This window comes from Pseudogymnoascus destructans, assembly GCF_001641265.1.
Source record: "Pseudogymnoascus destructans isolate 20631-21 unplaced genomic scaffold scaffold_21, whole genome shotgun sequence".
Taxonomy (NCBI): Eukaryota; Fungi; Ascomycota; class Leotiomycetes; order Thelebolales; family Thelebolaceae; genus Pseudogymnoascus; species Pseudogymnoascus destructans.
Window position 1 is genome coordinate 572,024 of NW_020167540.1, and position 67,478 is coordinate 639,501.

At 46.8% G+C, this 67,478-nt stretch overlaps 17 protein-coding genes across 17 annotated transcripts; 7 read left to right on the top strand and 10 right to left on the bottom strand.

The window, feature by feature from the left end:
* Window positions 1–312: 312 nt before the first annotated feature.
* On the bottom strand, window positions 313–690 carry VC83_08080 (uncharacterized protein; the record flags this gene model as incomplete). The annotated part of the gene is made up of 1 exon (XM_024471641.1): window positions 313–690. The coding sequence occupies one exon, from the start codon at window positions 688–690 to the stop codon at window positions 313–315; it is 378 nt and encodes a 125-aa protein (XP_024321275.1).
* An 81-nt stretch (window positions 691–771) lies between these two features.
* VC83_08081 (uncharacterized protein) lies at window positions 772–1,944 on the bottom strand (the record flags this gene model as incomplete). Its single annotated transcript, XM_024471642.1, has 4 exons — window positions 772–1,267; window positions 1,457–1,622; window positions 1,696–1,844; window positions 1,901–1,944. The coding sequence occupies 4 exons, from the start codon at window positions 1,942–1,944 to the stop codon at window positions 772–774; spliced, it is 855 nt and encodes a 284-aa protein (XP_024321274.1).
* Window positions 1,945–9,793: 7,849 nt separating this feature from the next.
* VC83_08082 (uncharacterized protein) lies at window positions 9,794–11,918 on the bottom strand. Its single transcript, XM_024471643.1, has 2 exons — window positions 10,603–11,918; window positions 9,794–10,538 (listed from the first exon to the last, which is right to left on the bottom strand). The coding sequence occupies exons 1-2, from the start codon at window positions 11,635–11,637 to the stop codon at window positions 9,834–9,836; spliced, it is 1,740 nt and encodes a 579-aa protein (XP_024321277.1). The 5' UTR covers window positions 11,638–11,918; the 3' UTR covers window positions 9,794–9,833.
* Window positions 11,919–12,088: 170 nt separating this feature from the next.
* VC83_08083 (uncharacterized protein) lies at window positions 12,089–13,422 on the top strand. The gene is made up of 3 exons (XM_024471644.1): window positions 12,089–12,199; window positions 12,267–12,608; window positions 12,681–13,422. Exons 2-3 carry the CDS (start codon window positions 12,321–12,323, stop codon window positions 13,215–13,217), a joined length of 825 nt encoding a protein of 274 aa, XP_024321276.1. The 5' UTR covers window positions 12,089–12,199; window positions 12,267–12,320; the 3' UTR covers window positions 13,218–13,422.
* Window positions 13,423–20,052: 6,630 nt separating this feature from the next.
* On the bottom strand, window positions 20,053–21,053 carry VC83_08084 (uncharacterized protein; the record flags this gene model as incomplete). The annotated part of the gene is made up of 2 exons (XM_024471645.1): window positions 20,053–20,355; window positions 20,403–21,053. The coding sequence occupies 2 exons, from the start codon at window positions 21,051–21,053 to the stop codon at window positions 20,053–20,055; spliced, it is 954 nt and encodes a 317-aa protein (XP_024321279.1).
* Window positions 21,054–22,225: 1,172 nt separating this feature from the next.
* Window positions 22,226–23,774, top strand: VC83_08085 (uncharacterized protein). The gene is made up of 4 exons (XM_024471646.1): window positions 22,226–22,513; window positions 22,585–23,189; window positions 23,266–23,322; window positions 23,371–23,774. Exons 1-4 carry the CDS (start codon window positions 22,425–22,427, stop codon window positions 23,640–23,642), a joined length of 1,023 nt encoding a protein of 340 aa, XP_024321278.1. The 5' UTR covers window positions 22,226–22,424; the 3' UTR covers window positions 23,643–23,774.
* A 243-nt stretch (window positions 23,775–24,017) lies between these two features.
* On the bottom strand, window positions 24,018–26,409 carry VC83_08086 (uncharacterized protein). Its single transcript, XM_024471647.1, has 2 exons — window positions 24,278–26,409; window positions 24,018–24,222 (listed from the first exon to the last, which is right to left on the bottom strand). The coding sequence occupies exons 1-2, from the start codon at window positions 25,870–25,872 to the stop codon at window positions 24,105–24,107; spliced, it is 1,713 nt and encodes a 570-aa protein (XP_024321281.1). The 5' UTR covers window positions 25,873–26,409; the 3' UTR covers window positions 24,018–24,104.
* A 156-nt stretch (window positions 26,410–26,565) lies between these two features.
* VC83_08087 (uncharacterized protein) lies at window positions 26,566–28,641 on the top strand. The gene has a single exon (XM_024471648.1). The coding sequence runs from the start codon at window positions 27,021–27,023 to the stop codon at window positions 28,584–28,586; it is 1,566 nt and encodes a 521-aa protein (XP_024321280.1). The 5' UTR covers window positions 26,566–27,020; the 3' UTR covers window positions 28,587–28,641.
* Window positions 28,642–29,078: 437 nt separating this feature from the next.
* Window positions 29,079–31,199, bottom strand: VC83_08088 (uncharacterized protein). Its single transcript, XM_024471649.1, has 2 exons — window positions 29,860–31,199; window positions 29,079–29,810 (listed from the first exon to the last, which is right to left on the bottom strand). Exons 1-2 carry the CDS (start codon window positions 30,913–30,915, stop codon window positions 29,118–29,120), a joined length of 1,749 nt encoding a protein of 582 aa, XP_024321283.1. The 5' UTR covers window positions 30,916–31,199; the 3' UTR covers window positions 29,079–29,117.
* Window positions 31,200–31,371: 172 nt separating this feature from the next.
* Window positions 31,372–31,735, top strand: VC83_08089 (uncharacterized protein; the record flags this gene model as incomplete). Its single annotated transcript, XM_024471650.1, has 2 exons — window positions 31,372–31,579; window positions 31,635–31,735. The coding sequence occupies 2 exons, from the start codon at window positions 31,372–31,374 to the stop codon at window positions 31,733–31,735; spliced, it is 309 nt and encodes a 102-aa protein (XP_024321282.1).
* Window positions 31,736–36,624: 4,889 nt separating this feature from the next.
* VC83_08090 (uncharacterized protein) lies at window positions 36,625–37,587 on the bottom strand (the record flags this gene model as incomplete). Its single annotated transcript, XM_024471651.1, has 1 exon — window positions 36,625–37,587. The coding sequence occupies one exon, from the start codon at window positions 37,585–37,587 to the stop codon at window positions 36,625–36,627; it is 963 nt and encodes a 320-aa protein (XP_024321183.1).
* Window positions 37,588–38,480: 893 nt separating this feature from the next.
* Window positions 38,481–38,822, top strand: VC83_08091 (uncharacterized protein; the record flags this gene model as incomplete). Its single annotated transcript, XM_024471652.1, has 1 exon — window positions 38,481–38,822. The coding sequence occupies one exon, from the start codon at window positions 38,481–38,483 to the stop codon at window positions 38,820–38,822; it is 342 nt and encodes a 113-aa protein (XP_024321184.1).
* A 3,673-nt stretch (window positions 38,823–42,495) lies between these two features.
* On the top strand, window positions 42,496–44,497 carry VC83_08092 (uncharacterized protein). Its single transcript, XM_024471653.1, has 2 exons — window positions 42,496–43,199; window positions 43,272–44,497. Exons 1-2 carry the CDS (start codon window positions 42,675–42,677, stop codon window positions 44,247–44,249), a joined length of 1,503 nt encoding a protein of 500 aa, XP_024321181.1. The 5' UTR covers window positions 42,496–42,674; the 3' UTR covers window positions 44,250–44,497.
* A 9,633-nt stretch (window positions 44,498–54,130) lies between these two features.
* On the bottom strand, window positions 54,131–55,380 carry VC83_08093 (uncharacterized protein). Its single transcript, XM_024471654.1, has 3 exons — window positions 54,741–55,380; window positions 54,531–54,687; window positions 54,131–54,467 (listed from the first exon to the last, which is right to left on the bottom strand). Exons 1-3 carry the CDS (start codon window positions 55,157–55,159, stop codon window positions 54,282–54,284), a joined length of 762 nt encoding a protein of 253 aa, XP_024321182.1. The 5' UTR covers window positions 55,160–55,380; the 3' UTR covers window positions 54,131–54,281.
* Window positions 55,381–55,579: 199 nt separating this feature from the next.
* VC83_08094 (uncharacterized protein) lies at window positions 55,580–56,431 on the bottom strand (the record flags this gene model as incomplete). Its single annotated transcript, XM_024471655.1, has 1 exon — window positions 55,580–56,431. The coding sequence occupies one exon, from the start codon at window positions 56,429–56,431 to the stop codon at window positions 55,580–55,582; it is 852 nt and encodes a 283-aa protein (XP_024321187.1).
* A 4,364-nt stretch (window positions 56,432–60,795) lies between these two features.
* VC83_08095 (uncharacterized protein) lies at window positions 60,796–63,231 on the top strand (the record flags this gene model as incomplete). The annotated part of the gene is made up of 4 exons (XM_024471656.1): window positions 60,796–60,969; window positions 61,612–62,361; window positions 62,427–62,471; window positions 62,530–63,231. 4 exons carry the CDS (start codon window positions 60,796–60,798, stop codon window positions 63,229–63,231), a joined length of 1,671 nt encoding a protein of 556 aa, XP_024321188.1.
* Window positions 63,232–64,082: 851 nt separating this feature from the next.
* On the bottom strand, window positions 64,083–65,204 carry VC83_08096 (uncharacterized protein; the record flags this gene model as incomplete). Its single annotated transcript, XM_024471657.1, has 1 exon — window positions 64,083–65,204. The coding sequence occupies one exon, from the start codon at window positions 65,202–65,204 to the stop codon at window positions 64,083–64,085; it is 1,122 nt and encodes a 373-aa protein (XP_024321185.1).
* Between the last annotated feature and the right edge of the window lie 2,274 nt (window positions 65,205–67,478).

Consider the following 67,478-nt stretch of genomic DNA (forward strand, 5'->3'; position numbering starts at 1 on the left):
AAATGGATTTGCAAGTAGCAAAGATCATATGCGTAGTGACTCTTCAGAATCCTTTTGAATTGTCTGTGGTCTTCCGCTTCGTGGCTTTGATTCGAGGTGTTGGAGAAGGTTGTGAATTTCAGTATTCCCTGCCCTTTTAACAGTTTGGTGCCATATATATGCAATAGAGTCAGCTGAGATTCCAAGCTTCTTTTCAATCTCTCCATATGATGCGTTCATGTATACACGCAAGGTAATAATTGCAGCACGTAGTGGTATTGAGATTTCAGCCATTGTTGAGCATTACTTCATTGCTTCATTCACTCTCATTTTCTACGCGTGTACATTTTCTACGCGTGTACTCGGGTACAAGTACATGGTGCTTGGTAGATTCCTACAATCTAATTGGCTGTTGTGCACAGACCCTGTGGAAACTTTTGGGCCGCACGAGTACCCGCAGACCCTAGTCATTCGCCATGTGTTTCCCTTTCGGTCCCACAGCTGCTGGTCTTTTGGAGCCTTCAAAATTCGGTCCATCATCCACTGCGTCTTATCCTTCATGCCATTGGCTTCGTTGGTCACCCATGAAGCACCACGTGCAGCCAACGACAGATCGTCCTGCATCGAATCCAGATCAATCTCGAACCGGTCCTTCTTCTGTCCAACCCACATCAGATCCTGCCACAGTATGTCTTCGGCCTCCTGGATCATGTATGGATGGCATCCTTAAACCGTCTGATTGGTAGCGGCTTTCCATGAAGTTCTAATATGTCGCCGTCTGGACGGTTCGTTTCAGACTGGCTCCAAGTAATGCTGGGCTGATTGATTTTCTGCATGCTCAATTGTCTTTCCATAACCCAGCATCTTAATCAGAAAGCTGCACGGGCTATAGCTTCCAACCACGAGATATCCCCTTCGAAGTTCGAGAAACTGGTCGATGTTATCTCTAGTCTGCTCTCCTCTCGTGGCTGCCGGCAGCGCATGCTCCACAAACAAAACTCTAATGCAGTACATGAACTCCGCAAGCATGTATGAATATTCATCACCACGTCGTAAGCGTTTCTCGTCCTCGACTATTCCTAAAACTGCCGCAAAATGAATCATGGGACTATCAAACCTATCAAACCCTTTCAAGCTCTGCAATATCATGGACATCATTAGCGCGCTCATTTTCTGGACCTGGGTTTCATCGTCTTCTCCTGACACCAATGATTGGAGCATATCCTCGAGTAGCTGCTTCTGCTCCGGGTTAAATTTGGTTAGTTCACAGCAATCCTTCATCCTATCACTCTGTACACTGTTAGCAGTCTCACGCGTCCCACCTCTTTCCCCAACTATGTCTGGAAGAAATTCTTCATTGTTATCTACTAACTCTTCATCGCTCCTATCAACATCGCATTCAAGAGCCTCCCTTTCCTTCTGAGCCACATATACTCATAATAAATAGCACGCAAATCGTTTCATGTAAGCAATATACCGGTCCAAACTATCCTCGTTCTGCAGCCGCACCATGGGTCGGTTTTCAACCTTCTCAGTAGAGTTAGCAGTTCGCAGCCAATACGGGGTGTCATCATTTAAGCTGCTTAGCCCATCCACAGATTTCTCTAGCGCGTTGGAGCTGCTTGTCCTTTCGGTCGGGCAACCTACTTGCATGAGCGATACGTCTGATATTGCGACTGCCAAAGTGCGGCCGCCACTGCACAAAGTTCCACCAACCAGTATTGTCGCTCTTCTCAGTCTTGGAATCCGCAATCTCAAGCCGCCCCTTGTCCTGCTCGTCTGTCGCTGCAAAATCCCGTAATAACTGGTCTCGGAGTAAAGCATCTTCGTCCTCCTCAATATCAGAATTATTCTCCCGTTCCTCGCTAGCCACAATAAAATATTTCTGAAATCCAGCCCCGAAGAATGTCTGCACCTTTACCACTTTCTAGTGCACTGGGTCCTCTTTCGAATAAAACCAATCATGGAATTTTGCAATGTCTTTGGATTGAGTTCTTTGATACTGCGATCGTATTACAGTCGTCGTACTGGAATCCCGTCATCGGTTCTCCTAGCGCTCTGAATGGTGGTCCACCTGATTTGGGTAATGGAATATTTTTGGGTCGCATAATATAAACTCCCCATACTTTTTAAGCAGTGGTCTTCGTCTTTCTATGCCCAGATTGTGTACCTTGCGTAGATGATAATCAGACCCTCGGATAGCTGTATGATGCAGTCTACAAAGCAAAACCTCGTACTCTGCATTGTATTCAAATGTGTCATCGTCTTGGACGTTGATGTTGTCGACTCTACTATCCCATTCAATGGTCACTTATTGAGTAACCCCAAGTCAGCCGACAACCCCAACTTCAACCCTAGACCCCCTCCAACTTATCCATTTGGTTGAAAACTGGTACTAAAACTCGCTGAGAAAACCACCCGCAAATGATCTTTCTCCTGCAATGATAGCTCTATCTCCTTGGCTTGCCTACAGAGATTGACTATTTGTGGCCGCAGTACCGTTGCAAATGGCGTTTTGATTTCTGGCGCATAGTTTATCTATCATCCCAGTTAAGAGACACTGGTTTCTGATATTCAGACTCATTTACTCACTTATTCGCTACTGTGTTGTTGTTGTTAGAGTGAAGCAATCTACGGAATCTATATACTCCGAGTGAGGTGCGCTACCTCGGTAGGTAGCCACTGCACACCTCAGGATTCAGGTCAGAGCAACCACCCCTTATTTTGACATACAACGGTCGCCACAACGAATTGCTGAATTTAGAGAGTATAGCTAAGGCAAAAGGCTTGAACAGGACAACTCAACTCGTTGGAACTCATGGTCTCATATGATTGGCTGCGCTCTACGGCCTGGTGTTCAGCCTGCAATTCGGATGTTTTGCTCAGAGCACAAGGACGAGCTTTGGGATGATACTTTGACTACTGATAAATAGTTTCATCTTCGTCGTCTTCGTCAAATGCGTCATCAGCATGGACTGTTCCACTGATAGATGCTGCATTAACCAACTCGGACGGAACATATCGGCCATGCATCAAATGCCTTATGTCACAATGTGTAACACGTAAGCCCAAGGTCTCACAGGAGTTCAGGGAACCAGGTCAGGAGGCAGGAAAGGGGTATCGTATTCATAAGGAAAATAGGTCTACGTAAGTACATCGACTATCGGCTGGAGGCCCCCTTCTGAGGCTTCCAGTGTTACGATATCAAGTGCGCCTTGCAGCTCGAGTGGGGGTTCAGGGGTGTGGGGAGCTTTCCGGGGTTGGAGCGAAGTTTTCAGTTGTGGAGTGAATTCTCAGAACTAGTCTCGCTAAAGAGAATTCACTCCACAACAACATAGCTGTATATAGATCGAGCCACTGCTCGAGTGCTCCTCTTCTCTTTCCTTTCTTCTCTAGATTGAGTTTAATTCATAATACCCAACTGGCGCCCTATGCCTTGGTGAACCGTGACATAAAACTCAATCTCTCTTATACCTCTTTTCCTGCTCTTTGAGCTGAACCCTCTTCTGAAATCGAAATCGAAATCCACTCTTTGAAAACCCCAGAAGCAGAAACCTTATCCTGAAGTCGATTCCAGGACGATCTCGAGGCAACCCCTCAAAGTTGGCTTTCGACAGTCAGCTCGACACACACACACCACCTTCGCAAGTCAGACCTTTTACAACACTCCCTCGACAAGGATATAACTGTGAGGGAAGTGCGCTTCTCTCGAGTGGCTCCTACAGCCAACAACTGCACAATAGGGCCTTTGGCAATATGTGTCTGACTTGACGATATAAACCGAAATTGAAATAGCAACTCGCTATGGCTTATACAGCTGAAGAAAAAGCTGCAATGGCAGCTCGAAATGATCCAGAACAAGACCAGGAATCCCTGGCAGAAGGAGCATCAATTCCAAGCTCTGCAAACCAAACCAATGAACTTCATGATCCTAATTTCAAATCCGAAACCTTCCTTCACACTCTGGGCAAAACAGCTCAAGAGAGACATGAATCTATACTTGCAAATCGACATGAAAAGGCTGAATGGAATGTTGAAACCTTTGACGAATTCCAGAAACTATCTGTCGCCAACCAGAAAATGGCATGGACTTTGCACAAGAACATTCTTCGGGACTATTTGGCCCTAGCAGAGGACTCAAATTCGATACTGGCTGAAAAGGATGATGCCATTCTCCAGTTACAGGAACTGATCCAGAGCAACGAGCAACAAATCACAGAGCAACAAACAATTCAAAAATATCTTGAAAAGCAAACCCAACAAGCTCTGAAGAATGAACCAGGACACCACTCTCACAGTCGACTGTCAGCTCGGATTCCAGACCCTCCAATCCTCACAGATGGGATAGAGCCAGCATTTGAAGACTGGGTTGTGAAAATTCGCCTCAAGCTCGAAGCCAACATTGATCATTTTCCAACACAGACTTTACAAATGAGCTACATTCAGAGTCGACTGGGAGGACTGGCAGTTCGACATGTCAATCCAAGGCTTCGACCAAACTCTACAAACAAATTGCAGACAGCAGAAGAAATTCTCGAACTTTTGGAAAAAGTCTTCAGTGATCCCGATCGAAGGCACACAGCTCAAACTGAGTATCGAAAGCTGTATCAGAGAAACAACACCTTTGCAGTGTTCTGGTCTGAGTTCCAAAGGCTCACGACAGAGCTTGATTACTCTGAAGAAACTTTGCTGGATGACTTGCGCTTCAAAGTCAACCAACAGATGCAGAAAGCCTTAGTGGCTGAAGTTGGAGCTACTACACTTCACGAGTTTGCAAGAAATGCATGCTCATCGACCAGAACATTCAGCGGATCAAGGAACAAGAAGACAAAAGGAAGCCAAAGTCATTTCGAACAACATGGGCCAAACTCAAAATCAGGGCCAGGCACTTCGAACTTCAATCCCTCAACCTACAATGGATTCCAACATGCAAAACAAGACGCAGAAGCTGTATCGACCACCGCATCAAGATCCAGCAAAAGAAATGCTCATGAAACTTGGGAAATGCTTCATATGCCGACAAAATGGACATCGAGCTCGAGACTGTCCCCAGAAGCTCAAAGCCAAGTGAATGAGGTATCTACAGCTGAGTCTATCATCGATTCGGAAAACGAATAGCCTCTAGACAAGTCATCACTAGAGGCAGTGCAGCCAGAATTGCAGCTTCTTCCTCGAGATCCAGTTTTGATCCGGACACCCCTTTCTTAGCTACTTGTAGAATAGGAAAATACAAAGCTATTGTCCATGCATTGATCGATACTGGTGCCACAGGTGGAAACTTCATTAATGCTGCTGATGCAGAAAGAATATGTGAAATCGAAGGGATAGCCCCAGTCGAACTTGTGAAGCCAAAACAAGTTGAAGGATTCAATGGAGAGGCTGCCCCTGCTATCACACATGCTATATATCCTCGACTACAAGTGGGAGAGCATGTGGAGAGCCTATGTCCATTATTCATTACTTCGCTGGGAAACATTCCATCATTCTCGGGAAAGCTTGGATGAAGCAACATGGAGTTGTTCTCGATATGATCAATGATCAAGTCCTCTTCACTGGAGATTATTGCAACCATTCTATACCAGATCGAGCCCTCGAAACAGAGCCTATATCTAAAAGCGAAAGACAAAGGCCAAAGAAGAAAGCCAAAGAAATGCCTCCTCCGGAACCTGCTCCGAAAGTGGAAAAACCAAAACCTTGCACCATAGCAATGATTGGCGCAGCACCATTTCGAATGCTCATGAAGCAAAGAGGAGCTCAAGTCTTTGCTATATCAATGAAGGACATAATTGAGCACAAGAACAAGACCAAAACTGAAGAAATTGACTCTCGACTGATCCTTCCGAAGGAATTTCATGAATTTTTGGATGTTTTTTCAAAAATGGCAGCAGACAAGCTACCTCCCCATCGACCTTCAGACCATCATATTGAACTCGAAGGTGATGTAAAGCTGGGATATGCACCACTCTGGAATATGTCAAAGGAAGAACTTGATTTGGTCGAAGAATATGTCTTCGAGCACTTGCCAAAAGGGTTCATTGAAGCAAGCAAAGCCCCATACTCTTCACCCATTATGTTTGTGAGAAAGCCAGGTGGTGGTCTTCGATTCTGTGTTGACTACAGGAAGCTAAATGCCATAACGAAAAAGGATCGATATCCCATACCACTCATTGATGAAACGCTGGCCCAAGTCATAGGAGCAAAATATCTCACCAAACTGGACATTCGACATGCCTTCAATCGAATTCTAATGCAGACAGAAGAAGATGAAGACCTCACTACATTCAGAACTTGATTTGGATCCTACAAATACAAGGTCATGCCCTTCGGACTCACAAATGGTCCAGCAACATTCCAGAGGTACATGAATGAAACCCTCATGGATTACCTCAACCAATTCGTCACCGCATACATGGATGACATTCTTATCTACAGTGCTACTCGAGCGGAGCATACAGAGCACATAAGGAAAGTCCTACAGAAGCTTCGAAAAGCTGGACTGCAAGCAGATATCTCAAAATGTGAGTTTTTCGTCCAAGAAACCAAATTCCTAGGACTCATCGTGGGAGTCAATGGCATTCGCATGGACCCTGCAAAGGTTTCTACTATATTGGAATGGCGAACTCCAAAATCGCTCAGGGATATGCAAGCTTTCATTGGATTCTGCAATTTCTATCGAAGGTTCATCCGAAATTACTCCAGCATCATGAGGCCATTGGTGAACCTTACCAGAAAGAATCAGATATTCGAATGGACTCATGCATGCCAAACTGCATTCGAGCTGTTGAAACAAACAGTCACAGAAGCTCCTGTCTTGAGGCATTTCGATAGAAACAAGACAGCTGTAATGGTGGGTGCACCAGATGTGAGAATCTAGCCACCCAAGGAAGGGATGAATTTACTAACACAACACACTGTCTTAGGAAACAGAGCCAAAGGGTTGTAGCTTAGACTATTCCACCACGCAGCAATCAGGTGTATGATGTGGTCAAGTGGTTTAGACAAGTTGCAACAAATGTTGAGTCTGAGAACTCAGGGGTAAGTCAGAGGTTAGCACCTCACTGACTTTTCAAAAACAGAGAATAACAAGATCAATGCTTGGAAGCTTGGAAAAGACGTAGAAGTATGTGCTAGTCCATGCCCTTTCTTAAGGAAAGGGCAATCCTATTTATGCTAAAGGAGTGTAGTTCTCTCATTTTCCAAGACTTTCCATGACTAACCAGGCTTGGTAAATGTATTAGAAATCAAGTGCGACCCACAACTAGCTTGCTAATCATGTAGCAAATGTAAGAGAATCCCATAGAACCATCTCTTGGGTTCCTAGCCTATAGGAAGTGAAAAGGAGGTCCAAGGTCAGAGTACCTATAGACAAATTATGTCATAACTTAACCAATCTTTTGGGTAACTAAGGAGCGATGACGTGTAATGAATCATAGAGGGTTGTAGAAGCTTCTAGAGCTATCGTTCATGTTCCTAGGCCTCTAGTTGGTAGAGATATGCCATGTGGTAGTATTGGCCCACCCCCTTAAGGAGGAGATTTTCTTAATAACTTGTTCAATGAGTGTCCAAATGATATGCCGTGATGTATGTAGCATAAACAGATGTAGTAGAAGAGTTTGCAGCAATCGTTGAGTAGTATTGCTTCTGTTGTTGGTGTGATAAGCCAAGATATGTATGGTGACTTGTAGGTTTGAGGAGGAGATTTCTAAGTTTGCTCTTGAGTTTGATAGCAAACTGAGTGCAACGAATGTCAGTATGACAACAGCCTATGTCGAAGCAGATTCCTCAGACTTCATCTCATCAGGAGTCTTGTCACAAAGATGATCAACTCTGACCTTGGACCTCCTTTTCACTTCCTATAGGCTAGGAACCCAAGAGATGGTTCTATGGGATTCTCTTACGTCGACTACAGTTACCAAGCCTGGTTAGTCATGGAAAGTCTTGGAAAATGAGAGAACTACACTCCTTTAGCATAAATAGGATTGCCCTTTCCTTAAGAAAGGGCAAGCAGACAATACAGTAAATCGACTATCACATACTTCCACGTCTTTTCCAAGCTTCCAAGCATTGATCTTGTTACTCCTTGTTTCTGAAAAGTCAGTGAGGTGCTAACCTCTGACTTATCCCTGAGTTCTCAGATTCAACATTTGTTACAACTTGTCTAAACCACTCCACTACATCATACACCTGATTGCTGCGTTGTGAAATAGTCTAAGCTACGACCCATTGGCTCTGTTTCCTAAGATAGTGTGTTGTCTTAGTAAAATTATCCCTTCCTTGGGTGGCTAGATTCTCACATCTGGTGCACCCACCATTACAGCGTCGGGTCGCGTTGGGCTTCAAACTTTGTTAAGCGGCGTGTAGAGCTCTGGACATGCTTCCAGCGCAAATACGACTACCAGAGGGCTAAGTGCGAGGACCCAGAAGTCATCCGTTGTTGGTTTGAGCTTCTACGCAACACAATTGCAAAATATGGCATCAATGAAGCAGATATCTACAACTTTGATGAGACTGGGTTTATGATGGGCGTTATCTCAACTGCTATGGTTGTCACAAGCTCAGACGGGCATACAAAAGCAAAGAAGGTACAGCCTGGCAATCGGGAATGGGTTACAGTAATCCAAGGTGTTAGTTCTCAAGGTTGGGCAGTGCCGCCATTTGTCATTGTTGCAGGCAAAAACCACCCATCTTGGTATGAGAACAGTGGATTTCCAAGCGATTGGGTAATTGCTGTTACAGAAAATGGCTGGACTACAAACGAGAGAGGCATGGATTGGATTCAGCATTTTGAGAAGCATACAAAGACCCGTAGTGTTGGTGGTTATCGCCTCTTAGTCCTTGATGGTCATGAGAGCCACCACTCAGATGAGTTTGAGGAATACTGCAAGGAACACAACATTATTACGCTTGTATGCCTGCTCACTCTTCCCATATACTCCAGCCACTTGATATTGGCTGTTTTGGCCCATTAAAGAAGGCCTATGGTGGGCAAATTGAAGATATGATGCGGGCTCATATTATTCACATTACTAAGGATGACTTCTTTCCTGCCTTTGACGCTGCATTTAACACTGCAATGACTAAAAGCAACATTCAGGGCGGGTTCCGAGGAGCAGGGCTTCTTCCATTCGACCCTGAGAGAGTGATAGCTGCACTTGATCTTAAGTTAAAGACACCAACACCTCAAAGCTCCCGCCCGGGTACTGCTTAACCTTGGGTTTCCCAAACACCAAATAACCCAATTGAAGCCTCATCACAGTCTACCTTCATTAAAAACCGAATTGCGTATCATCAGAATAGCTCTCCAACCTCAATCTATGCAGCTGTTGACCAGTTTACAAAGGGTGCATCGCAAATAATGCATCAATTAGCATTGTTAAAGGCAGGGAACCAGAACCTCCGACAGGCAAATGAAGTGCTAAGCAAGCGCCGGAGGGCTAAAAAAACACCTCTACAGCAAGGAGGATCACTTACTCAACAGGATGCGCAGGGTCTACATGATGAGAGGGATGTTGTGCAGCAAGTAGAGCAGGAAATAAGGGCGAGCAGTGGTCGCAAGCCAAGGGAAGAAATGCGTGCACGCCGCTGTGGGAAGTGTGGAGAGACTGGACACAATGCGCGCACTTGTCAGATTGTAATAGACATGTCTGAGGAAGAGGACTCCGAGTAGTTTCAATTGATTTCTAGTGTCATGGTGGATTTATCGTAATTTTTGTTGCGGGGGTAGATAATTTTGGCCGGTTCGCTTGTTTGGCTGGTTCGTTATACATGTACGTTATACACCTACGTTACTATATTTTATAAGTAAGATAAAAAGTTGACCAGAAAGATTATATTTTTAAACAAAATGAAATCTACTACCATACTAGCTTCACAGGCTTAATATAGCATTGCTGCGGTACATGGGTCATCTTATCAATCGCCGCATAGCTGCTAAGCGCTTCAGGGCATTTATACAGCTGGAAATTCCACACAATCTGAGTAATCAGCAGCTTGATCTCTACGTAGGCCATTCTGCGCCCGTAGCATCCACGTTCTCCAAGACCAAAGATAAGATGCGGTCCCGCAGCCGAGTTGAATAGCTTTTGTCCTGTAGCTTTGTCTTCAGCCATCCATCTCTCTGGATCAAAGTCGGCCATACCCTCGTGCTTCCAGGTACCAACTTTGTCTTTGGCCTCGATACCTGATTTTGTTCGCAGCGATTCGTCAATGTTGAACTCAGGAGCGAAAATACTTGGCCCATTGCCCAGTAAGAAAACCTCTGTGCCCTTAGGAATACGGTGTCCGAGGACCTCGGCGTCAACTACAGCAGTACGGATGCTTGCAGCTTCTGACAAGGAACAACGAAAAATTTCTTCGATTACGGCATCCCTGTAGTGCATTTGCGATTCGTTGATCTCTTGGAACGTTGGTAAGCGCTTCTCTGCTGTGGCTTCAACGTGATATGCACGAAGCTCAGCGCGAAGTTTGGCTTGCACGTCGGGGTTATCGGCAAGATATTTGAGTCCCCATTGAATCGCTGTTGCAGTGGTATCGTGGGCTCCCATGATGAATCCGAGGATCTAGAGGATGTTGGTTAGCTTGTGGCCCTTCGAATTGCAGCCAAGAGGGATCTTGGGCATTTACCTCGTCATACATTCCCCGTCCTTGAGCTTCTGGCTGCCGGTTTTCCTTTTGTGCCAGGAGCATTTCTCTCTGGACGAAGTCGTCAATCGCGCAGGTAATGGTTTTCTCCTTAGCATCCTTGCTTGTAGCCCTTTTGACAGCCTTATTGATCTCATCTCCTATGACCTGATCTTTGTCTTTATACGCCTTCTTCATCTTAGACGTTTGCCTCAAGACCCAATGAGCAAGAACCGGCACTGGGGACTTGATGCTGGTCTCAACACTATCGGTGAGGGTGAGGATAGATTGCACAGCTGCTGGATACGGTGCTGATGGCAGCTCTACTGGGGAGTCCAGGTCATTCTCCAGGTGAATTGATTTGATGGTTGAGTATAGCTTCAGCTGGGCTTTTGTTGTGCTATTATCTATGTCGGCTCCAAAGACAATTGCCCAGACTGCATCCATGGCTGTGCCATACAAATCGTCGGCGGCGAATGGGTGCCCTTTAGTAAGTCGTGATTTCTGTTCCCAAAGTTGTAGGAGGTCGAGACCAGCTGCATAGATATGCGGTGCGGCAGTCTGGTGTAAAAAGCCCATGCCCATGACTCCTTGAATCCATTTACGGTGTTGTCTAAACTCGCTATTTGTCGGCATGCTAAAGTGACTCTTGGGAGAAATTGCACCAGAAACTTCACTAAAAAACTTGGATCTGTCGAACTCCTTAGTTCGTCGCACCATAATGTCCTGTGCTTCTCGAAAATCTGCAATAACAACCAAAGGCTTGCCAAATGGACGAGTGAAGAGCTGTATGATCGGCGATTCCAATTTGACATTCTGTTCCATCATCCAAGCAAACATTTCCTTGGTCTTGCTGGTCGCCTCGACCATCGCAGCGACATCTCCAAAGATGGACTTCGCCGCCTCCTTGTTATATGGAATACCAGGGATTGGTTTCGGCAGAGCCCATCTGTAGAAGATGGTGAAAAAAACAATTCCGCTGCCAACAAACAGAGCCAAAACTTGAGGCGTAAGCCCCAACAGCACGTCTATGCCCATTATCAGGGATGTTGCGATGCAATATGGTGATTTTGTAGTAGCCAGCCACGTAGACTTGACCAAAGAGCTCAGCGGTTATTCAAGGTGAAATCGGTGACACTATAAGGACAAAGTGGTCGGAAGGTATCGGCTAAGAAGCGAAGGGGCTCGCTCTAGAACTGTACCCTGTGCCTGTGCACCTCTTACACCCTGGGCGTATTGCTAGGCGTGGATGATGAGGGATTGTGCCTGAGCCCCATAAAGCCTTTCTATTACTCACAAAGCCGTTCCATTACATGCTTGTCATACCAGGTGCGAAAGGTGTCGGAGGTGTGGGAGGTGCGTTTTAAATGTAACGTGATTAAGCGAGTAGATAAACCAATTAAACGACTGAACATCGCTGTATAAAAATAGGAATTAATATACCTATAAAGGCAGCCTCGGCCGCTCGCGTCAGTAGCGGGAGTGAATGAGATAGTTTGTTTTCTATTTCTGAACGGAAATAAAAGTGATATTAGTCGAGAATAAAGTCAGATACCATTTATACTAGAGTTCAGATTATACCCCCCGCCATAAAGACAAGGTACGTTCATCGCTCCGAAGATAACATGAACGGGTCAGTTTCCTTTGCAACATCTAAGATGCCGAAGTAGCAGAGTCCATTTGGCATTCTTTCATCTTTCATCCCAATCTTGCTCTGTCTCATGCTCGAGGCTTCATATACCTTTTTCGCCATGGTCAAACTTTCTGTCGCGCATTTAGCCTTTGCTACATTAGCTGGCGCCTCGACAGTGTCGGTGCCATCACCAAGGGACTTGTTCGACGACTCTTGTGCTCCCTTCCGTTTACCACCACGATCCGTAAATAGGACATATCTGGATCAAACCACCGTTGGGCAGGCGTGGATTGAACCACCATTTGGGTTTGGCTATGGCAAATGGGCGCTGGCATGGACCAGTATAGAAGAGTACTGGGGTTGGTCGAACATGCAGGTATGGCCTCTTTCATTGCTTGATGGATTGATCCGAGGATACTGGCGCTTCTCAGCTAATCAATGGAACCAGAATGAGTGGTATCCCCTGAGCAGTACAGTGGACGGAGGGCATGTATCGGATCTGCACGCGACGGTCATCGCCGACGTGAATTCATTCCAACTTGGCGACAATGACACGGTCATCACCACACCAGGAACCGACACGCCGCTGCCAGGGCAAAAGCACGCCTGGAACTACACCGTCCCAGCCGAGATCATGGCTGAGACGGATAACACGGCGTGGGTTGGGTGGGGATTCGACTTCTATGAGCAGGGCGCTCCTTACTTTGTGAGCTACGACGCCTCGACAGTCGGCGTGAAGAACGTCTCGCATGGAGTGTTAATCTACAGCGCGCGCGAGCGAGGGCCCTCAGACAGAACGGTGGGGGAGATTGCGGATTGCTACGACAAATTGGGCAGCATAGTCTTTGCCGCTCTGTTTAGGTCGATGCAGAGGACACCGACAGATGGCCGCCGCAGCAACAACTTATCGTGGCGTGGACCATCGGCGCATGTAGAGAACCAATGGAGAGGAACAGCGCCGTTCCAGCAGCGTCCATTGCAGTAGCAAGTTTCAATCTGGAAAAGCATGTTCAAGTTCCAGACCGGGACATTGATAATCTAATGTGTTATTGTAAACTACGTTCAGGTGCGCTGACTCTTTGAGTTTAGCGCACCCGCTTCGAGTATCGCTTCTCGCTTACCGAGCCGCTGCTTTTAACGACGTTTATAAGAACCCTCTTTCTTCCCTCATCAAATTCTTGACCGATTTCAAAACTTTCCACTTTACTTATGTGCGGCTCCTTCCTCAATTGGATGCCAGCCCCACTACCTCGTATTACTCTCAGTTTTAATCTCTAAGTTATACCCTTGCTTCCTTTGCTTCGCTCCAATCACTGATGATAATAGTAGAAATTAGGCGCCTTGTGGAGAATTAGAACTGTTTCATTACTGTAGCCATGGTGCTGCTAAGGGTAGTTGATCACATTATTGACAGCATCACTATCAATCAAAAATGATTATATCTTTACTTTTTACGATATGCTAGAAAATATTATAGTTTTGCAACCAAAAGTAATAGGATTTGATATCCTAGTAACGTGCATGTATAGTGAAAGCGCTAAACAAGCGAAAGCGCTAAAATACCACGACTACCTTACAAGAATTGCGATAAATCCACTAACTTACAACAATTAAAATTAATTAAAACTACTTGGAGTCCTCTTCCTTAGAGGTGTCTATTTCAATCTAATAAGTGTGCACATTTGTAATGGTGGGTGCACCAGATGTGAGAATCTAGCCACCCAAGGAAGGGATGATTTTACTAAGACAACACACTGTCTTAGGAAACAGAGCCAAAGGGTTGTAGCTTAGACTATTCCACAACGCAGCAATCAGGTGTGTGATGTAGTGAAGTGGTTCAGACAAGTTGCAACAAATGTTGAGTCTGGGAACTCAGGGGTAAGTCAGAGGTTAACACCTCACTGACTTTTCAGAAACAAGGAGTAACAAGATGAATGCTTGGAAGCTTGTAAAAGACGTGGAAGTATGTGATAGTCGATTTACTGTATTGTCTGCTTGCCCTTTCTTAAGGAAAGGGCAATCCTATTTATGCCAAAGGAGTGTAGTTCTCTCATTTTCCATGACTTTCCATGACTAACCAGGCTTGGTAAATGTATTAGAAATCAAGTGCGACCCACAACTAGCTTGCTAATCATGTAGCGAACATAAGAAAATTCCATAGAACCATCTCTTGGGTCCCTAGCCTATAGGAAGTGAAAAGGAGGTCCAAGGTCAGAGTACCTATAGACAAATTATGTCATAACTTAACCAATCTTGTGGGTAACTAAGGAGCGATGACGTGTAATAAATCATAGAGGGTTGTAGAAGCTTTTAGAGCTATCGTTTATGTTCCTAGGCCTCTAGTTGGTAGAGATATGCCATGTGGTAGTATTGGCCCACCCCTTAAGGAGGAGATTTTCTTAATAACTTGTTCAATGAGTGTCCAAATGATATGCCGTGATGTATGTAGCATAAACAGATGTAGTAGAAGAGTTTGCAGCAATCGTTGAGTAGTATTGCTCTTCTTGTTGGTGTGATAAGCCAAAATATGTATGGTGACTTGTAGGTTTGAGGAGGAGATTTCTAAGTTTGCTCTTGAGTTTGATAGCAAACTGAGTGCAACGAATGTCAGTATGACAGAATCCCTACTCCTCTAAACTAGCCTTGAATATTGCTTTTCGTTATTGCAGTGTTAAATGTAGTGTAGAAGGCAGGAAATGTAAGGAAGGCCATCACGTGCCACCACGTGAGGTCCCTTTCATAAGCGGCCCATAGGGCTCGGTAAAATAGGGCACAAGGTGCATAGATAAAAGGGGTTGGAGGCCTCAGAAGAAGGCCTCCAGTCAATAGTCGATGTATCTACGTAGACCTATTGTGCTTACAGAATACGATACCTTCCTGCCTCCTGACCTGGTTCCCTGGACTCCCGTGAGACCTTAGGCTTACGCTTTACAATTCTATTGACTGCACCCATATCCAGCCTACTGGGTCAGGATGGCGAGTATGGAAAGAAGGATTACGCGTGCGACTTCTGGAGGAGCAACGCCAGCAACTGACGCCACTGAGCCAGCTCCAAGAACTACATCCGTAGAAGCTAGCCATTGGACGGCAGGCCAGGACGAGAGCATGGCCTCGAAGCTGGCAGACCTTCGGAAGCGGATGGACGAAGAGAGGGCCTACATCAACACGATGGAGGAAGCCCTAGAGCTTTTCCGAAGAACGCACGGCGACGACTACAACGCCTACCCTGAGGCGGTACGGGACTTCGCGAAGAAGCAAGCCCGGATTCAGGAAGAGAACCGTCGGAAAAGGCGACACCAAGATATTGAGGACGAGTGGGAAGGACCCCAACAAGAGGAGGAGGCAGAGACTGCCTCTACCGTATCAATGGAGGTCACACCAGCCCAGAGGCCAATAGGAAGGGTCAAGGAACCTAAGGTATATTAGGGGCGAATCCATCCGAGAGCTCAACGAGTTCATGGCCTCGATCCGCGCTATCTTCCGATACCAACCAAGGGTTTTTCCAACTGAGCAATCTAAGGTGGCCTTCGCTGCCCAATACTTGGAAGGACACCCTATGAAGGAATGGGATAACCGGTGCGCAACCCAAGGAGAAGGATACATAGATCCCTTGGATATCGCTGGGTTCGAAGAGTTTCTTCGGGACCTCCATGTCGACCCAGCCAACCGACAACGCATCGCGGCCTTGAAGTATAACGTCGCCCTACAACGGAAAGGGCAGAGCATCCGCAAGTTCGTGGCCTACCTTGAGGACCTCAAACGCGAGATGGAACCGTATACTGAATCGCAGAAGACTGTCCACCTTCTGACGAAGATTCACCCAGAGATGAGGCAGCGGCTCCTTGAAGGAGGGTACGCAGAGCGTTCCTCTACCCACAGGGACGCTATCGTTAATATCCTGGCGATGTTAGAAATGACAAACCAGTGGGTAACAGAGAGAACTCCTACTGTTGACAAGTCCAACTCAAGGGAAGGAAGGAATACCTCCCAGGGCAGCTTTCCATTCCTAAAGGGCAACTCTGGCAGCCACAGGGCTCCCCAGCCCTCGGCCCAAGGAGAAAGAACACCCTTCTGGAATAGACACCGCCCACAAGACCAGCGGCCGGCGAGAGGACAGGCCCCTACCCACAGTAGGGACGCTAGGCCAATCCCTAGCGGAATCAATTGTTATAACTGTGGCAAGGCGGGCCACCTCGCAAAGGAATGTCGAGGCCCACGCCAACACACAGGCCCAGGGGTGAGGAAATTGGACGCCTACACCCCCAAGAGGGAGTGACTCCCAGCAGAATCCCAGAAGCCTACGGCGCAGCGTCGAATGGAGATCGAGGTAGAGGTGCAGGTAGGGCCCGGATGGCACAAGGCAAGAGCCCTCCTCGACTCAGGATCTGACGCGTCCACCATCCACCCTCTGTTTGCCAAAGAGAAGGGTTTGGAGTGCCGGGATAGGGCACCGCCACGGGCAAGGGCAGTCGATGGAAAAGAGGTTGTGATATATGGAGCGGCCACCACCCAGGTCCGAGCTAGGGACCACTTTCAAAGGGAATGCGTGGTCGCCCAGACCCTCCTTTCCATGGACACCCCAGGAGTAGACGTCATCCTTGGGATGGATTGGATGACGCAGGTCAACCCCCAGATCGACTGGCGCAAACAGACCTGGCGCCAGCCCTTCGATATTGCGAGAGCCGAGGTGGCGGATATTGAAGAATGGGAGGAAGGTGATACTGCCTTCGTCTTGGCCTTAAACACAGATGATAGCGCGCCTACCCAATGCCCGAAGGAATACGAGGACTATATCGACGTCTTCTCAGAGGAAAAGGCAGAAGAACTGCCAGAGCTGGGAAGGAAAACCCATGCCATCGATACTGGGCCCCAGGAACCACCGTATGGGCCAGTATATAACCTATCGGAAACGGAGCTGGCCACGCTCTGTAAATACCTCGACGAGAGCGAGAAGAAGGGTTGGATCCGAAGGAGTGTAAGCCCTGCAGGTGCACCCATCCTATTCGTTCAGAAGAAGGACGGAAGCCTACGCCTCTGCGTAGACTACAGAGGCTTGAATAAGATTACCGTGAAGAATCGACACCCGCTGCCACTGATCACGGAGACCTTGGATCGGCTCCAAGGGTCGAGGTGCTTCACAAAGCTTGATATTAGGAACGCCTACCACCGCATCCGTATTCGCCCAGGCGACGAGTGGAAGACAGCGTTCCGTACTCGATACGGACACTTCGAGTACAGGGTGATGCCTTTTGGATTGGCTAACGCACCTGCAACGTTCCAAGCGTACATGAATGAGACCCTACAAGGGTTGGTTGACACCATATGTGTCGTATACCTTGATGATATCCTCATCTACTCCCAGAAGGAGGAGGAACACGCTGACCACGTACGAGAGGTCCTAGGACGCCTACGCGAGGCGAACCTATACGTGAAGCTCTCAAAGTGCGAGTTCAATGCCAAGAAGGTAAGCTTCCTTGGGTATATTGTCACAACGGAAGGGGTGGCTATGGAAAGCGACCGGGTTGCTGCAATCGCCGATTGGCCAATACCTAGGACCCATCGAGAGGTCCAGGTGTTCCTCGGCTTTGCCAACTTTTACCGGCGCTTTGTAAAGCAATACTCCTCCGTGGTGGCCCCAATGACAGGCCTTATGAAAGGGGCAAAGGCAGGCAAGCAGACAGGCCCGTTCGTGTGGGGGGAGGAACAGCAAAGCGCCTTCGGCCAGTTGAAGAAGGCCTTCACTACAGCCCCCACACTGGTCCATTTCGACCCATGCCGTAGAATCAGGCTCGAGACGGACTCGTCAGGCTTTGCGCTCACTGCGAACCTGTCTCAATTAGTGGAAGGAACTAAGCCAGAAGAGAAGGGCGAATGGCACCCAGTTGCCTTTTTCAGCAAAAAGCTAGATCCAGCAGAGCTGAACTATGAAGTCCACGACCAGGAACTCCTGGTGATCGTGAAGTCCTTCGAGCAGTGGAGACACTACCTCGAAGGAAGCCAGTACCCAATTGAGGTCCTAACAGATCACAACAATCTGAAGTATTTTATGGAAACCACCGCCCTCACAAGGAGGCAATCGCGGTGGGTGCAGGCGTTATCAGCCTATGATTTCCACATCTCCTATCGAGCGGGAAAAACAAACCCAGCAGACGGTCCATCTAGGAGACCAGACTATGAGGGTGAAAAGGGTAGCCAGAATGTGATGCTACCGACCCTTAAGAACAAGCTCCGAGAAGCCATGCAGGCAGGAGGTATCCCGCAGATAAGTCGGACGATAACAAGCCAAGAAGGCTTTCAGATAGGAGAACCTAACCTACAGCGTAGGAAGGCAAACGCTAGCAGCGTAAGACTGGGCGATGACCATAGTAAGGACACCAAGAGTCCAGGTCTCGTTGTCCCTCGGGTTGCAGTAGCTGCTGTAGCCAAGGGAGAGAGCGCCTATAGTGCTGCGTCTGAACCCCTAATAGACTTGATCAAAACCCTCCAGGCGACTGACGAGTTAGCTGTTAAAAGGGCCAAGGATATTGGGTTGGCGCGAGCAAAGGGCTCTTCAGATTGGAGAGTAGACGATGCAGGCATCCTACGCTTCAAGGGAGCGGTATATGTACCTCCCAACCAGGCAGTGCGGATGGAAATTTTCAAGATTTGCCATGACGACCCACTAGCCGGGCATTTTGGATATAAGAAAACCCAAGAGTTGATCCAACGCAAATACTACTGGCCTGGCCTCAGCGAGGAAACCAGGGAGTACGTACGGGGCTGCGATAGATGCCAGCGCATCAAGCCCGTGCAGCATAGGCCATATGGTGAAATGCAGGCCTTAAGAATGCCCTCGAAACCATTTGAATCCATAAGTATGGACTTTATCACGGATCTGCCCCCAAGCGTAGGGGCGGATCAAGGCAAGGCTTCAGACTCCATCCTTGTGATTGTTGATCGTTATACTAAGGTGTCCAAATATATACCCTGTAGGAAAACCATCACGGCCCCAGAGCTGTCGCGCCTCTTCCTTGCGTTCTGGGTAAAGGACTTTGGAATCCCAGCCGAAATAATCACGGATCGAGGGAGTGTGTTCACCTGTCACTTCTGGTCAGCGTTCTGTTTTCACCTCAAAGTAAGGCGTAACCTATCGACCGCTTTCCACCCTCAATCCGACGGCCAGACCGAGAGGCAGAATCAGAATATCGAAGCCTACTTGCGGATTCACTGTAATCAACACCAAGACAACTGGGTGGAACTCCTCCACTTCGCGGAATTGACCTACAATAACGCCTTCCACGATTCCATCCAGATGTCGCCAAACCAGGCCCGATACGGCATCAATATAGACCTAAGACAAGGGATCGAGGACGACCCCACCAGAAGGGAAGTGCCAGTCGCGAAAGATCGCATCAACCTGATCCTAGAATTGCGACAGGAGCTCGAAGAGGCGTGGAAACAGACGAAGGAAGCCCAAATACGAGGCTACAACAAGCTGCACAAGCCAATGCAGTACGTGGTAGGAGAGAAAGTATGGCTTTCGGCCAAGAATATCAGAACCACCCAGCCAAGTAGGAAGCTTGGGCACCGCTGGCTTGGCCCGTATGAGATCACCCAGCGCATCGGTAAGCAGGCTTACCAGTTGAAGCTACCGCCAAGGTATAAGGCGATCCACAACGTGTTCCACGTGTCCTTACTAGAAAGGTATTGGAAAAACACAGAGGAACCCAACCCTCCACCTAGCCAAGAAATTGTGGACGGTGAGGAAGAATACCAAGTAGAAGCAGTCCTAGACCACAGGATAATCAAACGAGGCAAGGGCCAGAGAGAGGAGTACCTTATTAGATGGGCTGGTTATACAGCCGCAGACGACCAATGGGTGCCAAAACATGATGTAGGGCTATCGTTAATCGAGGCATATCACAGGAAGCAAGCACAAGGAAGCAAGGATGGGACAACGTAATGGTATTGGCCTTGGTGGCATTGCTGTATACGCGCTGGGCAGCGTGAAGGGCGCTGATGGCCTGGACAGTAGCCTCAGAATCAGCAGCAAGGCCAGCATCTTCGTCGTCGGCCCAACAGTTCAGGAGAGCGTCGGCCGCAAGCTGGAGGGCCTCCAACTCGGCGCCAAGCTGGGCAGCAGCCTACCCAACCATTAGTACAAACAAACAATGAGGAGGGAGTCCCTTACTGGAACGCACGCGTGGTTGCCCCGAAGGCAGTCTGCACACTTGGCCATGCCGGAAGGGACCCAGCACATCTGGCCTGGGAAGTTGTAATACGTGTGCGCACACTTCATGCAGCACGGGCAGGAGCCAGCGCGAAGGCGTCCTGCAGAATCAGGAACCTCACAGCGGGCAGCGACCTTCCACCCAAGCACGGTGCGCTCATCCTTTGGAGCCTCAGACTCAGGAACGACGGAGCCTTCGAGATCCTCAGCTTCGTCCTCAACTTCAGGCGAACGATACGGACGGATAGTGCGAGAACGTGATGTGGAGGAGGTGACAACAGATGGAACAGGCGTGGCGGGCGCCTGCGACTCGGGAGAGCTGGACATCTGGGCCACTGGTCGCTTGCGAGGTGTAGTAACTGGAGCCTTCCCCTTCGGCTTGGGGAGCCATGATGAGGGTTGGATGATGTCAGATCTATCCGTAACGATAAGCTCCTGCCATCCAGGTGGAAAGGAAGTGATTACCTTAAAGAAACAAGCAACTGTGTAGGCCCCAAAGGTTGGGACTAAGATCGAGGGCGAAAAGGCGAAGTAAGGTGATGTTGAGGATGAAGGTGGCAGGAAGTTCGATAGGAAGTTTGGAAGGAAGTAGGAGTTTGGCGCGAGACCCATAACAAAGGGGGTGGCCGCGGCAACCCACAACCAAGGGGGGTCACGGGACCAGCACACCAAGCACACACCCAAACAAGTCCACCACCCGGGTCAAAACAAAAAGTCTAAACAAGCCAGGAGGGCAAGTAAGCCCTAGCTGCGAAACCTTGGAATTGAGGGCAATCCCTCTAAGAGGGGAGGTAATTGTAAGGAAGGCCATCACGTGCCACCACGTGAGGTCCCTTTCATAAGCGGCCCATAGGGCTCGGTAAAATAGGGCACAAGGTGCATAGATAAAAGGGGTTGGAGGCCTCAGAAGAAGGCCTCCAGTCAATAGTCGATGTATCTACGTAGACCTATTGTGCTTACAGAATACGATACCTTCCTGCCTCCTGACCTGGTTCCCTGGACTCCCGTGAGACCTTAGGCTTACGCTTTACAGGAAAGAAGTCATCCTTAGTAATGTAAGAAATATAAGCTTGCATTATATCTTTAATTTGCTAACTATAAGATCTCTTTACTAGGCTAAAACAGCTAACATTAAGTGGCTAGAGTAGTGTAAGGATGCCTGTCCCTCAGTGATGGAAAGGATCTGAGTCGGACAGGTTACGGTCACATGATAAGACTAAAGGCAGGTTAGCCGATTCAGACCCGTTTTGGGTACTTGAGGAGATTGACCCAACGGCGGTTCCTCTCCCTCAGTGACGGAAGGTATTTGACTCGGACAAACTGGCTTTCATTGTTTTTATAGGGCATGTTTTGTTGTAGAGGAATTTAACATTTAGTTAGGGGGTTTGGTCACCGCATCATTTTGGCGCTTTCGCTTGTTTGGCGCTTTCGCTATACATGCACGTTATATTTATATAAAAAATAGACACTTACAATAATAGAGTTACTGTCACGGGTCAGTCACGTGAGGTCTGCAGAGAGGAGGCGCGGGTAAGACGGAAGGTCTTTTACTCTGCGCCCTGCTTTTAAGTAGGAACGCTGGCCCTAAAGGGAGGTCAGCGTTAAGTTGCCATAGTAATTGACATACGGGTTGAAGCCTACCCATTGCCTCGACGTGACGTACTGCCCCGTTCAGGCCAAGACCCTTGACAGTTACCGACGAATCACCTGTGGGTCGCTCCGTACTCCTCCCACCCTCCGAATCGCCAACTCGGGCCTTCTCTCCCCCTGCCGCGCGTCGTATTCTCGAAAATAGAGACCGCTTTCACACCCCGAAGCTGACTCTGCAGGACCTAAAACGCTAGGCTCACGCTAATATCGGCCCGCTAGCCGTGGGCCGCTGATAGGGAAGGGTAATATAGTAAGCTCGCAATAAACGGCGGCATGTGTTCTTGCAGCTAGACTTCCAATCACCAAGCACGAATTGCAATCTTCTGGACGAGAATGCAGCTCGCCCGCCAGAAGCTGGCCAGTTATCTTGTTCACCGCATGTCAGTCCAGGACGACGTAGGATTGCTTACTCATACGCTAAGGTGCCCCTCGCTTCCTCGTAATACTCGGCCAGTGCGAAAAACCTCCTGCTGACATGGTGGCTGATCCCTAGTCAGTGTTGGGATCGCGATGATTCAGATGATGCTGAATACATAAAAGGTACCTCAACACGTGCAACACCTACAACACCTGCAACACCTACGACACCTGTAACACCTACAACACCGTCGACACCTCCTCCCTGGTGCTCTTCTTCTCCAGACTCTCAACACACGAAGTACACACCATCAACTTTACTCACATTCCTCCATACCATGATCTCATCACTACTCAAGGAGGGCGAGGCCAGAGTCAAGAATACCTTGCACAAGGGCTATGCGCCAACCTCCTTCTCACACAACTTGGAGCTCATATTCGTCCAGGACAACAGGAGCCCGGCTTCGCTTTCGATGAAGACCAAGATCGTCAGCACGAGCGATAGAGCTGCACGTCTGCGCGCATTGGAGCCGCCAACGCTACTCTGGTGGGCTACGGCCTTTCCCATGAGGCACTGGTCCGGAGGGAGGAAGATCAGCAGCAACACCTTCGATTCTCTGCTCAGGCACGCGCCTCGACAGACAGCTCAGTCACCGTCACTGCGGGCAGTGCTATGGGATGACATGGAACATTTGAGGCAAAAGCATCCATCTTGTGAGATGCTGCAAGATTTCTTGAGTGGTCAGTGCGGGGATCCAATTTATTATCAGTACAGTTCTGGGGGTTGCTAGAATAGACGCAACTAACTGCAGTCTAGCTATTTTGCAGCAGGACCTTGTAACTGACGGCAAAGGAATTCCAACTGCCATTGGAGGTATGTTAGATGCATTTAATAGTCACACTAATAACTGTTAAACTGCAGCATTATCACAACAAGGTCGATACATCAGTTTCACCGGGGCTCGATATGATTGTCTACCCAAGCTTCCCGACCTGCTCCGCTACGGCATAGAATGTTCACGAAAATACCAGGAAGAGACAAACAATTCTACCCTGATTTCAACGGCACTTGAGATATTCCTGCCCCTAGATCCGAATGAGGATGAGGCATACGCAGTAGTGCGTATTGGTACAAGGGAAGCTTGGCACATTATGCAGGAGCTCAAGATCGTCGACGAAGAACCGTGTTACTAGAACGGGGTTATACGCGGATTTTTCCTTGTTAGATTTCTTGTCTGTTCGATCTTCGTTAGATTTTTTTTTAGAGAAGAAAGGCGAGCATATATATAGCTTAGCATATATATAGCTTAGCATATATATAGCTTATCCCTAGCCAGCAAGTAGCCAGTAACATGAAGCATATTTGGATCTCTTAATTCTCGTCATACAATGCTAGAAGCGACAAACCCGAATCGTGGGAAATGCAAGGGACGCATCCATCTCCTCGATCCCCCAGTGAGGACGGTCGTTCTTGAGAATGGACAGGGTTTTCAAGCACGTATAGATAGACGCTGTAGGAGCAGATTGAATCTAGAATGTCTACATAGTAAAGGAGGCACCAGATTCTGTTGGGCTACAATCGAACATCTCTAAGGTGAATGCTGATATATGCAGGGATTATTCTAGCTGTCTAGTTCTCGCACGACTGACGGTGCATTAAGTCACAGTAAACCCTTTCCAGTCCGGCACAATGGCATCCATTATCTCCTTTTTGTACATCGGGAGGCCGCCCGAATAGATTAGAACTTCCCGTCGCTTACCAGGCACGTTCAACCTTGATTGTTGTTAACACAACTTCCGGCTCATGGGCAATTGAAAGTGAAACTTACCCAAGGTACCAACTTCCCTCAACATGCTCCCTCAGAGTATACGCGTGTATTGTATCGACCTTTTCCCTCCACTCACGCTCCCCATCTACCGTGGCATCAATTCGCGTCACGCCTTGTTCTCGCATCTTCCTCATCGTATCGATAATCCAGTGCGCTTGCAACTCACAAATAGCAGGCCCGGTAGCATACGCTGTGGGAGACAACGGGCCGTAGGTATAGAACATGTTGGGGAAACCGGAAAGCATGAGGCCAAGATAAGAATGGGTCGCGTCACTCCACTTCTCCTCGAGCGTGAGTCCGTTCAGCCCGGTGATGGATATCTGTCTCAACCCGCCAGTCACGGCGTCGTAGCCTGTCGCCAAGATGATGATGTCGGCTTCGTGGACGGTGCCGTCGGCGGTGACGAGACCGTTGGATATCGCCTGTACCACAGGATTGTTCTTCACATCTACCAGAGTGACGTGCGGCATATCCATCTGTTCGTAGTAGTCCTGCTCGAGTGCCGTCCGTTTGCCAGCAAACGGATGCGGCGGCTTCAACGGCGCCAGGAGCTCGGCCTTTTCCTTGTCTGCCATTCGCTCGTGCGTCTTGCGGCGCCAGAACTTATACACTTCGTCGTTTCCTACTTGTGTTCCCAATATGTTGTTATAGGAGCAGAAGCACCATTTCAAGCCGCCCTCTCGATAGTCTTTCTCAAGTCGAGCCTCTCGCTCCTCGGGCGTATCGTCCATTACTCCGCGAGTTGTTAAATCATAAAGCCAGCCTCCCACGTTTGTAAAGCGTTTCTCGCCGAGCCAGTATTTCAGCAGGGGACGCTCTTTCAAGGCCTGTTCTGGTTCGATCATCCTTCGAACCAAGGGCCAAGACAGATTGGGAGTGCGTACAAAACATATCAGCTGTTTCGCATCGCGGGCGACCTCTTGGGCGATCTGGATACCGGTTGCTCCAGTGCCGACAACGACCACTTTCTTCTCCCGCATATCAATATCCTCGGATGGCCAAAGATGCGGGTAAAGAATACGGCCTTGGTAGTTGTTTTGTAAACCCGGCCAGCTAGGGAAATAGGGCTTTGAAGCAAACCCGAGGCATGGGCAAAAGAATTGGGCAGTGAAAGTAGTTCCTTGGTCTGATTCCAAATGCCACTTACCGATGGCTTCGTCAAAGGTGGCCGTAGTAAGTCTCTCTCCGTAGAAGACATCCCTTGATATGTCGAGAACGCTATCAATGTGGCGGAAGTATGCCTTGAGCTCTTCATGTCCAGGATGCTCCTCGGTCCACGTCCAAGTCTCGAACACTTCGGGGATATTGAGAGAGTACGCGGGGACTGGCGTGTCCGTTCGTGCTCCCGGGTAAGAGTTCCAATACCAAACACCACCGAGACCGTGGCCAGCCTCGACAATCTTCACTCTCAAACCCTCCTTTCGCAATTGATGAAGAAGGTAGATGCCTGCAAATCCAGCGCCAACAACGATGGCATCTAAATCAAAATGAGCCGGACTTGAAACTCCATTTGAGTCGCTGCCAGAAGCATGGCCGTTCAGCCCATTTTGGCCATTGATGTCGCCATTGATATTGCCGTTGGTATGATCAGTCATGGCGGAGCTTAGATCTCTCAGCGTTGAGGTATACCAGTCGCAGCAAAAGTAGACCTGAATGCAACAACTATCACGTCAAGGTGTATAGAAAAAGTCTGCAGAATACTAGATTGAGAGCAAGCGCATAAAACAATGGAGTATAGATTGCTCGGAATCAACCATAAAACAGTTTTTGAAAATGTAGCTGAAAGCGCAGACTTGGAGTGATGATACTGTGTTTCGTAAGGGCAACAACGATATTGTACCAAACTGTTCTTTGAAATAGGCAGCTTATTCCCGCGGCCAGGGAATATACAAAAGGCGTTTTTGCGTGCAGTAGCTTGATGGGGTTTTTCCATTGCACCCTATACACCCTCCACACCCCTTGCACTCGCTCTTGTTTCTTGTTCGGTAAGCACTGCTCATGCACCTGCTATCATACTGGCGTGTATTTGGTGCTAGATGATGTAAAGCGTAAGCCCAAGGTCTCACGGGAGTCCAGGGAACCAGGTCAGGAGGCAGGAAGGTCTCGTATTCAGTAAGCACAATAGGTCTACGTATATACAGCGACTATTCACTGGAGTCCTTCTTCCAAGGCCTCCAGCCCCCTTTTCCAGGCGCCCTGTGCCCTAGTTTACCGAGCCCTACGGGCCCTGCCGAAAGGGGGCTCGCGTGAGGGCACGTGACGCCTTCCTTGCAGATGAAATGAAAAGAAACCTTTTGTTATTGATAACCTTGCCAGCTTTGTTGAGCCACCGGCCCATTTGAACTCAGTGATTATATTTTACAATCTAGATATCTGCTAGTTTCATCGCGTAATACTCGTTATCACATTTGCCGTACAATGGTTCAGGGATAGGGAATGCATGACTCCACACTCTGCACCCCAAACAGCTATCTCAGGGTCGCGCGAACGCAAAACGATTACTCGGAAAATCCCAGTAAAGCATCATTGCAGATAGCCTTAAGTTGTACGGTCCAGGACCTATACATGGCGCCGTGAGGTATAAAAGCACCACAATTCTGTACGCTGGCTATTTAGTCTCCCTCAATCCAAAGGCCTGTCTTCATCTATCGCTATATTTCCTCCGCTTTTAGAGCATACGGGCAACCTTTTGTTTCCAATTCTAGCTTGATCATCTACTTCGAGAGTAATATCACCAGCTACAATGGAGAAGCTACAAGACATCACGGCCACGGTAGAGAATCTCAACTGCTTCACTGTCGGAGTCGTGGGAGCCACACTGCTCCTGCTCGCCATGGGTAAATTGTTGTTACCGTCGTATGATACTCGTGAGCCCCCTCTGGCGCCTCCAGGCATTCCCATCTTTGGGCACATGTTCGGCTTTATGCGCAACAGCTTCGGCTACTACGAGAAGATGAACAAGAAGCTCCGGCTTCCCATATTCACAATGCTCATGCCCGGGCGCAAGATCTATGTCATCACCAAACCGGAGCTTGTCGCGCGCGTGGATAGACAGAACAAGTTTTTCTCCTTCGCACCCATAGTTTCCGAGTTCAGCAGCGTCACCTGCGGCACCAGCAAGGCGGCTAACGAGATCCTGAGCCAGAATCTGCTGGGCGAGCACGGCAACTGGGGCTTGTGCGAGGATATGGTTATTGGTATGCGAGAGTCGCTGAAGCCGGGAGAGAACCTCGACAAGATGAACGTCATCATGGCCAAGGAAGTCTGCCGTTCACTTGATCAGACCAAGCCCGAGGATGGGAAAGACGCTCGCATTATCCAATTGTCGGCGTGGGTTGCTGACGTTGTGACCATGGCGACGACGAAATCGGTCTATGGTCCTGAGAACCCATACGAGAGAGAGGACATCAGGGATGCTTTCTGGGAATTTGAGAAGGGCATCATGAAGATGCTCGTAGCGCCGTTCCCTGAATATACGGCCAAGGAGTCTATCAAAGCCCGCAATAAGGTAACTCAAGTGTTGGCGGACTATTATGCTAACGGTCATCACGAACAAGGCTCTGCTTTGGCGAAGGCAAGATACGACTACTCGGTCAAGAACAACGTGCCACTTGCAGATATTGGCCGCTTTGAAATCGGAGGGACTATTGCAATCTTGGTCAATACGCTTCCATCTTGCTACTGGATGTTACTGCTGGTCCATACCACCCCGGGATTACTGGAGGAGCTGCGCGCAGAAGTAGACGCGGCATTGATAATCGACAAAGAAACAAACAAGGCCATGATCGATATCACTGCTATTAAGAACGACTGCCACTTGCTTTCTTCCACCCTGAAGGAGAGTCTGCGCTTCCGAGGCATGGGAACGGCTGTCCGGATCGTGGTGCAGGACACGGATATCGGCGGCTATCTGCTCAAGAAAGGCTCCATGGTGCAGATTCCTCTTCAAGTCCTTCACCACGACCGGGACAACTGGGGCCCAGAGGCCGAGTCATTCGACCCGTACCGGTTTGTCAAAGGAGCAGGAAAGAAGCTGCCAGATGAGAGCGGCTATCGTAGCTGGGGTGGCGGCAAGCATCTGTGCCCGGGCAGGTTCTTCGCCACAAATGAGATTCTCGCCGTCGTCGCTCTCTTCATATCTCGCTACGAAATGCGACCTGTTGGCGGCGGCGACTGGGTGATGCCAACCACGGCCAACAGCAACGCTGCGACACAAGTGGCACAGCCTGACTTTGAAATGGATATGGAGGTGAGGAACAGGGTTGGGTTTGAACATTATACGTGGAATGTTGAGCTTCGCAAGGCGTAGATAGCTGCTGTCTTGGCAGAAATGGTTGAATCATCACAATGCAATTCCTTTTCTACACTTCGTAACTGGTCACGATAGTGATCATGAACATCTTACATGAATCTGAGACTCTCTAAGAAGCGTCTAGAGATGGTAGTGTACTCTTTTTGTGACAACTCATGGCGTGTACAAACTAGAGCTGTGTAATTTTTGGTTCCTGTTGCGTGCTATATATATTTAGGGATGAACAAGAGTCTTTTAATCAACTAAGAATACTTAGTTTTAATGTCGGGAATTCTAAATTTCAATTGATCGGGAGCCAAGAACCTCCTTGTAGGAATAAAGGAAGTATCATAAGTAGGGTTTTCTGACACTAGGTTAAGGATTGGAATTTCACACAGGTCTCGGCTGTGGTGTTCACGCCAGCTCCTGCTGCCGACAATTTCTTCACTGCAAGCTGAAGCTTTCATAAAAGGCTAAAAAACATATTGATCATGCACTCAATACCAAATGCCTGAATTGATTCTCTAAATAGTCTTCCTCTGCCGTATATTATAGGGTCAGCTTCACAGGCATAATATAGCACTGCTGTGGTGCATGAACAAGCTTGTCAATAGCTCCATAGCCGCTCAAACTCTTCGGACACTCTTGAAATTCGAAAGCCCAGACCAGCAGAGTGAGAAAAAGCCTCATTTCCAAATATGCCATTTTGCGACCATAACAGCCACGCTCTCCAAGGCTGAAGATGAGTAGTGGCCCTGCTGAGGGGTCAAACACCTTCTGCCCGTCTCGATCCACGAGCCATCTATCGGGGTCAAAGGCAGCCATATGAGCCGGGTCCCAGTTGCAGGTATTGCCTTTAATGTATGTTGGGCTGCGTGTCGACTCGTCAATGACGAATGGCGACGAGAAAATACTGGGGCCGTTACACATGAAGAAGACCTCGGTATCCTTTGGAATGAAATGACCTAGGATTTCTGTGTCGACCAAGGACGTGCGACAGACGGCAGCCTCGGTGAGAGAGACGCGGAATATCTCTTCGACAACGGCGTCCCTGTAGTGCGAAGTGGTATTTACGATTTCCTGGAAAGTTGGATACCTCTTCTCTGCTACTGCGTCCATGTGTGCTGTTCGAAGTGCTTCTCGAAGCTTGGTCTGCACCTCTTGGTAATCGGCCAAAAACTTGAGCGCCCATAGGATCGAAGTGGATGTCGTATCGTGCGCAGCAATAAGAAGGCCGAGGACCTGTGAATTGGTAAGCTTCTTAATTGCAGGACGAATAGCGACATCATACCTCGTCATAAACATACCTCGAGTGGAAGTCCACTTTCCGCCCTTCTTTCTCTGCAAAGATAGCTTCTCGCCGCAGGATGTTATCCACTGCACACCGAACCTCGCTCTTGCCAGCCTGTTCTTCCAATCTTTGCTGAGACCTCTGAACCTCCTTTTGAATAAATTCCTCCTTGGTTTTGAATGCTTTTTTCATAGCAGAAGTCTGCCTATAGGCCCAATGTGCCAATGAAGGCACCGGCGACTTGAGGCTTGCGTCTATGCTCTGGCTATGGGTCATGACAGATTGAACTGCCACAGAAGATTCTGCGCGTGGTAGATTTACCTCTGAGTTCTTATTGCTAGGAAGATTAACAGATTTCATGGTTGAATATAGTTCCAATTGCGCCCGCGTTGTACTATCTGATGAGTCTTCTCCGAAAATGATGGACCAGATAGCGTCCAGGGCTCCATAATGAACATCCTGGATGACGGAAAATGGATGTCTTTCGGCAATTCTAGCCTTTTGCTCCCAGAGACGGATAACGTCCTGCCCGACGTTATAAATGTGTAATGCGGCGACGTTGTGCAGGAACCCAGGGGTCATGATATCTTGAATTATCCGGCGATGCTGCTTGAATCGAGGAGTCGTTCTCATAAAGATATGGCTTTCAGGCATAACAGCACCAGCGACATCCTTGAACCAGATCGACTTGTCAAACTCTTTTGTGCGACGGATTAGAACGTCCTGAGCCTCTTGGAAGTCAGCAATAACAACCCAAGGCTTCGCCAGCGGTCGGACAAAGAGCTGAATAATAGGAGATTGAAGTTTTATGTTCTGTTCTACCATCCAAGAGTACAGCTCCTGGGTCTTAGTTGTGTGCTTTACCAGAGAAGGTGCATCGCCAAAGACTGTCTTGAGAGCCTCTTTGTTGTAAGGAATCCCGGGTATCGGCTTTGGCAACGCCCACCGGTAGGCTAGGTAGAGGCTGATACTGAGGCTACCAAGCCATACAGCATATACTGTGTAAGAAGCAGATGCATCGTGGCTGAATGACAGTTGGGAGAGGAAGCTGTCCATTGCTATTGTCTCCTCGTTCGAGGTATGTTGTCGACGCCGCAATCAAGTATGTAGCAGAAAAATAGACGGTTACGTGCAAGCTGCTCTTGAAATGGGAGTTGTAACTTCGATCACGATGTCTCTTCCCACATCAGCCGTTAACAGGTGCGTTTTCTAGCAGTCTCCCAACATTATTTTTGAAGCTTGTTCTTCATAATTTTTAAAATGCTACTACCGAGTCTCCTGCCCCTCAATGTGTGTGTTCGTGGTGCTAGGGGTGCTAGGGGTGCTGGATGGTGTTGAGGGTGCTGAGGGTGCTAATGGCGCCGAAGGTGCTTACGGCGTAGTGGGGTCCAGTATAACATATAGTTATGCGATTACAGAGCTCTGTCAAAAATGACTTTACCCTGTATTTAATCAGCTAGACTTGACAATAATCCAAGCCACCCACTCTATCCGCGCATCCAATCAACGATCATGGTCACTTCTACATCATTTACCGAATCTGCCGTGATTAACGCGCCAATCTCGGTCATCTGGCCCTTGATCAAGTTGAACAAATTTGCCACGTTTTATACGGCAATTCAGAAGAGCGAGTTGGCTCCCGCTACGCCTGACGAGAGGGAGACTGTTCGGTGGAACTTTGAGAATAGGACCATAGACGATGAGAGAAGAGGAGTATTCCGTAAGTCAATCACTCTGCTATCCCTTCAGCGGGGATGTTTACAGTTGTACTCTAGACCATCAAGCAGTCCATGTCATTCAACATCATCAAGTGCGAACCATGGGGCCTGCCGCACGCTGGTGCGTTGAGCACTCTGCGGCTCTATCCCATCACTAGTGGCGCTGCCGAGCAGTACATACGTGGAATTCGCGGTCAATATTCAAGTGACGCCACTTCTGGTAGGTGGCTCCTAGCAGAAGCTAAAGATTTATGTAACACATAGTCACTGGAGGTCATTGGAAGTGTTGGTGGTAGACAAGTTGTTGATTAGTTGAAGTATATAGGTTATGTTGAATTCTCGGCCCGGAAGCAGGGATCAGGGCCCTGATACCGAAGCTGTGTCAGCCAGCTTCGTGATCCTCCGGATACTGGATCTTCCGGTTCTAAAGCTTCGATTCTGAAGCTCTAGGGAAACCAGGAGGGTTTCAGGATCCGAGCCGCGAACAGGCACAGGAATAGAGCCCGTGACAGTATATATATATAGTAGTTAGAATAGCTTCAATTATAAGAATATGCATTACAAAATTATCACTTCGGGCCCTACTGCTTCATGACTATATTTTCAGTTTATATTCTCTACCTACTGCCACGGATCCTACGGATATTGTTCCACAGGTTACAACTACTGAGAACTATATATGTGGGTGGGTGCCACGCCAGTGGCTCCCGTGGCTCTGAACCCCGATTCCTGCAACATGTAATGGTGGGTGCACCAGATGTGAGAATCTAGCCACCCAAGGAAGGGATGATTTTACTAAGACAACACACTGTCTTAGGAAACAGAGCCAAAGGGTTGTAGCTTAGACTATTCCACAACGCAGCAATCAGGTGTATGATGTAGTGAAGTGGTTTAGACAAGTTGCAACAAATGTTGAGTCTGGGAACTCAGGGGTAAGTCAGAGGTTAACACCTCACTGACTTTTCAGAAACAAGGAGTAACAAGATGAATGCTTGGAAGCTTGGAAAAGACGTAGAAGTATGTGCTAGTCAATTTACTGTATTGTCTGCTTGCACTTTCTTAAGGAAAGGGCAATCCTATTTATGCCAAAGGAGTGTAGTTCTCTCATTTTCCATGACTTTCCATGACTAACCAGGCTTGGTAAATGTATTAGAAATCAAGTGCGACCCACAACTAGCTTGCTAATCATGTAGTGAACGTAAGAGAATCCCATAGAACCATCTCTTGGGTTCCTAGCCTATAGGAAGTGAAAAGGAGGTCCAAGGTCAGAGTACCTATAGACAAATTATGTCATAACTTAACCAATCTTGTGGGTAACTAAGGAGTGATGACGTGTAATGAATCATAGAGGGTTGTAGAAGCTTCTAGAGCTATCGTTCATGTTCCTAGGCCTCTAGTTGGTTTCAATGAGTGTCCAAATGATATGCCGTGATGTATGTATGTCATACTGACATTCGTTGCACTCAGTTTGCTATCAAACTCAAGAGCAAACTTAGAAATCTCCTCCTCAAACCTACAAGTCACCATACATATCTTGGCTTATCACACCAACAACAGAAGCAATACTACTCAACGATTGCTGCAAACTCTTCTACTACATCTGTTTATGCTACATACATCACGGCATATCATTTGGACACTCATTGAACAAGTTATTAAGAAAATCTCCTCCTTAAGGGGGTGGGCCAATACTACCACATGGCATATCTCTACCAACTAGAGGCCTAGGAACATGAACGATAGCTCTAGAAGCTTCTACAACCCTCTATGATTCATTACATGTCATCGCTCCTTAGTTACCCACAAGATTGGTTAAGTTATGACATAATTTGTCTATAGGTACTCTGACCTTGGACCTCCTTTTCACTTCCTATAGGCTAGGAACCCAAGAGATGGTTCTATGGGATTCTCTTACGTTCACTACATGATTAGCAAGCTAGTTGTGGGTCGCACTTGATTTCTAATACATTTACCAAGCCTGGTTAGTCATGGAAAGTCATGGAAAATAAGAGAACTACACTCCTTTGGCATAAATAGGATTGCCCTTTCCTTAAGAAAGGGCAAGCAGACAATACAGTAAATTGACTAGCACATACTTCTACGTCTTTTCCAAGCTTCCAAGCATTGATCTTGTTATTCTCTGTTTTTGAAAAGTCAGTGAGGTGCTAACCTCTGACTTACCCCTGAGTTCCCAGACTCAACATTTGTTGCAACTTGTCTAAACCACTTCACCACATCATACACCTGATTGCTGCGTTGTGGAATAGTCTAAGCTACAACCCTTTGGCTCTGTTTCCTAAGACAGTGTGTTGTCTTAGTAAATTCATCCCTTCCTTGGGTGGCTAGATTCTCATATCTGGTGCACCCACCATTATAATGTAGCATAAACAAATGTAGTAGAAGAGTTTGCAGCAATCATTGAGTAGTATTGCTTCTGTTGTTGGTGTGATAAGCCAAGATATGTATGGTGACTTGTAGGTTTGAGGAGGAGATTTCTAAGTTTGCTCTTGAGTTTGATAGCAAACTGAGTGCAACGAATGTCAGTATGACACAACACACCCCTCTGGTGATATTGTAGAAAACATATCAACAGTTAGTAGCACCCCTAGTTCTTCATCCGTAACCTATAATCAGTCCATCTTTGGAAGCTGTTTAAGCTTGATCAGCTCAATGAATCTCTGATGATCCATCGTTGATAGTGGCTTCATCACATCTCCTTCGTATACACATAATATAGATCAACAAGGTTTTCCTTCACTTGATTTCGGATGTAGTGGTATTTGATGTCGATGTGCTTCGTTCGCTGATGAAACTCTGGATTCTCTGCAAGTGCAAGAGCTCCTTGGTTGTCGCCGATGATTTCTGTTGTGAGTGCATCCTTCTTCTTATATCCAAGCTCCTTAAATACCTGTCGAAGCCATGCTCCTTCCTCTGCAGCCTTAAACATAGCCACATATTCAGCTTCAGTAGTCGCAACTGCAATGGTTGGCTGTCTCTTCGAAATGCTCACAATGATGCCTCCACAGAAAAGGTAGACGCATCCTGTGTGAGACTTGCATTGCTTCTGTCGCCTGCGAAGTCTGCATCGACATATCCTCTTAATGCCATAGCCTCATCATCCTTCCAATCGCCTCCATAACAGATGCACAGATGAATAGAGCCTGCGAGATACTGCAGACAGCGACGAGCAGCTGCAATATGCTGTGGCGAGGGGTTTGCGAGAAAACAAGATAGAACGGACATGCAATAGTTGATATCCGGTTGAGTGTTCGTGGCTAGATACATTAGAGATCCAACCATAGACTGATACAGCTTGATTTCTGCATCTGGCTGATCTTGAGGAGTTTCTTCTGCATTCTCCTGATTGTGAATTAGGTCTAGAGTCTGTCCTTCATAGTCTTTATTTATTGAGACGGAAGGTGGAGGGTATCACAGTTCATCCATTTCTTCCACTGCGTTGTTGTGGGCTGCTTGGACATTTTCGTCACTCATTTGGTCAAATGTTGGCTCTATAATGAAACCACTGCCTTCATCAAATTGACCATGCGAAGTTCTTATAATCTTCTCTCCAGCTCAAGAGGGGACGTAAACTCGAAAAATGTTATGACCCTCATATCCAACGAGAATGCTGACTTCTGCCCTTGAGGCAAGCTTCTGGCTTTCCACTCTGCGTTCCTTTTGGATAATAACATACGTCTTGCATCCTAGAACTCGCAAGTGGGCGATGTTAGGTGTGTGATTCACCCCTGGTTCAATTTCGTCCCAAAATGCTTCAAATGGTGTCTTCCCATCAATGGTTGAAGTGGCCACTCTGTTTGAGATGTAAATGGCAGCTTGAAACAGCTCTGGCCATAGGAATTCAGGAATTCGCTGATTGATTGCAGCGGATCAAACACGTTCAAAAATGGTGCGAAAGCTTCGTTCGGCTGTGCCGTCTTGATATGCGCAAAATGGAGTGGACAGCTCAATTGTCATACTGACATTCGTTGCACTCAGTTTGCTATCAAACTCAAGAGCAAGCTTAGAAATCTCTCCTCAAATCTACAAGTCAACATACATATCTTGGCTTATCACATCAACAACAGAAGCAATACTACTCAACGATTGCTGCAAACTCTTCTACTACATCTGTTTATGCTACATACATCACGGCATATCATTTGGACACTCATTGAACAAGTTATTAAGAAAATCTCCTCCTTAAGGGGGTGGGCCAATACTACCACATGGCATATCTCTACCAACTAGAGGCCTAGGAACATGAACGATAGCTCTAGAAGCTTCTACAACCCTCTATGATTCATTACACGTTAGTTGAAGTATATATGTTACAACTACTGAGAACTATATATGTGGGTGGGTACCACGCCAGTGGCTCCCGTGGCTCTGAACCCCGATTCCTGCAACAATTTATTATTAACTCTTCCCTAAGAGGTGATTGAAGATGCCAAGCTGAAGCGTCACGAGGGACTGACAGATCTTTGCGAAAGCTTTCAAGAAGGAATAGAAAGCTAGCCGTGTTTTCACAAAGAGCCTCCAAGTCTTGAATCTTCTTACCATTTCTTATTCAATTAGAACTGCCTTGAAAACAAGTCATTAACTACATTATATAATCACTTTATGAGTAGATTTAAAAGGCTGTGAATAAACAATCTAAGAGTTTATGTTAAGGAAATCAGAGTATGTCACGTGGTGGTGCCGTCACTAGCCTTAAGCTAGTGGGTCACGTGTAGACACCTTACTTTATATCCTGATGGTTCCCTAAGAATCATCTTCTTTCTCTAGTCAATCTATACCTGATTCATCAGCCTCCTGCTTCCGTTCCCTACACTATGAGGGATATATCTTCAATAGTTTAACATATATTAGAAGTACTAATTTAATAATCAGGTTGTATTTTAATTAACTTTAAACAACTATAGACGACTACCCTACTGAAATTAACAAGAAATAGTCAATGTTTGCAAGAGTTTGAAGCCATGAATGACATACATTTAGTAAAGAATCCATTGAGTAGATTTTCAAATTGACTTAGATTTTTGATTCATCAAATGCTAGTATATGCCCGCAAGCGATTTTCTGTTGCTTTGATTGTGGCCGGAATATGTGGTGCAACAGCCTCCCAGCCATGCGGGAGGCCAGGGTAAAGGTGACACTCCGTACTGATACCGGCTTTTGTGAATCGTAATGCATATTCCAGAACTTCAGCTTTGAGAATGTCTAGTTCGCCCACATCAATATATAGCGGTGGCAAGCCCTGCACGGCGGCAACGCGTGCGGGTGAAGCGTATGCCGAGACTCCTTCCTCACCGGCCACCTGGTCACCCAATAATGCCGTCCAGCCCGTGACATTATCGGCAGCGTTCCAGAACGCAAGATGGTCCAGGCCATCAATTGGCTCCAGGTTTCGATCGTCGAGCATCGGATAGATGAGCACTTGTTTGGCGAGTGGAGGGCTCAGCTTTCGGTCGCGAGCCATAATGGCCACCGCAGCGGCGAGGCCACCTCCCGCGGACTCTCCGGTAATGCCAATTTTAGCAGGATCAATATTGAACGTGGCTGCATTCTCCTGAAGCCATGCAAGGGCAGCGTAAATGTCCTCGGCAGGCGTAGGGTGCGCATGTTCTGGTGCCTTGCGGTACTCGATGGAGAAGAACGGGACCTGAGTCGTGGCCACAGTGAGCGCAACAGCTTTGGAGAACATTTCGGCGGTGCCAGATGTAAAACCGCCTCCATGCGCGTGGATGTAAGCCGCCGTCGCTTTTCCGGACAAGGTTGGCTTTTCCGGGGCGATTCGGAAGACGTCAATGTCTGCTCCGTCGTAGGACTTTACCGTCAACTTGTCAATGGATACGCCTTGGGCTGGGGGAATACTGGAGTTGTCGAAAAAGGCCTTTAATCGCTCACGCCGACCTTCAATATTGTGGACTGGGAGGACCGGCTGAGCCGCCAAGATCGGGAGCATCGGCTCCAATACCTTGAAATACTCAGGGTCGTAGGTTAGAGCCATACTGCGGGTGTCAGAGGGATATGATAGAATTGCTTTTCAGGCTGGCGGGGACATGCTCTTATATGATTGACCAAGCCACTAGCGAGATGCCGACAGGGAACCCAGTCTCATCCATATTCCAAATGGAGTCTGGCTGAATCCCATGTATGTTTAGGAACTCAAAGTATTCTTCAAACCACATAGTGACTGTAGATTCATCTTGTGTTGGGAAATTGGCTTAGTTGTGATACTGTGGAATTCCGAGAGTTGGTGTTTAATGAATTTCGTCTGCGACGGAGCTGGTGCAGGGCGACGCAGATAACAGACCGCAGCGTAGGTCATTTCGCGGGTAGCGCCTAACCCATCCTCATATTGATGATGGATCCATTGCTTTAAGACAGCTATTTGAGTGTCTGACAACAGTTTGTTGTGGCCTCCGGCCTTGTGCGGTGTAGGAGTGTTGCGAGCAATTGACCGGTACAGAGTGCTGTGATTGATCTTGAAAATCTGAGCCGCAACTCTAGGAGATTCTAATGGGTTCTCCTGAAGCCATGCCTTTGCATCACGAAGTAGACTTGCATTGTTAATTATTTAAAGTACTATTACATACAAATTACAGTATGAAGAGACTTGTTTAGATTTTGTTGCCCGACACGCGCGGACACGCGAGTGTGGACAATTTGCTTCCTCCGACCTAGAGCGAAGCGACGGTCGGATCCGGCGATTATATAATGACTGTTCTGTCAGCCTCGTTCCTGTACAATTCAAACTATTTTGAAACTGATAGCGGTCGGAACAAAAGCCACATATCTACTCCAAGGAACTATTAAAGTGACTCTCTTCGCTCCAACCGTGCAACATAAAGTTCCTCTTAGTTTGAAATTAACTAGGTCAACTTTCACCAGCGAGAAACTATGGCGGAAATCATCAACGACATGACGAAGGCCGCCTTTGGCTTCATTGCTATCCACATCGCTCTAATTCATTTCCTATACCCCGACGAGAACTCCCCCTCCAATAGGCATCGCTGGGTTATTTACTTTACTCAACTATACCTTTTTGGAGCTTTCGTGCGTTACCTCCAACCAGAACCAAAAACTGAGTCCCTGATCAGACGCCCTGGACTTATCTTTACTAGCTTGACTATCTATCACGATTTTAGAGAATACGAGAGGGAGATCGGCCGTCGGCCTGGCGAACCGAGCGAGCCAACCAGAACGGTTGAGTCTAACCTCGGGGCATGCATGGCGAGCTAATTGCCCATTGGAATAAGACCATATCATGTTACCCGTGGGAGTAGTCTGCGATACGATAGATACCTTGGTGTTGCAGGGGGCTCGGGACAAGACTTTCGTTCCGTCTACTGTAAGCAAGCAAGTTGTTCGGCGTTAAAGTTTTGCTAGGGGTGAAGGTAGTCATTAGTTGCAGAGGCAGGGACTGCTTAGAACAGCGGAGACTATAATACAGCAGAACTGTGCCTCCCAGCATGTGAACCAACCCGCCATACGCTAGTGTATGCAAATGGATTCCAAGGTCGCACCCTCTGCACCTCCGTCACTGTGGCTCCACGTTTCAGCCTCTGGCAAAATCCTTATGAGTGATTTAGTGTGCAATGTCATACATAAGCTTTCCGAGGTGATCTATTCAGTGTTCCCATTAGTATAATACTTAAGTATTCGGGCCATTATGATACGGGCCGTATCAATACGGTACGGGTGAAGCTTGATATGATACTAGTGAGCTCTGTATCAATACTTAAGTATTAATACGGGCAATACTTAAGTATTTCATGTAATGTTAAAAAAAATTGAAGCTGTAAAAACTGTATACTCTATAACCCTGTGAATTTCAGAACATATTGAACTAGCTAGATATCATAGTCATCGCTGCCTCTTGCAACAATGTATCTGGGAGTGTTGACAGCTCATCATCTACAAACGGCAAAGCTGTACTCTTATTCTTCTTAAACCAAGACTTCAAGCACTCAACAGCTTGAATTGCCATAATACCTAGCCTGTTCCTACGGTCGGAAATCGTGATTTTCGCACCAGAGAACAGCCTTTCAGGCGCTGCAGACATTGAGGGTATTGATAACAAATCTAATGCCATTACACTTAAGTTTGGAAATGTAGCCCGTTGAGTAGGCTCAGCCCACCATGCTCTCGCATCATCAGTTTTAACAATTGGGGCTTGTAAATACTGAGTATATTCATCTTGAATAACGTCAATACCCCGCTTTTGTGTACGCCATGTAAGAAACTCATTCGAAAGCGGCTTCTCAGTATCTTCACCTTCAACTTCTGCGATCTCTGCACTAACTGCCAATGCTTTGTATTTGTTGACCCACAGCTCCTCAACCTTGACACGTGCTTCAGCAACCCAATCAGCCTTCCATTCTGATTTGAAGTAAGTCCACTTCCATTGTGGGCATAATACTAACGCCGCTGTATATGCCGAAGTCCTGTCTGTCATACTGTAGTATTTATCCAACTTCTTCCACCCAGCATTACAACAAGGACCAAGGAACGGGTCCATTGCATAATCATTCTTCGCAGTTTCAAACACGTGAAGTAAGAAGTCCATCGATTGGAGTGTTAAATCAATGCTCGAGGCATAACCTTCTGTAGCAAGTGTTGCATCTGCAAAGTTCTTGAGAATACAGGCCATATTTCGAAGGTCCTGCCAGTCCCCTTGTGAAACTACTTAAATATTAGTAAATAATTAAATTTAAGAGACATAAATATGTACTTACGGAGGTCATTCTCATTCTCCTTGAATTTTACGCAGAACAGTTCTATAGCATGTTGTACCCGTAGCGCCCGTTGTAGCATTGAATACCAGCTATTCCAACGTGTTGAATTATCTCTCAACAAACATAGGTTATTGCTCATCAACTTAAAGCTGGCGATACGTTGTGGGCTGCGTTGGATATAAACTACAATGTTATGTAGTTTACCAAGTGGACCTTTCTTTCTCCACTGCTCCATCTCTATTTCTGTCGGCGACGACAATAGCTCCGTATTATTATCCTGTGAGAGGTCCTCCTCATCACTTGCAAAGAGAAAGGCTTGAACAGCGAGGTTGATCACATGGCCGTTACACCGTAATCTATGTCGCCTAGGGTCCCATATTATCTCATGCTCCTCTTTCAGCTTTTTCGAAAGCTCCTTGATCATTGTATCATTATTTGTTGCATTGTCCATTACAAAATAACCAACTTTTGAAGCAATGCCATAGTCGTTGATAACATCAAGAATTTCCACAGCTTGGTTCTCACCAGAATGCTCGCCATTAACTTCTCGTAGTGCAAGAACAGAGTTATCTAGATTACCAGTTGCTGATATATAGTGAGCGACAATGCCGAGGATTGCAAGGGAATTTGGAGAAGTCCATAAGTCCACTGTAAAGTGTATATTTGTAAGGGCAGCTTGAACAGCCTGTCGAATGATGACCTTCTCTTCTGTATATTTACGAAGGACCCAATCGTGAATTGTTGTCGAGCTATGAGGCAGCCATTCATTGATGGCTGGATTTAAATAGTGAAGCATGCTATATATATATTAATAAAAGCCTTAAATCATGAAAGGTAATACTACTTACGTGCGGAACTCGGGGATTGAAACCATTCGGAATGCAATTCCACATGCTACTATCCAGCGCACATAGAGATCTTCAAGAACACGTGGATCTAAAGGCCTAACAGCAGTGACATCGTTGAGTCTACGGCGTTTATGATTGATTGTGTGTGGCCTGGCAAAGGCTACAGCTATTGTGGATTGATATCCATCAATGCGTTGCTCTTGTGGTGTTTTCAAGTCAATGGAATGGCGCTCCTTTAAGTGCTTGATGATGATATTAGTGCCCCCACCAACAGTATACTCCTTAGAACAGAACTTGCAACACCAGGACTCCTTGCCGTAGATATTGAAGGTTATTTCATAACGTCCTACTTTTGTAAAGTCCCATATCGGTGATGTGCGTAGCTTAGCTACCTTTGACGTAGTACGGGAGGTAGATTGGGACGGAATAGAGCAGCCAATAGTTGATGAGGTTGTAGTATCCTGTTCAAACTGATTAAATTGTTCACTTTCGATAGTAGATACAACATCAGAAGGTTCAGAAGCCATGATGTAGGCTGAATCATAAGACGTAAGGATAAAATGCAGAGTTTTCACGACGACCTGAAAATTGTGAAAGGATCACGTGAAATACTTAAGTATTGCCAGTACAATACTGAAGTATGGCCAGCAATACTTAAGTATAATACTAGCGGCGAAGAGGTGTTATGATACGGGTCGTATGAATACTTAAGTATAATACGGGCCCGTATACGAGAGCCTCCCGTATACGGGCAATACTACTGAAAACACTGGATCTATTCCGTTTTATCCGGAATGATCGGTTTTCGTGAGTACCATAATAGTAGTCGCCAACAAGCTCATATTCAAGTAATTAGCTTGCTCACAAGCTACATAGTCTCATACCCATATCCGTAATTAATTGATTTATCTTTTAAGCTCGATGTAGCTATAAAACCTCGTCGGCGCCTCATATATTTGTTTGTTTCAAATTCCCGATATTCCGCTTCTATTGTAACAACGTTAAAAATAATATAAAGTGGATTTTAAGACATATCATAATAGAAGGGCATTGATCTAGAACCATAGAATTGCTGATATTGACGCCAAGACCATATATAACTACTTTTTATACTATATAGCATGTTGTTATTATATTCTTCTACCAGTAGATTAGCTGTGAGACGTGGTTGCGACATTTATAAGCTAGTAAACCAACAACCACATATATACAGTACGGCGACAAAAGGATTCGTACGGGCCCGAGCGTCTTCCCATACAAAAAAAACACTTGTTCACTGCTCTTTGCGCACAGACCCGTATGAATCCTTTTGTCGCCGTACTGTAACTTATGAGTACATGCCATTCACAAGTAAGCCTGTTACAGGCGAGTACTACGTCCGGAACGAGGACCATTATGGTGCTGGCGAATAACACCATTTGCGAGCAAAACGGAACAAATCCAATTGCAGTGCCGTGAGTCGCAAGTGCCGGCACCACGAGCAAGTCTGCTCAAATCGTGTGCCCTGGATGCTGTTTATGTCTCGGTCTATTGTTTGCTTATGCTGTAACTTGTCCCTCGTTCTCTTTGTGATTTTCTCCTCTCGACTCGTCACCCGGCCAAGAACCGAAATCGCCATGGGCTCCAATACTCCATTTGCTTGCCCAGTAGTACTGCCTGATCCCCGAGTCCCAATCGGGGAAACGCTGGCACGATGGTCATACAGCAATGTGGACAGACCAGCACTTCATGTTACCCCCGACGATGAAGGGCACATTATTCAGGCATTGGAATATGGGCACGAGCGCCGTCTCACGGTCGTGGTGGCTGGAGGCGGGAATGCAGCATTTGTGCCCATCACGAAAGATACCCTATACCTCAGTCTCGACAAGTTCGATCGACTCGAACTGAACGAGGGCAGCCAGACGGTCACATTTGGCGGCGGAGTGCGTGCTGGTCGCGTCCTGACGTATCTTGCTGAGCTCGGATTCTACACAGTCCTTCCGAGCAGTAATGCGGTTGGCATGGCGGGGTTCGTGCTTGGAGGCGGCGGGGTAAGTTGTTTCTTTTCGAGTCCGATATAGCAAAGATGCAAGACGCTGGGCCTAATTTGACTGTATTTGCAGCATCATTTTATCGGCCTGCATGGCTTGACTGTTGACAACGTCGAGTCCTTTCGAATCATCACCGCCGATGGAAGGGCCCTTAATCTAGACAGTACCGCTGCTGGAGAAGAGCGGTCCCTATTCAAGGTGTTGAACGGCGCTGGCCTTGGATACGGCGTCGTCGTGTCCATCACCATGAAGGTCTATCCGCTGTCCGGACTTGGGATGGAAAACATCCAGTTTGTTACCCGCCGACTCATATTCCCAGCCTCTGAGATACGCGCTGCCGCCGAAGCGCTTGTTTCCTTTGACCATCTCGATCCAAAACTAATTGTAGCCCTCGCCTGTGGCAACGCACCGCCAGGTACGCCATCTCCTGGCACACCTTTTGTGGTTTTGGATGCAACATATTGCGGAAGCAAGCAGGAAGCAGAGAGGGAGACTGCTGTCCTCTTTGAAGAGAGGCTCGTCGAAAAGGCGAGCATAGCGGTGACCGTCTGCGAACCGTATGTGAATCTCAACGATGCGACCCCGAACACGACTGGTGGCTACAGAGACATCAACGTTGCGGCGCTCAATGCGATATCGGCCGGTGCAGTCGAAGAGGCTTTCCATCTGTGGCTGGCATTCACTTCTGCAAACGAGGATGCCAACAGGACGATGCTGGCATTCAGTCGATTCGACACGTCCTTCTCCGAAAAGGCCAGGCAACCTGGTGAATTCATCGGGACTAGAGACAGAGGAACCGCATGCATTGCGATGACCTGCTACACCAAACCAGACTTGAGGGACAAGGCTGAGGCATTTGCGGCAGCGTTCAAGGCCATCGTCAGGCGAGGCAACGTGAAGAGCGTCCCCAGAACTGTGCTTAATAACATGCGGCCTCATACGAAGCTCGGAGAAATATTTGACCAAGAAGCTATCCTGGAGCTCAGAAGGGTCAAGAGTCTCTGGGACCCTCAGAATCTGTTTTGGAGTCCTTGGTTTAGAGACACTTAATCGTTCGAGCGAGCCTCCTCCGTCACCAAACTAGCTTATGTGATAATATGGTGACGGTCAGCATTACGGGCATTCCAGAAATACGGGCAATTGTCAGTGTTGCCCGAGTAGTACTGTACTCGGGTGATATTTTTGAGTACTCGGGGACTCGCCGAGTACTACTCCGAATACTCCGAATACTGCCAAGCCCTTGGAATGAGGGGTAACTGGGCGTAGAATAGAATAGATAATTGAAGCTTTCTTCCACTTGAGCGTTCTGTATTACTTCCTGACTGTGAAAATGAGTGGCTCTTCTCTGTCGCCGGTGCCGGCTGAGTATTAGTCTGATGCTTTAGAGCTGCCGCCCCTTATTCCGATGCTGCATATGCCTTTAAGAGTTCAATTACTGATTCTACATCAATCCTCTTTTCGAAAGGGCTATTCTACCGTACTTTATTAGATACAATACCTGTTAGAATCCAATACCAATGCCTTCAAACCAATTGTAGCTATATGCCGAGCCAGCCACTAAAGAGCCAGACGACGAGCAATCTTTAGAAGCATCTTAAGAAAATGCACCCATCTGTGCACGTAGAATACGAGAAGCTATCCTCCTCAATTAGAAGCTCGTCAACGCCGTCTACTTCTGCTTCTGCTTTTTTCCAGCCCCGCTAAGCAGCTAGTAACGCATCAAGCTCGTCGAAATATAGAGAGCTTGTACTCTCTTTTGTGGTATCAAATAACCTACCGCTACGCCTTGTAGAAAGCCACTCATTCTGGCAATTAGTTCATTATCTAAACCCTACGGTTTTGCAGTTAGTAGAACTACAATCAGACGGGATCTATATCGTCTATTCTGCTATCATAAAGCACGGCTTCAAGTAGAGCTACAGCAGCATGTTATAAATGGTGGACGACTAGCAATAACAACTAATACTTGGTCTACTCGGAACTACTCTAAATACGCAGCAGTTACTGTGCACTAGATAAATGATAATTGGCAAATGAGAACTACGATACTTGACGTTATACACCTTCGAGAGCCGATCCACTCTAGTGAATACCTCGCCGAACAGATGATAAGTGTAACAGATGATTATAATATTACGCCTGCTATCTTCACAGTTACAAGAGATAATGCCTACAAATACAACTATGCTATTAGAGTATGAGAAACTAGCATCGACGACCCCTATTTCCTTGAAACAACTGTAGGATTTTACAGCAAAAGCAGGAGACATACGCTGTATTAGGCATATTATCAACATTGCTGTTTAAGCTGCTTTAGCTTCCTTAAAGGCAACACCTAACAAAAGGGTTGAGGTATACTGGCTTAAGGTTAGGGCTGCGCGAATACCAACTGCTGCTGAAAACGAAATTGTGACTGTTCTTGCTAAGCTCCGGCGTCATATATATGTATTTCGGAACTGCTGCAGATAGAAAGATGCCTTAAAGAATCAGTGTAAAGCTATAGGTATTTCAGTCCGTCAGTTGACACTTGATATGCCAGTCCGCTAGAGCTCAACTTATCAAATGATTGATATAGCTTTAAAGCTTCAGGTTCCGATTACAGCTTTATGCGCATCACAGCAACTTGATATTAGTATAAGGGATATTGCTTTAACAGCAATAGATTGGGCTACGTTACATGACTTATTAAAGCTATTCTATATCTTTATCTGCCTAACTAAGAAGCTACAGGGCTCTTCTTATCCAACTCTCAACTACGCTGTTCCACAGTATATGAGAATGATCAAGAAGCTTGAAGATATGAAAAGTGAGCTACTAGAACGCCCAATTGCTAATGCTACTTTAATTGCATTAAGGAAGCTTAATGATTACTATACTCTAGCTACGAATCAGGAACAGAGTCACTCTACAATTGCAACAATTTGTAATCCTCGGTATAATTTTAACGTTTTCAATATCATATGGAAAGACAGTACACAGTCGATCAAAAAGAACAGGGCAAAGGCATAGTGGCAGGACTGCTTCTACCGATATTCAGGCCGCGAGTCTGATATTCGAGCAGCAAACATTATTAATAGTATTAAAGATGAGGATCTAGATCTAGAGCAGCAAGCTATGAGTATCGATATAGACTCAGAAGACGAGCTATACATATCGCAAAGCCATCACAATACTGAGCCAGAATGGAAACAATGGATGAAGGAGCCGACAGTTGGTAGGGACACGGATATTCTCAAATATTAGCAGAGTAAGCAATTCCAATATCCGTTGATTGCTTCTATAGCAAAGGACCACCTAGCTATTCCAGCTACCTCAGCGGACTCAGAACGAGTATTTAGTGTTGGCGGTGATATTATCACAAAGAAACGGAACTGATTATCACTGTCTACACTTAGATATCTACTTTGCTTATGGAATTGGGGCAGTGTGGGGAATAATATGATATCATGATATATTGTCAGAATTATGGTATATGATATTGTCACCATATTACATCTTGCGATATTGTATCACGCCATACACAATGCGCGCACTTGTCAGATTGTACACTTGCCACAGCGACGTGCATGGGTTTCTTCCCTTGGCTTCCGACCACTACTTGCCCTTATTTCTTGCTCTACTTGCTGCACAACGTCCCTTTCGTCCTGTAGCTCCTGTGCTACCTGTTGACTAAGTGATCCTCCTTGCTGTAGTCGTGTTTTTTTAGCTCTCCGGCGCTTGCTTAGCACTTCATTTGCCTGTCGCAGGTTTTGGTTCTCTGCTTTTAACAATGCTAATTGATGCATTATTTCCGATGCACCCTTTGTAAACTGGTCAACAGCTGCATAGATTGAGGTTGGAGAGCTATTTTGATGATGCGCAATTCAGTTTTTAATGAAAGTAGACTGTGATACAGCTTCAGTTGGGTTATTTGGTGTCTGAGAAACCCATGGTTGAGCGGTGTTTGGGCGAGAGGTTGGAGGTGTTGGCGTCTTAAACCTAAGGTCAAGTGTAGATATTACACTCTCAGGGCTAAATGGAAGAAGCCCAGCACCTCGGAACCCTCCCTGAATATTGCTTTCTGTCATTGCAATGTTAAATGCAGCGTGGAAGGCAGGAAAGAAGTCATCCTTAGTAATGTGAATAATATGAGCCCGCATCATATCTTTAATTTGCCGACCGTAAGCTCTCTTTAATGGGCCAAAACAGCCAACATCAAGTGGTTGGAGTATATGGGAAGAGTGAGCAGGCATACAAAGCGTAATAATGTTGTGTTCTTTGCAGTACTCCTCAAACTTGTCTGAGTGGTGGCTCTCATGACCATCAAGGACTAACAAGCGATAACCACCAACACTCCGGGGCTTTGTGTGCTTCTCAAAATGCTGAATCCAATCCATACCTCTCTCGTTTGTAGTCCAGCCATTTGCAGTAACAGCGATTACCCAATCTGCTGGAAATCCACTATTCTCATACCAAGATGCAAGGTGGTTTTTACCTGCCACAACGACAAATGGCGGCACTGCCCAACCTTGAGAACTAACGCCTTGGATTACTGTAACCCATTCCCGATTGCCAGGCTGCACCTTTTTTGCCTTTGCCCGCCTATCTGAGCTCGTTACTACCGTTGCGCTTGAGATGACGCCCATCATAAACCCAGTCTCATCAAAGTTGTAGATATCTGCATTGTTGATGCCATACTTTAGAATTGTGTTCCATACAAGCTCAAACCAGCCACGAATGACTTCTGGATCTTCGCACTTAGCCCTCTGGTAGTCGTATTTTCGCTGGAAGCGTGTCCGGAGCTCTACATGGCGCTTAACAAAGTTTGAAGCCCAACGTGACCCGACGCGTGGCGCGTCGCGTGTTGCAAGTAGTCGATTTGCCATATCTTCAACAATAGACAACTGAGGAGGGAACCCTTTAGCAGCTAAGTCAAGTATATACTGAACAAGAACTGATTCCTCTAGGTTACTTAATTTCCGTAAGTTGGCTTGGATATCGCGTCGTGAAGGTACGCCTTGTAAACGGTGACGTAGCTTGGGGTGGTCTACGGAATAGATCCTAGCTGCAACTTGAAGGCGCAAATTTGGGTCGCGTTGCATAGCTTGGATAGCTTGCAGTTATTTGCTTTCATCATTTTTATGGCGCATGTTTTGTTGTGGAGGAATTTAACATTTAGTTGGGGGGGTTGGTCACCGCATGATTTTGGCACTTTCGCTTGTTTGGCACTTTCGTTATACATGCACGTTATATCATAATATTAATATGGTGATATAGCAATATATTACAATACTAACAATATACCTTGCTGTCATCTACTCTCGACCCGTCGTCACTAATTCAATTATCTACCCAAGCTGTGCCTCCTCCCCTGTACCAGGATTTTAGGCACTCTAATGCCTCAACTGACTCAACTCCAAGCCTATTCCTTCTTACAGTAATTGTGAGAGCAGCACTGGAAAATAGGCATTAAGGCTCAGCAGACATCGCTGGTATTGACAGTATCTCTAATGCCATCACCGCCAGGTTGGGATAGGTTGCACACTGTGCTGGCTCCATCCACCGGTGTAATGGTGGGTGCACCAGATATGAGAATCTAGCCACCCAAGGAAGGGATGAATTTACTAAGACAACACACTGTCTTAGGAAACAGAGCCAAAGGGTTGTAGCTTAGACTATTCCACAACGCAGCAATCAGGTGTATGATGTGGTGAAGTGGTTTAGACAAGTTGCAACAAATGTTGAGTCTGAGAACTCAGGGGTAAGTCAGAGGTTAGCACCTCACTGACTTTTCAAAAACAGAGAATAACAAGATCAATGCTTGGAAGCTTGGAAAAGACGTAGAAGTATGTGCTAGTCGATTTACTGTATTGCCTGCTTGCCCTTTCTTAAGGAAAGGGCAATCCTATTTATGCCAAAGGAGTGTAGTTCTCTCATTTTCCATGACTTTCCATGACTAACCAGGCTTGGTAAATGTATTAGAAATCAAGTGCGACCCACAACTAGCTTGCTAATCATGTAGTGAACGTAAGAGAATCCCATAGAACCATCTCTTGGGTTCCTAGCCTATAGGAAGTGAAAAGGAGGTCCAAGGTCAGAGTACCTATAGACAAATTATGTCATAACTTAACCAATCTTGTGGGTAACTAAGGAGCGATGACGTGTAATGAATCATAGAGGGTTGTAGAAGCTTCTAGAGCTATCGTTCATGTTCCTAGGCCTCTAGTTGGTAGAGATATGCCATGTGGTAGTATTGACCCACCCCCTTAAGGAGGAGATTTTCTTAATAACTTGTTCAATGAGTGTCCAAATGATATGCCGTGATGTATGTAGCATAAACAGATGTAGTAGAAGAGTTTGCAGCAATCGTTGAGTAGTATTGCTTCTGTTGTTGGTGTGATAAGCCAAGATATGTATGGTGACTTGTAGGTTTGAGGAGGAGATTTCTAAGTTTGCTCTTGAGTTTGATAGCAAACTGAGTGCAACGAATGTCAGTATGACAACCAGGACTTTGGGCCAACTTCTGGTGTAATACCTGCCAGGCAATACTTGATATACTCACCAATAACTGGTGGCTGCCACCTCTTCTGCTCAAGCCAGATTTGATGCTCAGTCTTCTCCTGTACTAGCTCATTTGATGGCATTACTAGTTGAGGTGTTGGCTTGTATTGCTCGTCCCAAAATAGCTGCATAGATGCCTTTGCTGTTACTATCCAAGTGCTCTCCCAGTTGTCTTCAATCCAAGTCCATTTTTGAAATGGTACTAATACCATTTCTGCAATATAAGCTGGAGATCGTTCAGTCAGGCTATAGTACTTGTCTAACTTAGACCAGGCTGAATTGATACAAGGGCTAATATGAGAATCGTTGATATACTCAAGTTTGCCAAGTTCAAGCTGCTCAAGTAGAAATTCCATTGTTGAGAGAATATGCTCAATTGTTGCCCTTTGGCCCTCTGTTGCTAGTGTTGCTTGATGAAAGAACTTAAGAAAGTGGTGGATATTTGTTAGTATGACCCAGTCCTCATGGGAGAGCCAATCAGCCTCAATATCCTTTCCAGTTTGATGGCAGAATAGGTCAATTGCCAAGTGTATATGCTCTTGGATAGCGCAGTCAATCATAGCATACCAGGAGTTCCATCGAGTCTTGTTATCCCTGACTAGACGCTTTCCAGAACTGATGACAAAGTCAGCAATTCGTTGTGGAGATCTTTGAATATATACTACAATATTATGAAGCTTTCCAAGAGGACCTTTCTGATGCCATCTCTCCATTTCAAGCTCAGAAGGAGTATCAGAACTGCCTTGATTGTTCTCTTGTGATAGGGCTTCTTCTTCAGTTGAAAAGAGAAAGGCCTGAGCAGTTAAATTGATAATATGACCATTACAACGAAGTCAGTGGTGAATTGGATTGTATTCGATTTGATACTGTTCCTGTAGTACTAAACAATATAGTTAGTTATTGGTAATAGCTATTTCTAAGAGGAATAACTTGCAGGAAGAAAGCGCTCTCATCATAGTTTCATTGTTCTCAGCATTGTCCATCATAAAATAGCCAACCTTCGAGCAATTCCATACTCTTCAATAATTCTCATAATTAGTCTTGCCTGATTATCACCAGTATGTCATCCTTCCAATTCTCTCAAAGCTAGAACTGACTGTCGGAGGTCTCCATTATCTGCAAAGTAGTGACCAATTATACCGAGAAGCGCTTTAGAGTTGGTAGAGGTCCATAGATCAACTGTGAAATGAATCTTAGACTGCGCAGATTGAAGACCTTGTTGTATACGTTGCCTCTCCAATTCGTAGGCTGTGAGGGTCCAATTTTTGATAGTGTGGTGGTCTGTAGGCAGCCAGGAATTGATGCCGGGATTGAGGAAGAAGAGAAGGTCTCTAAATTCCGAATACTCTACCATTCGAAATGGAACTGAACAACGGGAGATCCATCGTACAAATAGCTGTTCGAGTGTTGCTGGGTTGATAGTAGTAGTAGAAGAATCTAGACATCGACACTTTTTCTGGTTCTCTTCTCCATGTCGAAAGGCAGATTCAATACTAAGTTGTTGAGAGATGGCACGTTGCTCTTTCTCCTCATCTGTGATGTTATGCTCTGTTTGTAGATGTTGTGCAATAAATGCTGTACCTCCAGATTCTCTACTCTCGTGGGCAGTATTGACATCGCCAGTAGACATATTTGCCTTGAATATATATAGTATTTACTGGACCAGGCATATGCTTCCAAACAAATGAGGTACGAGGCCGTTTCGTACTTCTAATTGACTCTGTTGACTGGGTGGATTGTTGAGTTGCAGAGGCAGGTATTGAGACGTGAGATTCAACAAACATATCAGGATCTAACATTGAGGGAATAGTTGATTCTGGTCCTAGTGAGGCCATATTGCGTTGGTAATAACTAAGGAGATAATTGATAGAGATGGTGGGAGTGGATTTGATACTGAAAAATCAAAAGCAAATATTCGGAAATTGAAGAAAAAAAAAAGCAATATTAATACTGTGATATTATGATACATATCATGATATTCAGCTCTAATATTAAATCACATGATATTTACATAACGTGGTTTATCAGTACGTCGGACATATCAGTACCTCGGACACTTTTCCCGAATTTCCTACCCTCTAACTTCACAACGCGTTTTTTCCACCTTTTATTATGTCAGTGATTACCCAAGAAGCAAAAATCATTCTAGCTATCGAGGCTATCCAAACATCAAAAAATCTAAGTCGTCGGAAGGCTGCTAAGCTCTATGAAGTACCTCATTCTACACTCTGCGACAGAATGAACGGCCGAACTACTGTCTACGAACGCCGGCCTGCAATGATGAAATTAACTATACTAGAAGAGGAGGTGGTTATTCGGAATATACTTGATATGGATTCAAGAGGATTTGCACCCCGGCTTGCTGGTGTAGAAGATATGGCAAATTTTATACTCGAATCGAGTGGAGGGAGGCGCGTTTGGAAGCTCTGGGCCCACCGATTTGTACAACGACGTCCAGAATTAAAGACGCGTTTTAATCGCGTTTACGACTTCCAAAGGGCCTTGTGCAAAGATCCTGAACTAATTGGCGCGTGGTTTCGACTAGTGGAAAATATGAGGGCAAAATATGGTGTTTTGGACTGCGACTTCTATAACTTTGACGAAACTGGGTTTATGATGGGTGTGATTTGCCCTGCAATGGTTGTTACCCGTGCAGATCGACTTGGCAGAGGTAAGGCAGTTCAGCCAGGGAATCGGGAATGGGCTACAGCGATTGCTTGTATCAACAGTGACGGCTGGAGTATTCCTCCATTTTTGGTAGTTAAAGGCAAGAATCATCTTGCAAATTGGTATACAGATGGCGGCCTTCCACACAACTGGGTTGTTAAACCGACAAGCAATGGATGGACAAACAATGAGACGGGTCTAGAATGGTTGAAACACTTCGACAAACATACTGCTGTTCGTGCAAGGGGTCCATATCGAATGCTGGTGTTAGACGGGCACGAGAGTCATGAATCGGCCGAGTTCCAAGAGTACTGCAAGGCACACAACATTATAACTCTTGGACTACCTCCCCACTCGTCTCATTTAACTCAGCCACTTGATGTCGGGTGCTTTAGTGTGTTGAAGCGGGCATATGGTCGGCAGATTGAGACCTTCATTAAGGCTCATATCAACCACATTACCAAGGTCGAGTTCTTTCTCGCCTTTAGAGCAGCATATCTGGAATCCATGACAGCCCAAAACGCCCAGTCCGGGTTCCGCGGAGCTGGCTTAGTGCCTTTCGACCCGCAAGCAGTGCTTTCAAAGCTTGACGTGAGGTTACGGACTCCAACTCCCTCTAGACCCTCTACTGCCAACACCAACCCTTGGGTCTCCCAGACCCCTTCCAACCCAACTGAAGCTCTTTCACAAACAACCCTCGTTCGAAATCGAATTGCCCGTCACCAAGGAAGCTCGCCAACTCCACTCTTCGGGACAGTTATTGCATTGGCAAAGGGTACGGAGCGACTAGCACATGAGAACACCCTTCTGTCTGCTGAGGTACGTACCCTTCGAGCAGCCAACGAAGCCCTTAGCAAACGCCGCAGGGCTAAAAAGGCTCGTGTCCGTGAAGGAGGTGCACTTATAGTAGAGGATGCACAGGCTATTATCGCACAGAAGGATGTGGATGAGCAGGTACGACGCGACGTACGTGCTGTTGGGGGTAGTCACAAGGAGGGGCAACCGTCTAGGCGATGCTGTGGGATCTGTGGAAAAGCTGGTCATAATGCGCGAACTTGTCAAGAAGCTATAGATATGTCTAGTTCATCTGATTCCGCTTAGTTATAGTTAATTTAATATGTTATGGTTGATTTATTGATATTCAAAGTAGAATGCCAATGAAAAGTGTCCGAGGTACTGATATGTCCGACGTACTGATAAACCACGTTACCTTATATTATATTGGCAATATATCATGATATTGAATATCGTGATAATATCATGATAATATCGTGATATTCCGAATATTATTCCCCACAGTGAATTGGGGTGTTATATCACAAGGCGACGACAAGGACAGCGGCGACGATGCAGATAATGAGAGTTAGAATAGTAAATACAGTCAATTTCTATTTTATATGCGAGTACTACTCACAGTATTCGAGTACCGGTATTCGAATACCGGTACTCGAGCTTCAATTTTGAGTACTCTACTCGAGGTTGATTGAGTAGTACTCGGAGCGGTATTCGGGCAACACTGGCAATTGTTGAAAATAAGTACTCTGATTAAGACAAGTGGAAAGCCTGTTTTTCTAACTCTTAGAAATGACTCTAGCTATATAGGCTTCTAAAGGAAGGAAACCAAAGAAATTCACATCTTAAAGTCTTTATCAATCTGAGTAAGAACGAAACAAATGAAAATTAATGTGAATATCAAAACTGAAGTGTATAGAGACATCTAGAATCAACAGTAAATACTATAAATTTCTATAAACATCATTCTTCACCTTTCACAAGAAACAGACTGCAAGTAGTGAAAGGGCTAGCTTTGAACGAATATCGTTAATCGAGTGCCCATCTCTGGTCTAACAACCGCAGAAGGATTTATTACTTCTCCTACCATGGAATCTCTGCGCCATTATACTGGTGGAGCCCAGCAGCATTCTCCCAGCCGGCTACCTTGATATTTACAAACTTTCCATTCAGCTCGGACCTGTCCCTGTCGAGCACCTCAATCACCGCCACTCCGCCGGTTTGGGCATCGAGGTCTGCGTATGGGCCACCCTGGTCCGTTCGACACCACTGATTTCGCGTTAGCTACACATGACGAACTGCTCCAACATGGATGTTTGCTTGGACACGTACACCGGGAGAGACAGCGACAAAGGTAAAGCCTTCGTCTTCCAATTCGCAGGCAAAGATGGACATCAGGCAATTGAGTGCGGCCTTGGAGACACGGTAGCCATGGTCAGGAGAGATCATGAATCTCTTGGTGTGTGTAATTGATCCGACAATCGAGCTCCTGTTGAAGAACATCAGCCATCTTTCAGCTTCAATTGTTGATATACCACTTACACGTTCAGCACTGTTTTCTTGGTGCCTTCCCTCAGCAGCGGCAGGAATGCCACGGTTATCCGGTGGACAGCATCGACATTGACCTTGAATGCGTTCTGCAAGGTCGTCGCCGCGGTCAGAGGGGTGGGAGTCATGCTCGCAATGGCAGCATTGTTGATGAGGACGTCGAGCCCACGGCCAGCCAGCTTGTCCTTGACGTCGTTTGCGGCGGCGGCAATGCTGGCCTCGTCTGATACCTCAAGCTTGACCACCACCACGCGACCCTGCGACTGAGCAATGACTTCCTGCAGAGCCGGAGGAGGGGCACTGCGGATGGCGGCGAAGACGGTGGAAACCTCGTTGGCGGGCTTCTGCAGCAATGCTTTCACCATCTCAAAGCCCAGGCCACGGCTGGCTCCAGTGATGAGGTACGACGCCATGGTGCCGTCGTTATAGTGATGGTGTTGTCGTGCCGGCGTCTGTTCTTCTCACCGAGACCACTGCCTTGGTGTGGTGATATGGGCACGAGCGATATTCGTATAATGTCTTGATAAGAGTAGGAATCTCTTCTAATGAACGGTTTTGAACTCGGCCATCGTTGCCGGCCAGCCATTAAACGAACATCCTGGCACAACGTTATCTCCGTTACGTCCGCTACACCCGCGCCAACCAGGTAAGGTAGGGATGCGATAAACACGTGTATACAGTCCACTCTCGCCAAGACGATGTCGGATTAATCGGGGGGGGAAGCGGTTTGCGCCACCTCGAAGCGAGAGGAAGCGGTTTGCGCCACCTCAAAATTGCGACCGCAAGTACCTAGCCATAGTAATTTGTATGTAAAGGTACTTACAAATTCAATTCTACGAAATTATCACTTCTTCATTCCCACTCTCACTCCCACTCCAACGCCCACTCCAACGCCCACTCCCACGCCCACCCTCACTCGCACTCTCATATTCGCTCCCAGAATCAGCTTCTGGGTCAGTAATTGGGTCCTGCAACTCCGGAGGAATTGGGAAGCCCGATTGGGTGAGCTGAGCCACGCTTTTCTTCCGGAGGCGCTCCTGTTTCCGGGCTTCAATTCCTGCCCGGCGGAGCTGCTTCTGGGCTCGCTTTGCAGCCTGGCTCAGCTTCCGGGCTTCAGCCGTAACGAGCTTCTGGGCTCGGTTTGCGGCCTGGCTTAGCTTCCGGGCTTCGGCCGCAGCGAGCTTCTGGGCCTGAAGCTCGGCTTTCTGCTTCTGAAGCTCGTGGGCTTCAGAAGCCCGGAGCTCACCTCCACACTGGAGTCGGCCCCGAGCCCGCTTCGTCTTCGAGCTCTTAACCTGCTGGCGAATAGCCCGTAGGTCGAGCTCCTGGAGCTGGCCGGCAGCTAGAACCTGGGAGGCCCCAGTAACCCAGTTACTGTAGCTCTGCCGCGAGGGGCTACTGAAGGCCTCCGGAAGCCGGTCTTTCCAGCGTTGTAGGCCCTGTTCTACGCCCTGGAACGTAGTGGGTATAGGGGTAATAGGGCGTGGTTGACTCAGGACAGCTGGCGCAACCCGTGCAAGGCCTAACGAGGCATGATGGGTTCTACTGCCTCCGCCCGCAATGCATCTACTGCACATGCAACCTAGCGAACATGAAGGAGCACTTGCAAGTAGAGCATAGGTTAAAGGCTGCGCAACAGAAGACCATGCATGGCCAGCTGTGGAAGGAGTGCGAGCTACAGACATACTTTAAAGGCGGTAATTACGATTCTCAGGGCTTGGAGTGTAGAGCTGCTTTACAGCTCGGGGGACCATAACTCTCTCACCTCCTGGAATTCCGATCCTAAAACCAGTTTCGTCCATATTCCAGATTGACTCTGGTTTTATACCACGCTGTAGTACTAATGCTGTGTACTCTTGAAACCACTTAATAACAGTAGGCTCCTGTTGAGCTTTCGTACGCTGTTGTGCAATAGGCTTTGTAGTAACAAAGTGAAACTCTATAAGCTCATTCCGTATATATTTAGTGAGCCAGCTCTGTGACGGTGGAGGCAGTGGGCTCCGTAGGTGGCATACTGCCCCGTAAACCATATGCCTATTAGCCCCTAATCCTAGGTGATACTGCTCTAGAATCCAGGCCTTTAGGGCTTCTGTTTGAGCTGTAGAAAGCACCCTATTCTGACCCCCATTTTGGGTAGTTCTGGTGGTTCTAGTGGTTCTTGTGCGGCTGATTTTTGACCGTATAGTCGACCTTGGGATCTTAAAAATCTGACTTGCAACAGCTACAGATTCAGAGGGATTTGCTGCAAGCCATTCACAGGCATCTGATAGAGAAGTCCCTTCCATTAAATGAATTACATTTAATTACTATATAAATTACTATGGGGGGGAATGCTGAAGGTTTTGGTAAGGAGTAGCGGTGAATGTATGCAAGTTGAGGTGGCGCAAACCGCTTCCTCTCGCTTCGAGGTGGCGCAAACTGCTTTCCCCCCCGATTAGTCGATAACAACGCTAAGTCGATATTTTTTTTAGCACCAATTGATTTTCGCACTCAATTCTCGATATTCGCGATATTGACCTTCTGACCTTTAATTATCGACTTATCCAACTCTATTATGCCTCGAAAACACACGATTACACTCGAACAGCGCCGTGCCCTTCGATATTAGGCACACAAACAGCACCTCAAACCCTCCTAGAAAGCCTGCATCAACTGGTTTCTTCACAAGTTCAATCATAGGCTCAGTCAATCGACAATATCAGATAGCCTTAGTAACCGCTTTAAACATCTTGACAACTCGACAACAACTAGACAACGAAATTGAACTGGCCAATGGCCTCAACTTGAACAAATTCTCTATGACTTTTAGCGACGAATTGATAGCTGCAGTGGCTTTCTGTCACGATGCTCTCCAAGCCAATCACCTCAGGGCATTAGAAGCATTTAGAGGGCGAAATTGAGGCAATTCAGCTTCATTCCTTGGTTTAGGAGACATTAGATAGGTGGATTACATAATACTTGGCATTTCAATATAACGATATTTTCACTTTTACGATATTTACATGTGTCACCAATTGTATCGACTTAACGGGAGTTGACTGTATTTTTAAATCCCACACACCTTAAAAATACAAATCACCTGTTTGTATTGATACATATAGGTAACCCTAAAAGGCTTTCCAAGTAACACGTTACAGTATTGTAAAGAATACTATATTGAGTTGAGCACGAAGCTCCTATCTAAGGAAATACTATCTACTTATATAGTGGCGTCGTGCCTCATGGGTAATCTGGATAGTTGGCGGACAGCTAGATATTCAGGATAGTTCGTGGATAGCTCAACTATCCAATATCCACTAGTTTCTGCAACTATCCATTAGCCCCGTCACATGGCATCCTACCCCGCTTCCCACTGTGACTCACACGTCACGTTACTAGGCCCTGGTCCTGTAACCATGACATCACGTTACCGTAGCCGTAACATCCTTACACTCCTCACACTCCTTACACTCCTTAAACCCCTTACACCCCTTACACCCCTTGCACCCCTTACACTCCTTACACCCCTTACACCCCTTACACCCCTTACACTCCTTACACCCCTTACACCCTTACACCCCTTACACCCCTTACACCCCTTACACCCCTTACACCCCTTACACCCCTTACACCCCTTACACTCCCTTACACTCCTTACACACCCCTTACACCCCTTACACCCCTTACACTCCTTACACTCCTTACACCCCTTACACCCCTTACACTACTTACACCCCTTACACTCCTTACACTCACCCCTTACACCCCTTACACTCCTTACACCCCTTACACTCCTTACACTCCTTACACTCCTTACACTCCTTACACCCCTTACACCCCTTACACCCCTTACACTACTTACACCCCTTACACTCCTTACACTCCTTACACCCCTTACACCCCTTACACTACTTACACCCCTTACACTCCTTACACTCCTTACACCCCTTACACCCCTTACACTACTTACACCCCTTACACTCCTTACACCCCTTACACCCCTTACACTCCTTACACCCCTTACACTACTTACACCCCTTACACTCCTTACACTCCTTACACCCCTTACACCCCTTACACCCCTTACACCCCTTACACTACTTACACCCCTTACACCCCTTACACTCCTTACACCCCTTACACCCCTTACACTACTTATACTCCTTACACTCACCCCTTACACCCCTTACACTCCTTACACCCCTTACACCCCTTACACTACTTACACCCCTTACACTCCTTACACTCACCCCTTACACCCCTTACACTCCTTACACCCCTTACACCCCTTACACTACTTACACCCCTTACACTCCTTACACTCCTTACACCCCTTACACTCCTTACACCCCTTACACCCCTTACACCCCTTACACTACTTACACCCCTTACACTCCTTACACTCCTTACACCCCTTACACCCCTTACACTACTTATACTCCTTACACTCACCCCTTACACCCCTTACACTCCTTACACCCCTTACACTCCTTACACTCCTTACACTCCTTACACTCCTTACACCCCTTACACTACTTACACCCCTTACACTCGTTACACTCCTTATACCCCTTACACTCCTTACACCCCTTACACCCCTTACACTCCTTACACTCACCCCTTACACTCCTTACACTCCTTACACCCCTTACACCCCTTACACTACTTACACCCCTTACACTCCTTACACTCACCCCTTACACCCCTTACACTCCTTACACCCCTTACACCCCTTACACCCCTTACACTCCTTACACCCCTTACACCCCTTACACTACTTACACCCCTTACACTCCTTACACTCACCCCTTACACCCCTTACACTCCTTACACCCCTTACACCCCTTACACCCCTTACACTCCTTACACCCCTTACACCCCTTACACTCCTTACACCCCTTACACCCCTTATACCCCTTACACTATAGGTCTTGCTTATCTTTGATGCATGTGTACTTGGTATCACAGTCAGTACATAACATCAATCTTCTGTTGGGTATCTCTAAAATGCCTAGGCTTGCCGGATGACAAGATACAAACTGATCCTCTACAAGCCAAAACCAATGCGTCAACTCAGATCCCTCGAGATGTGGGGCCATCTGCCACAAACGGTTTGTCAATGAGCAATATTGAATACAGTAAGCAGCCTCCCTCACTCTCACAGAAAAGGATTACCATGTAATCAGGCATGACTTGGCGATTCGAAAATGGGAATTGCCAACCAGGAACAGTACTCCTTTGTCTCGACCCCCTGTACTTCAATATCAAGTAGAAAATTTTGTTGAGAAGAGTGGCCTTTGAGGTCGGGTCGATTATCTGTGGCGCGACTCCCGGCACGGTTGCTTGCATTGTCGGTCACAGGACTCATTGCTGCTGGCCTCGTTCTCATTGTGGCCACAACGTCGCTCGAGAAGCGTCGCATTTACATTAGCCTGATATCAGCTGTCTACACCATTGCCAGTATTTCTGCTCGGCAGCGTATTTGCTGATTGCTGGCTACTCTTTGTTGCTTTTGCCATTGCGCAAGTTGGAGCTGGCAAATATGCTATACTTATTGAGAAATAATCCGTGCTGTGAGCCGCATCACGTGCCTTTAAGACTAATCCAGATTAGTCGAGAACACCCATATAATCCACCTCTTAGTGTAACTGTTGTATGTAGATACCTTAGACTGAAATCTGGCCTGACTCGATGTGTGTCCACAGGCTTATGTAGCCTGTGGAGAACCTGAATCAGTGGCCGTTTTGGCAAGACTATATAGTATGCGTAGCACCTACTATAGGTAGGTAGTCAAGTCAACCTGTTTACCGCCGACCCTTATATATGCAACAGTAACCTAGATCTGTAGTCAAATACACCACCATTCTGACTCCAAATCTTCTAACAATACTTCACATAACAGCGCAGCACCGGAGTCGCAAGCCTGTACACATTCGCCCTCTGTGCCTCATTCTTTATCATCATGTACTACATATCGGTCTGGTTCTAGGCAATCTGTGGTGAATCAGCGACACACTCTGGCATTCAAACGCTGCATCTCACCATTCAACAAAGCTACTACGTCCCATTCATGTATACGGCTGCGGTGCTGGCTATAGTCGGCGCTGGCAGCATCTACACCTGCAAAGTTGACACGTCCATGGCCATGACATTCATCAACAGATTGATGAAAGGCATCAAGCAAATACCCAGCCTAGCTTATAACTATGGCCTGAAGCAGACATGCATCTCTGTCCTTGGTGCGGTCGGCGTGGAGTAGAAGAACGTAAAGCCACGGCTGGCTGTAACTGATACAGAACAAAAGGCTGAGTGAAAGCATTGGTTCCCAAAACTTGATATAAAGGTGCATAATGGAATGGAATGGCTGTTGTAGTCTCCTAAACATTAGACTTCAAGCAAACAGAACATTTACGTTATCAAAGTGTTGTATCATCCATAGCGCTGTATCCCCTCGATTCAGAAATGGCTAGGCTTGTCATGGGAAGTCCTCCTTCATCGTAGTCGTGATAAGCGGCGTATCGGAGTTGCATGTTCTGGTATTAATGGTCGCATCATTGTCCAAGTAACGGACATTCTGCAGATGAGAATGCAAGCGAAGCTAATCCATTTTCAGCTCAAATACTCAAGTTCTCGTACCCCACCTCAGCTTAGGGGTGCGGATGGTGTGTGCTTGTTGCAGGCGTATTACTGGTAGGCAGCAACCTCCCCCCAATTGTTCTCTCCCTTCTGATTCTCCTCTGGCTTCAATTCTTTCCTCTTTTTCGATTTGCCTCTTCTGCTGTGCATTCATCATCGACATCATGGCGGACAAAGTCTATTCTTCCTAGGGCTCCCCACTCCAGCCTCAATCCAATCCTTGTTCGACGACAATTTTCATTCTCTTCAGTCCTTCTTAGGATCTATCCCTCCGTCGACTCCTGCGCTGTCGACTCTTGCATACATTGCTGGCGGCATCGTGCTTCTGTACCTGGCGTACTGGTGGGCACTTCCCAAGCCCATTCCAGGCATCCCTTACAACAAACCAGCCATCAAATTACTGCTCGGCGATGTTGGCTCCATGGTTAAGCACATATCGAAAACGCAGGAGGTTCACGATTGGATGAGCGCGCAGAATGTCAAGTTAAACTCGCCCATTGTTCAACTATTTACTCGTCCCTTTGGCCGGCCCTGCGTTGTTGTTACCAACTACCTCGAGGCACAGGATATCCTAGTTCATCGTACCAAGGAATTCGATCGCTCCAAATTCATTGCTGATGTCTCGGGCGGCATCGTGTCAAAGAACCACTTTGTAATGCAAACTAACGACGAATTCAGAAAGCATCACAAATGGGTGCAAGGCATTATGGCAACTGGATTCCTTCAAGACGTCGCTGCTCCTTACATGTATGAGGCTGGTCAGGATCTGCTGCAGCTCTGGGAGCAAAAGGCGAGACTTGCAAAGGGTAGAGCCTTCGTCGCGTCACATGATGTACATTGTACCACTATGGATGCGGTTTGGCCAATTGTCTTTGGAGCTGATCCAGTGAATAGCAACACAAAGGCTCAATTGCGACTCTATACTACGATAAAGGACGTGGAGCTCCCCAACAGCCTTACGGAAGAGGCCGTGTTGCCTCGAGCACCGCACCCAGAAATGGTACAGTCCTTTTTAAACCTTATGCATAGCGTGGAGGCCTGTATCAACACTGGTTATTAAGACAGATGGCGGCGCTGAAGAAGTCCATCAGGAATAAGATGTTTGATGAGGTATGACACACCTGTCTGCTTTGTTTCTCCTCTATAAGGTCATTAACGGCTGCAATAGATTCTTGGATTCACCATTGGTGCGCAAGACACAACCTCGACATCCATTACCTGGGCTCTTAAGTACCTTGCTGACAATCCGGATGTCCAAACAAAGCTGCGGGCTGAGCTGCGAGGCGGACACGCCGATGCGGCTTCAGAAAGGCGAATGCCAACCTTTGACGAAATTACCAAAACCCAGATTCATTACAGAGATGCTGTCATTGAGGAGATCTTCCGTTGCTCTCAAACAGAAGCATCAGCCATTAGGACAGCGGTTGTCGATACAGAGATCTTAGGGCACTTCATTCCCAAAGGCACAGAAGTCTTCCTGATGGGCAACGGACCGAGCTTCCTTTTCCCCGAGTTTGAAATCCAAGACTCTTTGCGCACCAAGTTATGCCTCGAGTCCAAGGGCAAGGTCGGCGCGTGGAAACATGACAACATGGCCAGCTTCAACCCGGACAGGTGGATGGTGCAAGGACCGAGCGGCAAGTTGGTGTTTGACGCCGCCGCTGGACCTATGCTTACGTTTGGTCTCGGCGAGCACGGTTGCTACGGTCAAAGAATGGCATATCTTCAGATGAGGCAGCTTTTATCATTGATTGTGTGGAAATTTGAACTATATCAATGCCCAAAGGAGTTGAGCAGGTATGCGGCCTCTGACAATATGGCTCATTCGCCGCAGTTCTGCTATATTCAGCCTGCAAAATTTGTGTATTGAGGAGTTCACTAGAGAGCGTTGTGGTGCTCCGACAATTCTGACAGAAGATAGCCATAGAAAATGTCGTTAACAGTGCTAGAAATTGTTGGGGAAAACAGACATTCCTGTGGGATATGGTGGACTTTTACGCCCAAAATGATGGGTAATCCTCGTAAGACCGTCCAACTTCCCAGCTGGTTTACGGGTGAGACAGTGGCGCCATACTATTGGAGCCACTGACCCAAGCCCACAGCTTGTCAGGGTTTCGGGGGTTTCCCCCAGGCCTACAAGTAGCGTATGTAGGCCCGTAGATTAGGTAGTAATTCAATCGATATATATACTCTACAGTCATGACGCGTTAAGTCGATACTCGATTCACGTTACGTCGATACGTTTTGCTGGCCTCAACCCCCCCGTCCACTACCAAAATACGTTCGATATCTCAATATTTACGCTATCTCAATGGTATTTATGGGACCTGAGCTATCGACTTAACGGATTATGACTGTACTTTACTGTATTCTACTGTGAAGCTTCTGCTCCGTTGCCCGAAGAGACTGATTACAGTTGCCGGAGATTATCACACGAATTTGTGTGTGGCTCCCCATATTCCTGAATTACCTCCAACAGAAATATTGCTCGTATCTTTATCACGTGCTAGCCAGGGTATATTTATTGATATGTAAACTGTATTCTAATCTCACTTCAAATACTACGATGTAACTATTGATGCGTCTAATATGGTATAATAGTGGTCGGAAGCAAAGTGTGCCACTTCGAAGCGAGAGGAAGCAAAAGTGCGCCACCTCAAATTGCGACCGTAAGTACCCCTCCATAGTAAATTGTATGTAAAAGTACTTAAAAATCCCATTTTACAAAATTATCACTTCCTCATTCTCACTCTCACTCTCACTCTCACTCTCACTCTCACTCTCACTCTCACTCTCACTCTCACTCTCACTCTCACTCTCACTCTCACTCTCACTCTCACTCTCACTCTCACTCTCACTCTCACTCTCACTCTCACTCTCACTCTCACTCTCACTCTCACTCTCACTCTCACTCTCACTCTCACTCTCACTCTCACTCTCACTCTCACTCTCACTCTCACTCTCACTCTCACTCTCACTCTCACTCTCACTCTCACTCTCACTCTCACTCTCACTCTCACTCTCACTCTCACTCTCACTCTCACTCTCACTCTCACTCTCACTCTCACTCTCACTCTCACTCTCACTCTCACTCTCACTCCCACGCCCACTCCCACACCCACTCCCACACCCACTCCCACGCCCACTCCCACCCTCACTGGCACTCTCATACTCGCTCTCAGTTTCGGCTTCTGGATCAGTACTTGGGTCTTCCAACTCCGGAGGAATTGGAAGGCCTAATTCAGTGAGCCGAGCCAGGCTCTTCTTCCGGAGGCGCTCCTGTTTCCGGGCTTTAATTCCTGCCCAGTGGAGCTGCTTCCGGGCTTCTGTGGCAGCTAGCTTCTGGGCCTCAAGCTCGTGAGCTTCAGAAGCCAGGAGCTCACCTCCACACTGGAGCCGGCCCCGGCCCCGGCCCCAGCCCTGCTTCTTCTTCGAGTTCTCAACCTGCTGCCGAACAGCCCGTAGGTCGAGTTCCTGGAGCTGGCCGGCTGCTAGAACCCGCTCAGCCCCAGTAACCCAGTTATTGTAGCTCTGTTTTGAGGGGCTACTCCAGGCCTTCGGAAGCCGCTTTTTCCACCGCTGTAGCCCCCGTTCTACCCCCTGAAAAGTAGAGGGTATAGGTGTAATAGGCCGTAGTAGGGTAGGTGTAGTAGGCTCTATAGGCTGCGTAGGCGTAGGCTGCAGGCGTGAGTATGTACGTAGCTTTTCAAGTGCTGTATTACAGCTTATTGGCCAGATTCCAGCTTTCTGGAACGCTGATTGTATGGTAGGCTCCTTAAAGGTATGCTCCCGGATCTGTGGGAGATCTCTTATAAATAGGGGCAGGTTGTAGGTAATGTCCATTTCCCATATGGAACGGAGCACAGCCTGCCTATGCCAGTACTTATATGGCTGGAATACTCCCACGTCTAATGGCTGTAAAACGTGTGTGAGATGTGGGGGAAAGGCATATAAGACGATGTAGTGTTTGGCAGCCAATATGATAAAATCTTGGCTTGTGTGGCTTACATGAGAATCAAGTAGTAGAACCTTAGGATTTCCCGGATCATGTGGAGCAGTAAGGTAGAAATCAAGTGCGACCCACAACTAGCTTGCTAATCATGTAGCGAACATAAGAAAATTCCATAGAACCATCTCTTGGGTCCCTAGCCTATAGGAAGTGAAAAGGAGGTCCAAGGTCAGAGTACCTATAGACAAATTATGTCATAACTTAACCAATCTTGTGGGTAACTAAGGAGCGATGACGTGTAATGAATCATAGAGGGTTGTAGAAGCTTTTAGAGCTATCGTTTATGTTCCTAGGCCTCTAGTTGGTAGAGATATGCCATGTGGTAGTATTGGCCCACCCCTTAAGGAGGAGATTTTCTTAATAACTTGTTCAATGAGTGTCCAAATGATATGCCGTGATGTATGTAGCATAAACAGATGTAGTAGAAGAGTTTGCAGCAATCGTTGAGTAGTATTGCTCTTCTTGTTGGTGTGATAAGCCAAAATATGTATGGTGACTTGTAGGTTTGAGGCAGGGATTTCTAAGTTTGCTCTTGAGTTTGATAGCAAACTGAGTGCAACGAATGTTAGTATGACAAGCACCTTGTTCTTACCCCCTCATAGCTACTTCTGCTTCTGTTTCTATGACTACTTCTGTAGGCGACTGATGCTTAACTGTATGCTCAACCTAGGAACACAGAAAATCCAGCTAGCAACACTTGCAGGTTCAGAAGGGTTTTCTGCTAGCCATTCATAGGCAATTAATAGGGGAGTCCCTTCTATTAATTGAATTACATTTAATTACTATATAGAATTCTATGTACTGTGACAAACCCCGTCTGCTTGCCCCGTAATGGTCGACCTTACCCGTAGCGATGCACGAGTGTAGCGGAGGACTAGCAAATCAAGAGGTGGTTCTATTGAAGATCTAAAACTATAGAAGAAAGAAGAAGAGAGGTGGGCGAAGCCTAGAGGTCTGGCTTATAACTACGGACCTGAAACGGGTAAGGTTTGAGGCTGTTACAGATGGTGTTTTAGCATTACCCCTTACGGGTTGTCCGTAAGGACCCGTAATCACATAGCGTCAATTGCATGCTCGTGACAGCATGTTTAGTAACATCAATAAGGTTAAGACTGCAGAAGACTACCTATATACACTTAAACAGACTAGCAGCGCCCTTGACTATGCTACGGAATTCTAGAGACACGCTAACTAGACTAGGTGGGACACCTACGTACTCATTAGCTACTACTGACGTAGACTAAAGAGCTATGTCTATATAGAACTTGCAGATATAGAACATCAACTAAGGGACATAGTCTCACTTATTAAACATACAGTTCGGATTGATAACCAACTGTACAAGTTCTAGAAGGAATAACAAACCTATAATAGCCTAAAGAAGAGCTACAAGTATTAAGGCAACGAAGGTTAAAAGAGGGACAACTACCCTTAAGACAACCAATAGTTAGACCCTATATAACTCAATGCTACCCTTCAGCAAGGCAGTAGGCCCTGTAACCCTAACAAAGAGCGACAGCTTAAGGAACGGCTCTGCTTTAATTGCAACAAGCCTAGCTATATAGCTAGGGACTACAAGCAGCCTAAGAAGGGGAACAGAGGACACAAATTCAGCAAGCAACTAAATGCCACCTAGCAAGGACAGTTGAACGCTACATCTGCTAGCAAACCCAATTAGGGAATAAACAGCAACAGCACCCCTAAGCAAGAAAGCTTAAGCAAAGATAGTAGTAATAGCAATGAAGACCTTAAAGTTCAACACGTCTGTTAAGAGTACGAGCGAACTCATGAAAAAGGGACTAACAGAGTCCTAGAAACATAAATTACAAGTGTTTAAGGACATAGCAATCAAAGTCACCTTTAAGGAACAGCTATAAGACATAGTAGCAACTATAAAGGAAAGCATGCTTAGGGATAGGTAGGGACGTCCTGTACTAGGACCTCTAGCCTAATGGCTAAGCACTACCCAAGAATAGGAAGTTAGGGTACGCGAGATGTAATGCCGACCTAACTACCTCTAGCACCTTAAACCCTATGGAGTACAGTACACAGAGTTAGAAGCAACTAATTAGTTGAAATACAAACTCGCAGAGTACAATGCGCTAGAC

Bases quoted from the DNA above. Each gene is read 5' to 3' on its own strand.
- VC83_08083 (XM_024471644.1), top strand. From the start codon at position 12,321: ATGCTCGAGGCTTCATATACCTTTTTCGCCATGGTCAAACTTTCTGTC. The intron at 12,609-12,680 runs GTATGGCCTCTT...CAATGGAACCAG, and splicing joins GGGGTTGGTCGAACATGCAG to AATGAGTGGTATCCCCTGAG.
- VC83_08085 (XM_024471646.1), top strand. From the start codon at position 22,425: ATGCAGCTCGCCCGCCAGAAGCTGGCCAGTTATCTTGTTCACCGCATG. The intron at 23,190-23,265 runs GTCAGTGCGGGG...ACTGCAGTCTAG, and splicing joins GCTGCAAGATTTCTTGAGTG to CTATTTTGCAGCAGGACCTT. The intron at 23,323-23,370 runs GTATGTTAGATG...GTTAAACTGCAG, and splicing joins AATTCCAACTGCCATTGGAG to CATTATCACAACAAGGTCGA.
- VC83_08082 (XM_024471643.1), bottom strand. From the start codon at position 11,637: ATGGGCATAGACGTGCTGTTGGGGCTTACGCCTCAAGTTTTGGCTCTG. The intron at 10,539-10,602 runs GTAAATGCCCAA...AACATCCTCTAG, and splicing joins GACGGGGAATGTATGACGAG to ATCCTCGGATTCATCATGGG.
- VC83_08092 (XM_024471653.1), top strand. From the start codon at position 42,675: ATGCTGTTTATGTCTCGGTCTATTGTTTGCTTATGCTGTAACTTGTCC. The intron at 43,200-43,271 runs GTAAGTTGTTTC...CTGTATTTGCAG, and splicing joins TCGTGCTTGGAGGCGGCGGG to CATCATTTTATCGGCCTGCA.
- VC83_08093 (XM_024471654.1), bottom strand. From the start codon at position 55,159: ATGGCGTCGTACCTCATCACTGGAGCCAGCCGTGGCCTGGGCTTTGAG. The intron at 54,688-54,740 runs GTAAGTGGTATA...GTTCTTCAACAG, and splicing joins AAGAAAACAGTGCTGAACGT to GAGCTCGATTGTCGGATCAA. The intron at 54,468-54,530 runs GTACGTGTCCAA...ACGCGAAATCAG, and splicing joins TTGTCGCTGTCTCTCCCGGT to TGGTGTCGAACGGACCAGGG.
- VC83_08088 (XM_024471649.1), bottom strand. From the start codon at position 30,915: ATGGACAGCTTCCTCTCCCAACTGTCATTCAGCCACGATGCATCTGCT. The intron at 29,811-29,859 runs GTATGATGTCGC...ACCAATTCACAG, and splicing joins CGAGGTATGTTTATGACGAG to GTCCTCGGCCTTCTTATTGC.
- VC83_08086 (XM_024471647.1), bottom strand. From the start codon at position 25,872: ATGACTGATCATACCAACGGCAATATCAATGGCGACATCAATGGCCAA. The intron at 24,223-24,277 runs GTAAGTTTCACT...ACAACAATCAAG, and splicing joins GAGGGAAGTTGGTACCTTGG to GTTGAACGTGCCTGGTAAGC.
- VC83_08087 (XM_024471648.1), top strand. From the start codon at position 27,021: ATGGAGAAGCTACAAGACATCACGGCCACGGTAGAGAATCTCAACTGC.